This window comes from Panthera tigris, chromosome A3 (assembly GCF_018350195.1).
Source record: "Panthera tigris isolate Pti1 chromosome A3, P.tigris_Pti1_mat1.1, whole genome shotgun sequence".
Taxonomy (NCBI): Eukaryota; Metazoa; Chordata; class Mammalia; order Carnivora; family Felidae; genus Panthera; species Panthera tigris.
In genome coordinates, this window is record NC_056662.1 from 33,557,447 (window position 1) to 33,629,535 (window position 72,089).

Sequence of the window (72,089 nt, forward strand, 5' to 3'; positions counted from 1 at the left end):
AAGAAGTTAAATTTGCAAGACTGGACACACTAGCTCTGAAATAACATGTTAAATTTCCATCAAACATTCTGTGGTCTTAAACTGACAGTATGGTTCTGGATCATTGACGCATGGTCAAGCAAACAAAGTAACACACTGCTCACAGTGGGATTCGAGGCAATCTCTGGCCTGCATCAAATTTCCCAGTTGCCAATTGATTGTGTACCCTTCAGATGTCATAATATTAAGGTCAAATAACTCATATGTTTCCTGTTTCTATTTTTTAATTGAAATATGACCATAAAACATTGTTAATTTGTAAAGATGTGCACAAATTTAGTGCATGCGTGCATACACACACACACATACACACACAAAGAAAACAAAGTGCCAAGTTGAAATTGAATATCAGATAAAAAAACAAATAATCTTTTGAGATAAGTACGTAACAAATACTGCATGGGATAAACTTATACTACAAAAGCATTTGTTTCTAAAAGGAACACTTATTGTTTTGTTCCCAATTAAACTTCCTTACTCTGGAAACAGCAGCACTTCTTTTCTTCCCTCTTCTCTGTATTGCAGCATTTGAGGTTCAGTGTGGCTTTATGTTCCTACTGGACCTTTTCTCTAACCATGTTTGTTTGGTCAAGGAATGCACAAGTGACCCAATTAGCATTCTGCTCTCAGATAATCTTGAATTGGAGCTGGAACAAGAACATGAATTCTTCTTGGTAGCAGAGCCAAGAGATGTGAATCTAGTGAGCAACAGGTAGCCATATGACCCATCATCTGGAAGTCGCCTATCTGCAGTGAGAAAGCAATAAAGCCAACATTCTGAGAGAACCAAAATGAAAAAAAAAAAAAAAGCAAGATGAGTCCTTGTTGCTTTCAAATTCCTGGACCCAAGTTTTTCAAGGCTGAACTATACTCATGTTTTTCCTGTGGCTTGGTGTTTAACACTTCCTATGATTTAGTGAGATTTTAAAAACCCCTCCTTTTGCTTGACCTAATTCAAGTTGTGTTTTGTTTTTTCCAATAAAGTGTCATGAGTTATAAAATCTCAATGGGACATTTTTAGGATGATTAAACAAAAATTCATTTTCTCAGAAGGACTAAATAAATATTAATTACTCACCCTGTTTTAGGGTCCAACTATTGCATGATTGAGATATGGCACACCTACATCACCTAACTTATTTGGCTATAGAGTCATTATTCAGAGTGGATCATAGGGCTTGCCTACTAAATACATCTAATATTTGGCCACATGATCTGACATATTCCAAGCAACTCTAAAGTTCTATGACTTTGCAACATTTCAACAATTTATCAAACTCAGTTTGGTAGTTATTTATTATAAAATGTGATAAAAATTTGAAATTATGAAATATATCCTTGAGAAAATTATACTTCTTAATTGTATAATATCTCCTGTTTAATTTCTATTTTGAAAATCAAACACAACTTCACAATAGCTATTCATGATCATAAAATATATGTAAAATCAGTATTCTTAGAATTTTCCATTACATACTTCAATTTTAAATTTCTAAATAAAATTTCACTAAGTATTTGCTATATCTGATGCCAAACACAGAATGTCAGAGTTGGTTCTAAAAAAAAATCTCTATAATATCCCCAACAAATTTTCAATGATTAATTTAACACACATTTATCTAATATAATTCCAGATAGTGTGCTGATAATATTCTACCACAAACAAGACAGAGAGATTCTCTGCTCTCATGGACATGAAAATCTAGCTTCTAGCACTATTTCCTCATGATTTTTCCTTATTGGTGTTTGTTTTGTACTTAGGACAACGTGGCGTAAGTTTACCCATGTATTTACTTAATAGCATGTAAGAAAGTAAAGATTATCATGTCAACCCCAAGACTGTGGTACCTTCCATAAGCATGACTTGATGTCCAGACATCTTTACCATATTGCTTGCTTTCCCCTGAATGCACTCAGTGTGGCAAGATCTGGAAGCAATGCTACATGAGTAGAAAGAACACATTTGAGAGATACTGTCTATTGTTCTTGACACTGCATTTCTGTCATACTAAAGGGTTAATAAGTATTACAGTTAGTGATAATAGAACTCTGACCTCTCTGAGATGAATATTCAAAGCACCAAAGAGCAGTGCAGAAAGCAGTGTGCCATAACAGAAGGAGATCTCTGTCACAAGCCCAGAGATCTGGATGGCATCCCTTACTCCAGTATTCATCATGGCATGACCTCAATGTTCAGAGAAATATCTGATGGCATCTAGGGTCCTCTAGGAAATTAAAGGTTATGTCCACAAAATTCCACTCTCCTAATGCTTCACACCTTTCACATAAAGCTAGTTAAAAGTTTTTTTTTTAATGACATATTGTTTTCGTAACTGATATGTTATCATGTGATAGCCAGTAACAAGCATAATTATTCATTTTACTGAACTGCTTCAATAGCAGACAAGGTATGATTATGAGCATTTTCTAACAGGGTCCCATATTTCTCAGTTTCATTCTTAATTCTTAGTTTGGTGGAAGCAAAAATGTAAATGAGTCTATACTAGAAACAATGTTGTCTCTTATACTGGATTGGACCACTGAGAAAACATGATGTATGCTTTATTTCTGAATGAGAGTTAAAAAACTCAGAAGGGTCAGCAGCCCATAACATAAATTGAAATTGATATGGAGAATTTGATTCTTGCATGATGTGAGTCTTCTCTTGTTGTTGCAGCTCTATCATCTCTCATTCCCCTCTATTGGGCAAGATAAAAAATATCCCAGGACCTTGTGAACCTTCACCATCAGGAAGGTTTGGATAAGCAACAAGAATGTGAACATTTATGAAAATTACTAGAGACTACATCATCTTCATTAATTCTTCATATATCATTATTAATTAATTTTAAAAAATATGTGTTGCTACGTTTTTACTTACCTGAAGTCTTTGAAGTATTTTGTAAGTAGGGGTGCTAACAGAGAGGATATTTAGAGGCAGAGAGAAGCTCCTTAGAGTAGGCATTTCAAATGTAGAGCCAGTTTGGGCATGAACCTCCCATGCCCTTTTCACCATGCCCTTCCTGTGAAAGAGCCAACAAGGAGTGTCAGGCTTTCCAAAGACCTTTCTTTCTATGTTTATTTACTTACACTTGCATCAATAAAGGATGGACAAGAGGTGGCAAAAGAAGTGAAAGCCAATCAAATCATGCTGGATAAATTGTTAACAGACCTGGAATAAGATTAGCCAAGAAACATTTAGCTAAAATAAGGTTTTGGGGGGGGGGGGGAAATCTGTGGATTTCATTTAGATTGTGTTTACATGACAACAAAGCATCTGGTCAATTTAGTGGAAAGTAGGCAAATTGTTTATGCAGTTGTGCAGACAAAACCACCAGTTGATCCAATGATTGCATTTTCAAAGTTATGGATTCTAGTTTTCATATACACTGCCTTGCCATAATCACGGATATTTAATAATCACATAAATTAAAACTTTTCTTCTCTTTTGCAGATTAACAGTTTACTAATGCCTGAATCTTCTAATATTTTCTTGGTTTATAAGATCGTTGCCTTTGTGTGTGTGTGTGTGTGTGTGTACGTGTGTGTGTGTGGTTGGAGTGCTGGAAATAGTGAATGTTAACCTTACTCAGTTAGACTATTGAAGAATATCTTAAAAGAGTTTCTTCCTGACTGCTTTTTTAGTGCATTTAAAAAAATTACTCTTTAGGGCACCTGGGTGGCTCAGTTGGTTCAGCATCTGACTTCAGCTCAGGTCATGATCTAACAGTCCATGGGTTTGAGCCCTGAATCGGGCTCTGCGCCGACAGCTCAGCCTGGAGGCTGTTTCGGATTCTGTGTCTCCCTCTCTCTGTGCCTCCGTCGCTTGTGCTGTCTCTCTCAAAATAAATAAACATTAAAAAAATAATAAATAAAAAATAGAAAAATAAAAAAATCACTACTTAAAACAGGAATGTTCACATTATAACACATATTAAATTATTGTTATTTAGAAATTCTCAAAAATTTAAGTCATTGCGTATTAATATTTAAAGTAAGAAGCATTGCTATAATGTTAATTAATATTGAAACCAAAACCATATTCTTGAATATGTTAAACCTATCGTCTACTATTATTCAGAAATTTTCCAAAAATCTGAGAGGTTTGCTCATTAATATTAAAACCAGATAATCTGGTATCAACAACAATAAAGAAAAATCAGAACCAAAGTGTGTTCTTGACTTTGGCAATGCTACTTGTTCATATGGCAAAGAAATTTGTGCTCCTGGATCAAGAAGATGCCAAATTTGCTTAGAGAAAGACTCCTTATTAATGCCAGTTGGCTATTTAGGATACTGGATTTTGTCTACTCTACAGGACATACTTCACTATGTCTAACAAACTTTGCTCATTCCTTTCAGATTTCCAAGACATCAGTCATTACACTACAAGGCATATATTCTTATTACTGTTATTTTTATAATAGCTTACACATATATATATCATTCCTTACAGTTTAAAAGGGAGTCACTATTCATTATTACATCTTATTGACTAGTAATATTACTATTCCGCCTACAGTATGAAAATTAACATTCAAGATTATTTTCTCAAGATATGCTCGCTAGTGGCTGGGTTGAGCCATAAATTCAAGACTTTAAAGCAAAATTCTTAGGATCTTCCCATAAACCACAACTGAAAGATTAATAAGAAAAACAAAACACAAAGCTGCTTCAGATCAAAAGAGTATTTTCCTTTAAAATAATTTAAAAACAATATTACATTTATTATTACAATTGATGCCCCTGCCATATAGGTAAGAGCTACTTTAACAGTTTATTATTTAATTGGGAAAGCTGCATTGAAAAGTCCTTATATCACTTGCCCAGGGTAACAAGGTATCAAGTTTGGTCCTGAGTCTATTAGATAAAATTTCTTTGATGCTTCAGGTTGTTCTGAATGTCTAGATGTATTCAATCCAGTATGGAACCAATAGGCCACATGTGAATACTTAAATTTAAATTAATCAAAATTAAAGAAAGTTGAAGCATTTAATATTGGGTATATTTCAAGTGCCCAATAGCCAGCCATATGTAGCTAATGGCTATTATGTTAGACAACACATATATAAAACTTTTTCATCCTCATTGAACATTCATGGAGTAGCCCTGGACTGGATAATAAGAATCTTTAAATAACTTTGTTTTAATGGAACAAATATCCAAAAATTTATAATAACCACTGATATTACTATTGTTATACCATTATTGGTCAAGCTAACATAAAAATAGAGGGCTGTGCTGTAAAAATATGTTAATAGTTGATATTGGTTGGGTTGGCTTTTTCACATTTAAATTAAAAATAAAACAGCATTCTAGGCATAGTTCTATTTTATTTTGTTTTGTTTTAAAGACAGAGAGAGAGAGAGAGAGAGAGAGAGAGAGAGAGAATGGGAGAGGAGCAGAGGGAGAGGAAGAGAGAGAATCCTAAGCTGGCTCCACACTAAGCAGTGTGGAGCCTGATGCAAGGCTTGATTCCACAACCCTGAGATCATCACCTGAGCCAAAATGAAGAGTCAGATGCTCAACTGACTGAGGCACTCAGGTGTCCTGGCATAGTTCTCTTTTTAAACTGAGTCATGTGATATTTCACATTACCTCACCTGAAACTATTAAAATTCATAGATAAGGAAATAGTTTTTCAGACACCAGGCTCTGTTCTGTTCTGTTTTGTTTTGTTTTGGGAGGAGGACACAGTAAACAGCAAGGGGAAGAAGGCCAGCCCATGTCCATTTCTCCACATCAGATTCAATGCCAGGTGGCAATCCAAAATGTCTACAAAAAGCAAGTGTGATCCCAAAATATATTCATCTGTCATTCAAATGTAAAAGCATGCAGCAGAGTTTTAAGCACACACAAACTCAAGGTATAAAGCTATTTTTGAAAATACAATTTCCAAAAAAAATGCAAGAAACCAAGAACACATGAATCAAAGTCAAGAACCAGGGAATGTGGAAGCTCTGAATATTGTAGTAAGTATTAAACCCATTTCAATGAAAATTGATACATTAAAAGAAAGTTAAAGGTTGTTTTCCAGGCTCCTGAATACCCTCTCCACAGGGTTCATGCCAAAGGAGTTTCATTCACCCTGCAGCATGAGTCTGGCTGCCGTTCATTCAATGCCTTTTCTTCCTGGGCACTACCAGCTGTGAAACTGGTAACCTATTGATAAATATGTTATTTTTTTTCCAGCTGCACCTGTACTCAATTCAACAATTTTGGAAATTATTGTTACATAGGAAGATGTTTTCTATTTTGATGGTATAAGACTAATAATATATTAAGAAAATTGAGAGGCAAGGGAGAGAAAAAGAGGATAGTAGGTATAAGAGGATAATTTCTTCATTTTTTATAGCAACAAGTTGACTGATACTGTCTACAAATGAAACATGTGTGTGCCAGAACAAAAAATTAGTCCAACCTCTTAAGTTTTTCATAATTTAAAAAATATGATGAACAGGCACTTTTATGCTGCATTTATTTTTTGAAAGAAGCATTTACCTTAATTTTAAGAATTCCTTTCAATTTCACTTTCTCTTCTACTAAATTCAGGTACAACTAGATTGAATATTTTACTTAAATGTAAAATGTATTGTGTTGTCCCATTCTATAGAAGCTGTTTCTATCTATCCAACTGCTATTTATTATATGGGTACAGCAATATCTGAAATAGTACTCACTTAACATAAGTAACAATTACCTCTACATGGTAAAATATATGATTCTTCTACTCTGTTGAATTGTTTGAAATCCTTAAAGATTTTTCACCAAAAAAATGTTAATTTTCCAAAATAAATAATATAAAAACAAAATACATATCAGAATTTGTTACCTTATGTCTCCTGTTAATAATTATTATTAATAAGACTTGCAATGCCAATAATCCATGATCTGTTCTCACATAGTTCACCATGCTATGTCTTCATTTCACAGCTTTCATTCTGCTAGGTCACTCAGATCTTCAGGATCCTAATCCAGTGCTTTTGGGCAGGTTGGCCCTGACCATTTCGTGAGGTTAGTAATGAGGCTCTAGCATATAACCAGAAGCATATTACCATAAACAACTCGATCAATGAGAAGATCCCACTCTTAGAAACAGACTGAGGAGTTTGACTGTAATGGAAAACAAATCAGCTTTCAAGATGGATGATCTAACCAGAGAATAACAGCTGAGAAACCAAGTCAGAATCTCTGCCCCAGTGATGCTGAATCAAATGAACAAACAAAATCAAATTCACTGTTTGCTTGAATTCAGCCCTTGTTTTGACATTATTCAGGGAAACACAATTCTTGATTTGTAGAAGATCCTGGAAAATCTTCAGCTGAACCTATGCTCATTATCTAAAATGATATTCAGAAAAAAAAATCAGTAGAGAAACAAAGATAAACTGGATAAAAATAAACATTTCTTATTCCCCCCAGCCAACTATGGGCAACCACATTAGGGAAAAAAGAAGACAGCTATTGCTCAAGTTAGATTTGGATAAAGACAGGAAATTGCATCTTTTAAAATAGATAAGATTTCCCATCACATAAACATATAATAATAGCCTTCCATCATTTGGGTTAACATTTATATTACCTAAAATAAACTCTCATCATGATGTTGTTCTATTATTGGCATGTGACAGAGTGCGTGTTGAAGCAAATGTAAGTTCAGAAAGCATCCTCTATCTTTATGTTACAAGAAACCTTCAGATTTTCCTAAACAGACAAACTTTGTTTTGTTGCTATGCAACTGACATGTAATACAGTCCATCAGACAGTAAATAGATTATGAATTTTACAATGAAAAGTCTTTTCTCCCTGTTCGAGAACAAGCCACAACTTCCTTTCATGCTGTACTAATCCACCACAACCCTCTAAAGCTGTTTCACAAATGCTAATGTTTTGGCAAGATAAATAAATGAATGAATAACACAGCAATGACACAGAATGCACTTTGCAAACTGCACGCTAAGAAGCATCAATACCATTCAATTCATTCCTATAGGACCGTGAACCTGGGCTCCCCAAGCCTGGTGGAGCGAAGGAAGTTTATTTCACACCCACAATCTTCCAGGGAGCAGGATCTATGTAAGCTTAAACAAAAGAGATTCTGAGAAATTCTGCTGGCAGGCACCCATCAGCGTTACATGTCTCAGGCATGACTCTGTACAGGGGCATAAGAGGCATTTTAGCCATGAGGGAAACATTTGTGAGGACAAGATGTTACAGGCGTTGAGAACCTGTGACTCGTGGGCCAGACATGGGCCGCAACCATGTTTAACATGACCTGCTCAATGTTCAAAATGTTAAATATTCACCAACATTTAAAATGTTTATGTAACAACATCGATATCTAGCTCCTTTCTTGAAAAACCAGAAAATAATACTGTGCATATATTCAGCTGGAATCGGCTTTCAGCAGAAAAACTGCAAATAACCCAACCAAGTAGCTCTAGGAGAATGGAGAGACAAATTGTGGTAGTTTCTACACTGGATGTACTACAGGGCAATAAATAGAACTAACAGCTGATATACTCAACAACACGAATGGATTTCACATACATGGTGCAAAAGAAACCAAAACAAAAAGCATACACTGTAAGGTTTCACTTATGCAAAGTTTAAGAACAGCCCACACTAATTTGTGGTGTTGGAAGTTAGCATAAGTCTACTTCTAGCAGAGCAGGTACTTTTGGGGACGATGGAAACATTCAGTATCTTGATCTGGGTGGTAGTGGTGGTGGTAAGGGTGTATATGTAAAATACATTCACCTATGCACTTAGGTTTCAACCCTCTACACACCTCACTGGAAGCACTTTCTACCTCAATAAGGAATAAGATTCAACAAAAATAATCGATTGGCTAAGGAGAAGTTGCCCTTTATAGGGGGGGCGTGGTCCACAACCAACAACTGGCTCATTACATGATGTGCCTGGCAAATCTGATTTGATGCTTCCTTCTCTACTAGATGGGCGGTTCTCAAGGTGTGCTGCCCAGAAGAGCCATATCAGCCTCACCTGGAAGCATGTTAGAAATGCAGATTTCCAGCCCCTCCCCAGACCTGCTGCATCAGAATATATAGGCATGAGGCCTAGCACTCTGTTTTTTTTTTTTTTTTAACGTTTATTTATTTTTGAGACAGAGAGAGACAGAGCATGAACAGGAGAGGAGCAGAGAGAGAGGGAGACACAGAATCTGAAACAGGCTCCAGGCTCTGAGCTGCCAGCACAGAGCCTGATGCGGGGCTCAAACTCACGGACCATGAGATCATGACCTGAGCTGAAGTCGGACGCTTAACCGACCAAGCCACCCAGGCACCCCCCTAGCACTCTGTTTTAATCAGTCCTCTGGGTGACTGTGATACACTCTACAGTTTGAGAAATACTACTCTAGAGCACTATACACATTAAATTAGTGACATTCAAGGAAAGCAGGGTTGGTCTATATTCAACTATCCATTCCCTTTGACCCCTTCCCAACGTATTTCAGAAAACTCAGAACAGAAATGTCATGTGGCTTCTTCAGAGAACTTCTATCAAGTTCATGAAACAAATTCTCAGCAGGAGACATGCAACCAACATGCTCCATTTCTGTCTCAGCCATCAGATAGCTTTAGTGTTAGTATTATTACACCTGGACTGGAGACACTCTCAAAGGAAAGTAAAAATGACTTTGTATCTTTCTGGTAATGGAAATAATATATACCATAAAGGCTTCAGTGATATTATACCTCTGTAGGAAAATTGAAAGTCTACATTCAAGTAGGTAGCATGGCTGAGGAGGTCATAAAAGTGTCCAGAAATTCAAAAATTAAGACCACGAATCCCCAGTCTCACATAAGTTGCATAAAATTTTCTTAGAATGCCATGTGTGGATCTCCATTTGCTGGGAAAGTTATCAACTTTTTATTTTCACCTCTCGGCCACATACTATGATGTAGTCAAAGTAGACATTCTTTGCCGACAGCAGAGGCATTTCAAAATCAGTTGTGGGAATCAAAGAGGTGCTTCTTATATGCCTATTAAGTAACATTAATCGTACAGGCATTAAACAGTTACATGATATGACAATGATATTCCTTCTCTGCATTTGGAGAAAATATTGAGGGGTAACTATTCCTTTCTATCAGATTAAACGATTTTTTATCAGACTAAGTCAATAATTTTAGAAAGAAAGAGCTATGACATTCCATCTTTCCAACTATGACATTCCATAGTATTTGGGAATGGCCCAGCATTTAAAGGGAGAAAAGAGGGAGGGAGAGAGAGAGAGATTCGAGAATAATAAAACAAAGTGATAAAACGTAACATAAAAATCGTATTTTTAGTTAGTGATTCTATCCATTGTTTCATTTACTATTTCACAGGGGTTGAACAACCAGGGAGATGGCAAAAAATTAAATTTCAAAGTTATTTTGGCTACCAAGTTTACCACTAATCTGCCAATGCCAGGTTTCAGGAACAAATTTAAAAGTCACATGACCAGGGCTTCTAGAGCGCAAGGCCAGTACAGCTACACAGTACCTCCACACTCAGAAGGGGGCCTCACACTGGGGTTTAATGCTCTGTGGTTGTTGGATTCAAATTCTTAATAATTTTACCTTTGAGTTTGTGTCTTATAAGTAAAAGTCATTGGGACAATGAAACGTGTTAAGGGCTTGGAGCCTAGAATCACACAATGTCCCATCTCCTGCCATCTGCCCACCTCCCCTAAATGAGTCCTTGGCAGCTGGCTCACCCACCTGTCAGTGACAGTGCCACTGTCCACCTCTGGCTGAGTCCTGGGAACAGGCATCGGAGAGTCAGAACATATCACAGAGCAGTGTTCAGGCACCTGTGAGGGTCTACACTTGCTCTGTAAGTAACCTCGTACCCAAGGAAACAGGACATTAAATAGCAAATAAAGGATACCACGACAGGTTAAGAGAAAAACTGTGGAAGGAAAGAAAGGACATTTTCCTGCTTTTTGAGCAAGGGCATCACATTTTCATCTGGCATAATCCTCATAAATTATGCAACTGGCCCTGCTTATGACTCTAAGTGGAAAAGAAGCAAAAGAATAAAGAAGAGCTAGAAGGTATAAGAGAATTAGTGGGGGAACAGGGCAGTTACTAGGGTTCAGAGATTAAATGGTTGAATTTCATCTTGTTATGAATAGACCAGATACACTCTTTTCAAAAATGCTTTATTTTTTTCTGATTAAGAAGAGATATAGATATAGATATAGATATAGATATAGATATAGATATAGATGTCATAAAATATTCAGATACCTGCAGGCACTAAAGATGTGAACAGAAATCTACGTTCAAAGAAGTAGCATAAGTCAGGGTGTTAAAAAGTATCCAGAAAGTCACATATTCCCACCAGCTCGACCCAATTCTATCAAGGGCTACCTCCTCCGTGTTGGGAATCTAAATCTTCTGTTTCTCCTGGCATGGTCCAACCTTTTGAACCTGAGCTTACAACTTAAGAACCTGGCTTAAGGATATCTAAACACAATGCAAATTAATAAACAGTGAGATCATTATCTTTTTACCTCAGTGGTAGCTACCTCCAATTTTACCAAAGGATATCTTTTGTTTTTCAGCACTTTAGCCTGCCAGGGGATGACGTTGTCTAAGCACATTTTCAATGTTTTCTTTTTAACAGTTAATATATTTCCAGGATGCAAGTCCATTTCTTTCTAAAAGGTTCCTAGGACACCCATTGAAAAGTCAAAAGCAATGAGCTCAAAGGGGTTGCTATTTTGTTGGAGAAGAACGACACCCTTTGTATTGAAGTGGGGATTGCAGACTGTGGTCACCCTCTGCACAGTGTCTCTTTGTCAAGTAATACATGCCGGAAAAAAAAAATAATACAGATGGGAAAATATTGTGCACTGTCAGATCTTGGAAACGGCCAAAGGATTTTTCCTCACCAATGTCTTGTCGATGACTTTCACGTTCTGGCACCCTGAGAAAATAATGCATACATTTAATATGACATGAATGCAATAATAATCAGGCAGGTAATCGTTTTCCCAAGGAATGTAAAACTTGACAAATGTAAGGTTTATGATTCAAGGTAGGCTTGCCAAATCTTATGTGGCACGAGACCATTTTTATTACCTAAACAGTCCTTAACACAAAATGACTGGCACATATTTTTATTAACACAAAGAGTATATTCTTTCTGCCACATTTAATAGAGAGTCAGTGGCTGAAAGCTCTCTTTTAGGATATGTCTGCAGCAAATTAAAATGCAGAGTGAGGATTCACAGAATGGCATACTGCTCACTGAGGCTGTGTCCACACAGGCTCAGCACAGTAGGAGTAGACCATTGATCTCAGGAATTCTATCCATGAGGACAATCTGGGTGACATGGATCACAGAAAAGGAAACTCTCATTACCTTTGGAAGTTGATCATTGGACTCAATGTCATTCTTTGCATTTCAAGGTCCATTCTGAGTCAGATTCAAAACAGCCACTAGTAATAAGGTGATTTTTTTTTAATTTTTTTTACTTATTTCTTCAGCAAATATTATTTAAGTGCCAGGAGCTGCTCTAAACACTGGGGATGCTGAATTGAATACAACAAAGATCCCTGTCTCATTCATCTTGTATTCTACAGAGCTAAAGATAATACATGATGCAAATAATTTAAAAAGTAAATGAAACGATAGATGGTTTATAGAAGGTGATAGGTGCTGTGGGAGAAGAATGAAATAGTAACAGGGAAAGAAAACTGGAAGCTGAGCAGGTGGGTGGAGGATGGACTGCCATTTTACATAGGGTGGTCAGGATGTTGAGAAAAGGTGATCTAAGTTATGACTTGAAGGACGTGAGGCAGTTAGCCATGTAGACACCCGGGAACAGCATCTGGAAAGATGGAATGGTCACTGCAAAGGCCTTAAGGCTGAAACATGTCTGACATAGGGAACAGCAGGAGGTAAATGTGGCCTGGGCAGAATAAGCAAAGGTGACAGCAGGAGATGAGGTGAGAGGGGTGACAGAGGTCAAGCTACATAAAGGTCTTGTAGACCATTGTAAGGACTTTGGCATTTACACTGAGTAAATAAACCAAGAGCCATTGGAGGGTCCTTATCAGAACAGTGGCATGATCTGAATTAACGTGTAAAGAGATCATTCTGACTGCTGTGATCAGGGTGGGAGGGTGAGGTAGGCAAGGACAGACAGACAGACAGACCTGCAATATCAAGGGGACAGAGGGACTGATTAGAAAGAAACACAGAGAAACTCTTGTAATAGCAAGTGAGGTTAGGTTCTGACAACATTTTGCAGATAGAGGTCCTGTGGATGTGAGGGTGTGAGGGAAATGAGGAGTCAAAAATAACTCAAGGTTTTTGAAACAATGGTATTAACATAAACTGAGATCGGAGAGTCTGCAGGTTGAGTAGTTTCAATAGGAAAAGTTTGTAGTTTCATTTGGGACGGGTAGAGTTTGAGATGCCACTTAGACATCCCAGTGAAGGTGTTGACTAGCCAGTTAGATTTTTTGTTCACGTGTTATGAGATAAGGAAGAGTATAGTGTAGGCTTCACCCTTCAGGTACTCACACTCGCCAACATATCCCTGGTGAGACTGTCAAAGGTAGAGGCTTAGCGACTGTTGCTGGCTGTGTACACTGAGCACTTCCTCTGTTCAGAGGATTCTGCACTAGAGATGTAAACATGGAACCAACTTCAAATTTAATTACAGCCCAAATGAGTCCATCTTCTTCCCCCTCAAGTTTACTTCTCTCCACCAAGGAGCCTGGCCTAAAGCCCATAAGAAGAAAAGAAAGTTGAAAAGGAGAATGGCCAGTCTTACCACTCAGAGCCATTGCCAATCGGAATTCTTCCTTTAGGATCTCAAGGATGTCTTGAACACCTTTCTCTCCCTAAGCAAGTAAAAAGATACAGATCTTTCAGGTAAGTCAGTCTGACTTAATTCATGCATTTATGTCACTGTAGTTCTGTTTTATATATTTATTTCTTCATCCTCCAATTACCTGGGACGCCAAGCCCCAAATGATTGGCCTCCCCACAAACACAGCCTTGGCTCCCAGGGCTAGAGCTTTCAGGACATCGGTGCCTTTCCGAACACCCCCATCCAGGAAGACTTCCACCTTCCCTTCCACAGCCTCCACGATTTCTGGCAAGGCATCAATCTGTAGGGAGAAGTGGTCAATAATGTGACGGTATGCATGTTAAATTGTTACCCAACTCAATCTCCACAGCCATTGACCATCTGACAGGATTTAGCGTTAAGGAAGCTAAGCAGGTTTGGAATCAACACTAAAATTTTTCCCTCCTGAAAGAGTAGGGTGCAAATGTTAGTAAGTAAAAACCAACTAAATTTTCAGTTGAGTGGCTTATTTTTATTTCAAAATTGAACTTTTTTCAAATTTTTTTCAAATTTAAAGACCATGATTTAATAAAATATAAGCATAATTTTAATACATGTAATGACCTTTTATAGCTATGCTTTATAAAATGTATAAAAACAAATGAAATACTAGCTCATGTAAATTATTCTGTATATTATTTACCTGTTGAAAAGCAATTGTTAAAATTAATACTTAATTGTCCATGGAAGCAGTGGTACATAAAAATGCAAGCAGGGCTACTAATGAAAAACCTAGTCTCTGATTTCCTCATCCAATATATTTTGCATCTACCCATCTATTAGGGAACTCTCCATGAAAATATTTTTCTTGCTTTATTTTTTGTTTGTTTGTTTATTAATTTATTTTATTATTTTTTAATGCTAATTTACTTTTGAGAGAGAAAGAGAGATAGAATGCAAGTGGGGGAGGGGCACAGAGAGAGGGAGACAGAATCCCAAGCAGGCTCCAGGCTCCGAGCTGTCAGCACAGAGCCCAACACGGGGCTCGAACTCATGAACCGTGAGATCATGACCTGAGCCGAAGTCGGACACTTAACCAACTGAGCCACCCAGTGCCCTTCTTTGCTTTAAAAGGACCAAGACCACATGCACCTTGAAGGTCCTCATCTGGATTGGCAATTGATGACGGACTTATATCAGCACCAAAGAACACAAGAGACTCATAGAGGTTGATCTGGTAGATGGCAATATTGTTCCTGATCCTTCACATCACTCTGAAACCACTCCATTTCCAAGGTAACTTTGCAGTGTTTCCTTCTAAAGGAAACAGAGTGCACTTGCCTGCTCCTTGACATTGGCCTTGGCCTTGCAACTTACTTTGGCCAATAACATGTGAGCAGAGGTGGCAGAGTGCCATTCCTGGACATAGACCTTAAACGACCTCATACATTTCAACTTTCTCTGGCACATGTGCCACTTGCCATGAGAGGAGAACCTCCTGGGCAATGCTTTCCCTTTCCTGGGGCCCCAGAATAGATATTCAGGAATTCAGGAAGCAAAGCTAGCCCAGCTAAGCCCAGCTGGACATGAAATTTGGAGCACAGCCACCTAACCAGTACCAAGTCCAGATCAACAGCCTGCCCCCGCCCCCTTCCAGTTGACACAAAGTTTCATGGGAATAAATGACTGCAGATTTAAGTCGCTGAGTCTGGAATCTGTTGTCTCATAGTATTATGTGGTAATAGCTAATGCAGTTGGCTAATAGCCAATACAGTTAGTAGCTAATAGCTGATACAGTTGTCTATTTTTATGTAAATCTTTGCACTTGAGAATGCAAACAATTCACAAGGTGACCTGTAGGCCAAAATCTGTAGAAATAACCCACATTCATTCCAAAATATTTAAGTATAAAATTAAGTCCAATCCACATCTAAAATGTATGCTGAAGAAGCTACCATATGTTCGAGTGCAGTTTTCCTAGACATAATTGTACTGAAATCACTCAAAGGCTTTCCCACTTTTCCCCTGAAATTTTAGAGGCTAAACTTAAATAGAGTTTTATGTAAAGGGCTGAAGACCAAACCCGGCTACACATTTGGAGGAAGTGAAGGCAACTTTTGGCATGCGGCCCCTAAGTGTTTGGCAGGTAATGTGATTTTCCCCTTTTCCTTTTGGCTTTTCTGCCTTGCCAAACATGCTTTGGATCCATTTACATGTGCCCCTTTACCTATACATAGTCCTCCTTTTACAGTCAGGCAAGTTACATCAACATATAAATGCCACAATTTCCAAGAGATGATGCAAGCTATAATTAAGCGTATTTCCCCATTTGAAACCAAAACCAAAGAAAAATATTAGCTAGCTTGGGTTCAATACACATTTTCAAAGTCACGCAAATCAAGTCTGTTTACGTTATTTCCAATGCCCAACCTGGCCTAAAAGGAAACTAATAAGGATACTTAAAATGTGAATTCTGGGCTGTATAACGGAACCCAGATTGGTGTTTTGTGTGTCTGTGGACAAGGATGTTCTATCCACTGCTGAGTTTTTCTGTCTTCCCCCTTTTTTCTTTCAGTAGCTACAGTTCTGCTGGGTATATATTTCAGAGAATAATTCTGATCAGAGGAGATTAAATAAATAAATACAGTAGACAAATCCACTATTTTATGACTGTTATGTTTCCTTTTTTCAGCTTATTACACATCTCAGAGACCATTCATTTTGGCTTTTCTTTCCTTAGTGGTTCTTTAGACAACTAATTGTGGGCTCACCTCTGGTGGGGTTAATCTAAGGGAAAATGTGGTAAAATCCCAATATACTTGCTAACTCATCCATCCATTCACTGGCTTACTAAACACTTTATTGAGGACATGCTTTATTCAAACCAGTATGCAGATGGTCTAAGGGAGCCAAAAAGAATCCCACAGGGTTGTGACTCGCAATGAAACTTTTTCCCATTCTTGCCGACGTCACACTTTTCCAGGATGTTCCCTGTCCCACAAAACTTCTACTCACAGGGAGCTCTCACCTTTCTATCTTCCCACAGCATCCATCAATATACTTCTGATGGCTGACGTTTGGGGCATGGAACCCTTTAAAGGTCTCAAACCAAAGCAATTGAACACAGACAAAGCATATAAAATCAGAGCTGATTTAGTTAAAAGCAAAAGAGCCAGAGTTCACATTACTGTCTGGAAATATTCCTCTGACCCTATACCCCACTCCACTCATCATACATCATACCAGGACGCCCTGGGTGGGGTTTCTACTAAGCGTGTTTAGGAAATCACTGGTTCCTATAGGCTTAACTATTTACTATCGCAAGAATGCCTGCAATTATTTTCCTCCCTAACTTCATTTCCTTGCAATGTGACATTTCTACTCCTCCCATCATGAGGAGGGGGGCGGTGGGCATGGGGATAGGAGAGTCTATTTTCCCATCCCTTGCGTCTGAACTACCCTTGTGACCTACTTTTATCGATGGAATGTAGAGAGAATAGAATGGAGAGAAGCTACAATGTGCCTATTCTAAGCTTCAGTCTGAAGAGGCCTTACATGTCTGCAATTACCCTCTAGGAAACCTGCCATCTTGTGAGAACCAACCTACCTAATGTGAGACAATGCAGAGCTGTCCCTACTGAGGCCACCCCACCCCAGCCTGTCCTAGTCAACCCAGCAGCTGACCACGTGCATATGAGTGAGCCCAGCCGAGACCAGAAAGACCTCCTAGCCAATCTCAGCCCAAATTTCCAACTCACAAAATTGTGACATGAAGGAACAGCTATTGAATTTTGGCCAGTAACTTTCCAAGTGGTTTGTTACACGGCAAAGGCTAACTGATACATCAGCGTATCTCAAAGGTAGAATTACATGGATCCCTTTAAAAAAATATATATATATATCTCGGATCTCATAGAATGTGCTCAAGGACTCAATTTTGGAAACACTTGACTTAACAACCCAAATATTATTTTATGAAAATTTTTTGTAGACAAACATTTTCACAAAAAAAGATTGTCATATATATATATATATATATATATATATATATATATATATGTATGCGGAGCCCAACTCAGGGATTGATCTCCCAGCTGTGAGATCAAGACCTGAGCTGAAATCAAGTGTTGGACTCTTAACCAACTGAGCCACATAGGCGACCCAAGAATATTTTTAAGCTTAAGGTAGTTTAGGTCCAGTTAGCATCAAAACAAAAATGAAAAATTGAAAAAAATGCTTCTAGAATTCAAAGACTCCAGAGAATCTGTTCTTGGACCCCAGTTTGAGATATTCCAGTACAATGGGTTTTGAAAATTGATTTGATGCTGTCATTTTGATCTCTAATTACTTCAAAAGGAAGAGCAATCTTTTTTTTTCTTTCTTTTCTTTTTTCTTTTTTTCTTTTTTTTTTTTTTGAGTGAGCTCTACAGCCAATGTATGGCTTGAATTAATGACCGCAAGATCAAGAGTCACATTGTCTATCAACTGAGCCAGCCAGGTGCCCCTCTTCAAGAGTGATATTGGCCACATTATTACCTTGAGTGTAAGGACATTGGCCTAAACTTAATTTGTAACTATTTGCTCTTCATCTCAAAACCTACACACTGAGGGAAAAACATCTTCAGTGTAAGCTGAATCTAATCTCACATTTCTCTCACCACCATGGGCCTTAAATTTGCTCTAAAGTATGAGGCAAAAGTCAAGCAGGCATCTCCTCTCTTGCACACAGCATGTGAAGGGGAGTGTCATTGTTTTTTTTAAAAGTCTCAGAGACCACAGCTCAAAAAGCCCTTTTAGATAAGTTTCCATATCCCCTCAGCCAGAGGGAAATAAACCACACCATTTAGATATTTTCCCCTTAAAATCTAGTTAGATTTGATTTCAGTAGATTTAGATTTTATTTTTAGAAAACAAACTTAATTTGGCCTGCACACTAAGTCTATGTCTTCATACACAAGAGAGGCATAAATCTGCAAAAGAGCCTTGAGCTGTGACCAGGTTCTCCTCCCTGCCCAGAGGGGGTCTTCATTCTCCACCTCCCTTTCCCTGCAGGCAACATTTAAGAAGACTGGTCTCTATAAGTAAAGCTGAATTAGAAAGGACTGAAAACTTCCAGTTTTGTGATTTGATTCTTGACTCTGTGATCCTACAGTGTGCAAAGATGAGTTCATTCCTACCATTGATGCTTTAGGAAAAATGGAGTACAAACATGGACGACATCCAGTATTCCCCTGTCATCATTTAGTCTGTCCCAAGACCCACACAACTAGTCTATGGACTTATCTAAATCTCCCTGATAGTTCAGTGAAGAGTAATCCATTACTACTTAACTAAATTATTTCTCCTACTGTACTTCCAGTTGTTTGAGTAAATTCACTGGTCATCCTAATTAAAGCCATCCATATAATAACCATGACTGAGTGATTCTGATAACAGGGGTCAAATGCTTTTGGCCCTCCTGGGACTAACTGCTCTCCTTCACAGTTTTAACTCAGTCCCACAGCTTTCAAGCCAATTTGGTTTACTTTATTTATTTATTTATTTATTTATTTGAGAAAGAGGGCACAAGTGAGTAAGGGGCAGAGAAAGAGGGAGAGAGAATCCCATGAGGGACAGAGAGAGATGGAGAGAGAGAAGTGGGGCTCACCCAAAGCGGGGCTCGTGTTCACCCAAACAGGGTTCGTGTTCATCTGAAGTGGGGTTCAAACTCAGGAATCCGTGAGATCATGACCTGAGCCGAAGTCAGATGCTTAACAACTGAACCACCCCAGGGTCCCTGGTTTACTTTATGTCTACATTCTGGATTCTGATTTGCCTGGCACAGTTTGTACAGTGTATTAAAAAAATCATAGATGCATACTGGAATCTCGTGGGTAGCTTTAAAAAATACAGGTGCCTATGCCCCCTGTCCCCAGATATTCTGATAAATTGATGTATTATGCAGCTTGTGCATCAGGAGTCTTTGAAGTTCCCCAGGTGATTCTAATATGCAGCCAAGGTCATGCACAGCTCAAGCAAAGTAGCCCATTTGCAGCTGACCTCTCACCTGGGCTGTAGAATTTCTATTCCTTTCCCCACCCACCCAACCTCTCTCTGTAGCTGTTCAACTCCCACAGTCACAGGAAATTTCAGTCTTTCCTTCCTCCTGACCTCTTATACCAATGATGTCAAACTCCACCCAAGTCTTTTATAATTACAATGAGTCTGTTAGCTCCTCTTAACTCTCAGGACATAACCATTTCTCTTATACTCTAATTTACGTTATACCTCTCAGTGTACCTATGAATACAAGGATAATCCCTGCCCACAAATGACTTATTTTTTAATGATGACTTTTAAAAGTTTACAAATAACTGTACTGGACTAATTAATGATCAAATTTAGGTAGTTATATGCCACTACATTTAAAATCAAAGATCTCATATATTCACATATATTTTACCTTGAGTATTCACACACACACAATACACAGGGTAGAGGTAAATACAGAGATACCCCAACTGTGATAGAAATGAAACCTCCAAAGGGAAATCTCAGCATTTGCTGAAACTCACGGTGGCTGGCACCCCATCAAGTTGTCGAGCCCCATGATTCGACACCAAGATCCCATCCAAACCATGTTTAACTGCCTCCCTGGCATCATCACCTAGAAAGAGAAAGACAGCCATTGTATATGAAAAGGCAATTTAACAGAAGACATGGGTTTAGAAATTGAAAGGTCCCAGTCAAAGGGAGGCTGACCTCATACCTTGCTCAGAATCTTTAGCATAGGAATACACCAAGGGTTAGGTCTAGAATAGTAGTGATAGTTTCCTTGACCAAAGTGTTAGCATTGACAACAATTTAATGATGGCATAAAATTTTCAGTAGATATCAAATTGATATGCAGTTAAAATTTATTTAGTCTCACAAGGAAGTACTCCTACTAAGCATTTTTATTATTATTAATGAGATAATACCATTTAGTGTTTAGCAGAATTACCCCTTTGCAATTTGCATAGCATAAAAGAATACATCAGTGGAAAGCACCTTAAGTGTAACAGAAAAGGGACAAATCTATTCCAAAAACATTGTTTAATACAAAGTTATGTCTTCAATAATTATCTTAAGTTGTATTGTTCTATAATTAAATGTATTTCACCCATTGAAGTATATGAAAATGTACAAAAATTAAAATTATATGCTGTCTCTAATCATGCTTCAAAATATATCAACTTCTGAAAATACAGTTTTAAAATAGATTAACATTCTCTCAAATCAATTCCCAGCACACTTTTTATATTTTATATTTCAAACTATTGTTTTCAGCATGCTCCCAATAAAAACACATTTGCTAACAGAATCAGGCAAATGACACTAATACTCAAATTTAACACTCAGAAATAGTTGGCCTAAGATTGTAGTGAAAAGCATATTTAGGAAATGTAACCAAATGGATACCAAACATTGTATACATTCATAAATCCAGCAATGGAGATCAAGGGCAGACCTGACCAAGAATAATGAAAAAAGATTCATAAGAGAATCTGTAATTCTGACCTTTTTTAAACTGTATGCTAAACCATCATTTTCGAACCTGTGTTTTATTGAGTGCTAGTTTTTAAGTATATCCATTTAAATAAATGATGCTAGTATTATTTCTCTTCTAAAACTATATGTACATGAAAATGTTAAACTCATGGTTCATGGACTGAATGTTTGAATCCCTCTAAAGTCTGTATGTTGAAACCTTAACCTCCAATGTGATAGTATCTAGAGATGGTGCTTTTGGAAAGTGATTAAAGTTAGATGAGTTCATGAGAGTGGGGCTTTCATGAGGGTATTGGTGCCCTTATAAGAAAAGATCAGAGAACTTACTTGCCCACCCAATCTCCACTCATAACAATGAACACGTCATATGAGCACACAGTGGAACTTTACTGTTAACTAGGGGCTACTGGACTGTGAGCTCCTTAAGTGTCAGAGCCGAGAACAGCATCATGTCATATTGTCAATGTTTTCCACCCATAGGTTGTCCCAGCCATTCATTCATTTCTTTAGAAAGGATGGAGCAACCATGTGAAGTGGCCCATTGTTGCACAAGCGATGAGGGAGGACAGGATGGCTGGCTTCTGTAAGAGCTTCACAAGCAGAACTCTCATGAATCTCCTGGCTTTCTTCTCCGCTTCTCATCTTCCATCTCGGTCACACTTGCAGACTAGACCCTGGGTGCCTCTCAGACAATTATTACAGAATCTCCTGTCTCCTCCAGGGCTTCCTCTGGGCCTATCATGAGGGGGAGTTTTCTTTGCATTTCCTCCTATAAACACGTTCCCTTACATTTTGTGTCTCTCATAAATCTCTTGAAGTTTCTCTGTTGTGTGTGTCCCTTATCTTTCATTCCTCTGCTGTCATAAGACTTATGCAGTTTTGTATGTCTCTACTTTATTTTCAGTGGCTTAATGGGTTTGATGAGAGGGTACATATCTACTCAGTCCATTATTTGGAACCAGAAACCCAATATATTATCATTTAAACTCTGTTTGGGTAAATGGTTCTTTAAAAATATGGCCTTAATACAATGTAAAGTGTATGTGGGATTGGGGAGGTTTGCTTTGGTTATCTAATTGTGTGCATGATACCAAACATCAAAAGTAAAAAAAAAAAAAATCAAAATACATGTAGTTACAACCTATGTTCTCAGAAACTGAATATTATCAGTAAACCGATCCTATACAATATGAAAAAAAAAAATGATTAACTGCTTAGGGTTAGTAGTTAGACCACCTGAATTTGAATTTGGATCTGCTACTTGCCTGCTACATAAGTGGCAAGCTTCTTAACCTCTCTGTGCATCAGGGTTCCTAAGTCATAAAATAGGGATAGTAATTCACATAAGATTGGCTTGTGAATTAAAGTAGTTGAATGAGTGTTTAGAAAGTGCCTGACACATGTTGAGGACTCAAATATTAACTGTTACTATTAATTTCATCTGATGGTGCAGGAAGTATAAACTCAGATGAGTAAGTGGAGGAAAATTCGTTTGCTGGATGCCTTTGGCAAGTCTGTTTGAGTTTTGTTTATAACAATAAATTTTCATCCTGGTCAGGATTATGATTATAAAGAGCCTTTCATTTGAAGTAAGCACTGCTTAAGTAACAGTTTGTTATCTCCTATCATTTCAAGTGGTTTTCCAGGTTCTTCTAGGCAGTGCTGGGAATGTAGGGGGAAATGATAGAATGGTTTACTCAGAAGATAAGATCCTGAGTATCTGGAGAAGCAAAGTAAGAATAATTTATGACCAGATATGAACCCCTTTCATTAACTGCTTATGAAGCCTTGTCCAAAGTTTCACATTTTATTTTAACCAGAGAGAAAAACAATGTTGCCTTAATAGGAGGGTGAAAATGTTCTGGCTTTGCAAAAAGTTCATGAATTTTTGGTATTTTCATTAATCCTTAACGTTTACTGCTATGGCATTCCACATATGTTAATTTGCCAGTTAATACATTAATTGATTGACAAATGCAATAGTCAATGGGGAATAGCACTGTTTGCTATCTTCTTGATATATTATTTTTATATTTAATTAAGTACTCAAGATTTACCCTCAAGCTCATGGAGTTTTTGACTCAGGACTCTGCTATCTCATAGGAATTTAGTAACTAAATCCTAGTTGCATGGCAGCAGTTTTGAGCACAATCTAGAAACTCTGAATAGCTTTGAGAGTGTTGCAAAAAAAAACGTGTATAGGAAAAGAGCTAGTTACAGTTTTGAGAAACAAAAAAGCCACTATGGAAATATCACAGAAAAGTTTAATTTTTTTTTTTTATTTTAAAACAACTCTGAAAAGCATTATGCCTTTGCTCATAAAGCCATTTGTTTATTAGCATGAGTTTTGGTGAAGACCAAATCCTGTCTCAAATACATGTTTAGAGTTTGTATTGAAGTTTTCCAAGGGCAGAGTTTAACCACAGCAAGAGATTACATCTTGCACTTCAATTTGCGTTCATTAAGATGCAATTCTTAAAATGGTGGTAAGGGGGGAATTTTCACTGAGATCTTTCCACCATATGTGAATTCATGCTCCCGCAAACATCATCTATACCTTTTTCATCAAAAGAAAACGAAAGAGGATGGGTGATGCTCAGTCTATCCATGTGACTTCTGGAAGAAGATCCGTGAAACAGAATTGGATTTCCCAGAACTGCCCCCCTCACCCGCCCCCATCAAGATTGAGCTTTTGCACTACTTGATGCAGTTGTTGTCATGGAGACAATTCTTGTTTGTTAAATAAATGAAACAAATAGTCACAGAGAAACTAGACAATGTAAACTGTACATTTGTAAATAAGCTATTTCCTTTCAAATGCCAAATGCTCCATCTCTCTCTTGCTTTTTGAGGTCTCTCTAATTATATAGACTCATAGTTTTCACTGAGGATTTTAGTCAATAAACATTTGGGCTATCTACTATGTGTAAAACATTATGAAATATGTGGAAACAAATGATATGATTCACATGGATGAGAATAAAAGAGAAGTGACAGTGAGGGTGGTGGTCCTAGGTAAGATGACCACAGAAGGAAGTTCTAGAAGCCAGAGTATTTTTCAACATAACACATGATAGTAAAGTCTAATTAAATAGACATACATCATATCCTAGAGGACAGAGTTGGAGAAAATGATATATATTGGGAATCCTAAATTGAAAAGCTTGTTTAAAATGTAAATAACCTCATTCTTATATATGTTCTCTATTAGACAAATATGGGACTATACTAAGACTTCATTCTTCTTTGTGTTTTAAGCCCTTTGCCCTGGGCCACACTTGTGATGAGAATGAATTAAATACTTGGAACTACATTAATTTTCTAATTCAATTCCACCTTCTCAGTTTCCTGAGGTCAGCCACAATCATCTCTTGCCCAGGCAACAAGTTTCTTAAGTGTCTCCCTCACCACAATTTTGCCACCTCCATCCATCAGGTCCATGATACAATGTTGGATTTTTCTAAGATACTAATCTGATGAGGTTGCTTCCCTGATTAAGAATCTCAGTGGTTCTCAAATATGTTTTATAAATTGTTACTCAGAACTGCTTTATTTTGCTATTATTTCAGTCTGAGTCTTTTGATATTGTGGCAAAACTCAAACATTATCTGTCATTCTAAAATGAAACTCCCTAACCTGCTTTTATAAGTGTCCATGCCCTATTTGAAACCCCACCCTAATACCGCATAGATTTCTATCTCAGCACTTGTAACATCTTATTGCCCCCAAATTCTTGTTTTTATGTCTGTCTCCTACAAGAATGGGCTCTCCTCTTGGCCAAAGACCTCAAATTACTATCATTTTTAATTTCAGCACACAATAATCATGATGCATATTTACAAAATGAATGCCTTCGTGAGTAAGTAACTGAATAGATGCATGAATGAATGGGGCAGAACCTTTGGGTTAATATTCTATAGTATCTACAGTTGAATGTAGGTATAGGAAGTAGTGCTAACAACTATCATGGATGACAACATGTATGCCAGTTAAGTAAGTGAAACTGTTGTTTAAAGATGTCTATAACACTAGGAACTATTCTTTGAAGTGGAATCCACAGAAATTTTGAACTAGTACAATGATCAACAGGAAAGAATGTAACAATATTTTTGAAAAGCACAAATGAAGATAGGTCTGGGTTCAAATGTATTTCCACTATTTTAAAGCTTTGCTGGACCCATTCTTTTACTTTTATTAACTTTATTTCTGCACACTTAAGATTATATAGATAAAGCCAAGGGCAAGTCTACAGCTTTATAAATAGGGGCCATGTGACTCACATATTCAAGTAAATATGATGAAAATGTTTTGATTAGAAGTTGTTGAAAAAAAAAAAAAAGAAGTTGTTGTTGACCCTGAGATAAGTTAATAGAATATCTCATCTCAGAGCCACTTACTTAAACATTCACATTTAAATAATAAGGTCTTGGCAGTTTTCTATATAATTAACTAAAAAAAATGTTTTCAAAGGCAGGAAAACATTTCTGTGGGAGAATACATTTATACTTATACTCCAAATTATCCAAGTCATTGGTACTTCCCTGTGGGATTTGAATACATGTGGATACTGGAGAAGCAGTCAGTTTTCTTAATAATCATGGCTTGATATTTGAGGATTTTAATGTTGTAGTCAACCATTCTTCATGTGGGATTCACCACACTCAAAAATCAGTCCTAGTCATTGGTTCTTGCAAGGAACAGGAGAAAAATAGAAAAGGCTCTTAAAACAGGTCTGGCTGTCATAATATCATCTTTGGGTTTCTTCTTGGTCTAGAAGCAGCTTGTTGTAGATTTTAGCCAAAACAATGAACTCAAGACATTTTGCCTAGACCTTGTCAAGCTCCATGATTTAGTGATGGCTCCAAGATAAGGCAATGGAAACCCAACACTTTAAAAAAGGTTAACTTCTTACTTAATGAGAGACAAGGTCTTCAGTGTATTACCTAAGAATGAGGAAATATTTACTCACAAACAACAATATGGAGAATTGAGAGATGGAATGTCTCCTTAGATTTCCACATTAATTTTTCCTGGTTATTTTCTCTTAAAAATATCATGATCATATGTACAAAGAATCATGAGAACAGTATGAGAAAAACACAAACCTCTCAAAATGCCTTTTGCAACGATTGGCAGTGATGTCAGCCCCCTCAGCCATTTAATATCCTCCCAGCTGATGGATGGGTCTATTGCTTTAGTTACGTATGTAGCAAGTCCACTGTTGTCTCCAAAATTTTCCTTTGGAGAAAATGCTAAATCATTGGTTTCAAAATTTTTCATTCTGAAATAAAGATACATAAAATAAGAATTTCCCAGAGTTAGAGATAATTTTACAAAGACTCATTCAATGAAAAATGAAATGTCAGCCTTTCAAATCAATTAGATGTTCTTCAACCATCTATAGGTTGCTTGCATGCATATTTCCCATGTTTTGAGGTAAGATTCCAGACTAAGTGTGACAAACATTATAGACTCTTTCTCCTGCCCTCCTATTATGTTGTTGGTGGTGATGGTGGACACAGGGAGTGGTGGGAAGTGTTTCCCAGCATGTGGGTTCTCAGCTCTTGCCTTTTCCTCCTCCATTTAGTTGTTTCCTCTGAGGCTGTCTGCCTACCGACTCAAACTTACCAATCTTTCAGACAATCCTGGCAGGGCATGAGCTTTCCAATTACCAAGATCTTCATTTCTTTGCCTGTGGTACGACCACTAATTTATGTGCCAATTTGATTGGGCTAAAGGATACCTAGATAGCTGGTAAAATGTTATTTCTGGGTGTGTCTGTGTGGATGTTTCTGGGTGAAATTAGTACTTAAATCAGTAGACTGAGCAAAGATGATAACTCTCATCTCATCGATGTGGGTGGGCATCATCCAATCTGTTCAGGTCCTGAATACAACAAAAAAGTGGAAGAAGGACAAATGTGTTCTCTGTGCTTGAGCTGGAACATCCATCATCTCCTACCCTTGGACGTTGAAACATCTGCTTGTCAAGCCTTCAGATTTGGACCAGAACTTACACTATCATCCCCTGATTCTTGGGCCTTTAGATTCACATTGGGACTTACACCTTTGGCTCCCCTGGTTCTCAGGTCTTCTGGTTTGGACTGGAAGTATACCAGTCTATGAGCCTCCAGCTCATAGACAGCAGATTGTGGGACTTTTCAGACTCCATAATAATGTGAGTGGATCCCTCATAATGTGTGTGTGTGTGTGTGTGTGTGTGTCCGTCCTACTGATTCTGCTTCTCTGGAGAATCTAATACATGTGACTTTCTTCTGCTCCTGAAGCCCTAGTAACCACACACACAGGAGATCTGAAGTGTCAGGAATGTTGGCATATAAATACCCCAGCTCCTTCACCCCTAAGCAGGCTAAACCTGAGATAGGTTCTACATATCCCAGAATTTCCAATCAGGATTGAGCTTCAGTTGCCTGCAGTTGGAGTTGTCTTGGTAACAGGCCCTTTGTTCATTGCCTCCTTTCCCTGACACCACTTCCCCACTCAGTATTCACTTCATCTTCCAAAGAAACTATTTGCATTTAAATCACTGGCTCACAGTCTCCCCCTAGGGGAACCCAAATTGACACACAACCTCACTGAGTTGCTGCTTCTCCCTGTGTCTAATTTTATTGAACCAATTTAGACCAGGATTTCTCTGACATACTTGTAAGACTCTGCTACTGGCTCATTCTATACCTGAAGTCTTTTCTCTTGGCTTAATATCCTGATATCCTCACTACAGTTTGGCAGTTCCCTAAACCAGGGACAAAGTTTTTTCTGCCTGTACCTTTGATCACTAACTGGGTAGATGACCATCTGGATATACAATGGCATCACCCCCTGTGACTTAGCTGCCTACAGACCCAAATCCAATTGTAAACTTCATCTCTCCGAAAGGGTATCTTTGAATGATGACAGTGACCTGGATTCACCTTGCTTTTCTGCACATTATAAATTACCTTGCTAGTCAATCTCCAATTTGGATAAAATACAGCTGTATATTATTCTCTGGCTTAGTCATAACACTTTCTTTCTTTCTACTAGTTCTGCCATTGAACATATAAAGGATTTTGAAGCAACGACTCTAACAATTTTTATATAAACCTAAAAGTACATAGGCACACTATTTTTAATTTTTTCAAAAGAATCATAAGACTTCTTTTAATACAAACTAGGCTTAATGTTTTTAGTATACTTTCAGCTAAAATAGCCCCTTGTGTGGCTCGAGTGGCATACATTCTCATAAGGACATGAACATTCATATCCCACCTAACTCTATTCAAGCCATTGGCAACATTTTCTCAATAAGGATTGAACAGCTTGTCCTATAGACCATTGACTCAGTTGACCATTAAGGATCATAGAAAATTCCAACTTCATGAGAGTCTTACTGGTACCCATCTATTTGTTGAGATTTGGTTTGGATTTTAGCTGAAATACCTAGCTAGGCATTTCTTTTTATCAAACCATTTAGGGTTGTACATTTTATCACAGCCTTTGGTATTCTGTGCTCATCTTCATTTGAATTAAGCTAAGCTTTTGGTCTATAAACATACCCTTATTATGAAGATCTATTCCAGAATATTACCTAGAAATGGTATTAAGTGATATTAAATTCCGAACTTTTAAATAATATTGTTAATAAGAAAAAGGTTAGGTCTGTCTGTTCCACAGCAAGACCAGGGGGGAAAAGAAGAAAAACATCTGTATGTATATATACTCTGCATAGCACCCCACCCCCATCCCAAACAAGCTACAGTGTTTCAGCAGAGGCGGGGTGGAAGGGTGAAATGGATAGGAAAAAACAGAAACATGGATAAAATTATATAAATAACTGTTGTTATTCTTGGATGGTGAAATGCAGATCAACACTTGAATGAATGTTGCCTTACAGAAAATTCAGTGCACAATGAAGCCTTGTTGTTACTCTAAAACGTTGTTCAAAGCCAGAAGCCAAGAAAAAGTTTTCAGATATCTTGACAGAGACCCACGATGGAGTGTTTTACCAGTGCTTCTGAAGGAAACCTCCGTGAATACTATTTTTATTTGAATTATGACATATACACAAGAAACACTTAAAGTGGCTGCTGATAACCAAAGTGTTCCATTTCTCAAGGAAGGAGAGGAGCAATGTCAAAGTAATAACACAATTATTTGGGACTTAATTCTCCAAATCCCACCCTGTTTAATGACCCAAAAGCAAAGGAAAGAACTGGCTTTGTAAGAAACTCATTGTGCCTTGAATGCCTGAGAATATTATTTACTGTAAGTATTGATGGTGTGACATGAAAGACAAAGCTTTGTGTCTCCATGGTGGGAAACAAAATATAAAACAATAACGAGTAGAGCCCATGATATCTACACAATATGAAAGGGAGAGAGATTCATAATACATATAGAAATTTGTACATGGGCCACTAACTTTTAATGCTGGTTAGGAAAACATTTATATCAAGAACATAACCCTGCTAATTTCTTCCTCATTGTTCTGGGCACTTAGAAGAAATGTTCAGGGCATGGATTTTAAGTTTGAGCTCAAATTCTTGTTCAATGTCTTAGTAGTCATGTTTCATTGGGTAAATCTCATGTAATCTAGTACATTTTCATTGATGGATTCAACATTACTTACTGAGCACCTGCTATATGTTTTAGATGTTTAGGAGATACCAGTAAGTAAGACAATCAAAAATACCTGGCCACGTAGGGTTGACATTCTAGCAAGGGGAGACAGAAAACAAACAACAAACATAATCGATAAGTAATTTACGGAGTATGTTAGAACATAAGTGCTATGTAAAATTTAAAAAAAAAAAGTAAAGCAGAATAAGAGGGATGTGAGCTGGTAGAGGTTTAACTGAAAGTTTAGATATCATAATCAGACTTGGCCTTGCTGAGAAGGTACCTGGTAGAGGAAATCAGCAGAGCATTGTTATTGTATTTGTTTCCTGTTGCCGCTATAGCAAATGACTGCAAACCTTTAAAATGACACAGATGAGGATTTTAAAATAACACAGACTTATTATACTACATTTATGGAGGTCAGAAGTCCAAAATGTATCTCACTGGACTAAACTCAAGGTGTTGATAAGGCTGTTTTCCTTCCAGAGGCCCTAGAGAAAAATCTTTTCCTTTCCTTTTCCAGCTTGTAGACACCTACATGCCCTGACTTCTGATGATACCCTTCCAATTTCTGCTTCTATCATCATATCTCCTCTGACTTTTGACACTCCTGCTTCCCTAAGGACACTTTTAATTACATTAAGCCTACTGGAATAATCTAGGATAATCTTCCCATCTCAAGGTCCTTAACTTAATCACAAGCGCAAAATCCATTTTGCCATGTAACTTAACATATTCACAGGTTCCAGGGATTAGGACATGAATGTCTTTGGGAGGTTATTATTTTGTTTAACACAGTTACATTTTGAATATTTTCCTAACCAAAGAATTTAGAGGCTGTTGGCCCTGTATCAAGTTCTCCTTTGCAAATCTTTCTCTCCCCTCAACCCCACCCAGGATTCCCAAACATACTGTATCTCCATTCTGATTTCTACTGTTTGTTTTTATTTGGGTTTTCCACTAGAAAGACATGTAGATCCATCCTTGATGTCAAAATATAAAAGAAGTGAGGAAGTTAGTTGTGCATGGATTTGAGGAAAGACATATAAGGTGGAGAGAGGAGTCATTTCTGAGGCTGTAAGGCACCAACCAGCAAGCCTGGCATGTTGAAAGAACAGTAGGCAAGCCCATACAGCTGGGAAGAGTGAATGGAGGTGAGGGTGCCAGGTGATAAGGGAAAAGAGATAACGGGGTCCTGCTCCTGGGAAGCCCTGCAGGCCACTTTTATCATGACAGACCTGGGAAGATAATGGCAATCTGATCTTCTTCCCTGTGATATGTTCTGGCTGGTGTGATTAATAAGTCCTTTTAGGGCTATCGGGCTATAATCAAATCACCAAAAGAATAGGTGTCATGATTTACCTTGATCTTAGTCAATGGCTGCAAATTTCTTTTTTTTTCTTTCAACTGCCTTGGTGCTGCACTAAAGAGCCAAATCTTTACTCAGGGTAAATGAACCATCTCCAGGGGGTAGAGAGAGGAGAAGGCCCCTGCCTCAAAGCCTGAGCAATCAATCTAGTGAACTGGCCCCATTCTTTGTTTCTTCCAAGAGCAGATGAGACTTCCCCTTATTCTTCCTCAGTTTCAGGAAGCTCCATGCCATTCATAATACACACATACATGTGTTTTGCATATAGACCAAGCAGAAACTACCAAACTCCTGAACTCTGGCTGGTCTCACATGCCAAGAGTCGGGATCCTCCCCCACCCTGTTTACCCTTCCCCCTCTCCTCCCCAGCAGAGGAAGTAGCTAGGGCTGGAAGGAGCCACTGCTTTACAGACTCATTCTTCTCTGGATTTCCTGCCTCCCCCGCCTGCCAAACCTCACTTCTGAAAAGCCCGGCTTCACCTTCTATGAGTCAGGTCAGTTGCGGAAAAAAACCTGATTTCATATCAGGCTGTAACAGATGAGCTTTTTGGTTGTATGTGGCCTCAGGCGGAAGCCTGGGCCTCCCATTAGTGCACTCTGCCTTCGACTGCTGAATGTGAGCTGCTGAGGAGCGGACCAGAGAGCGCTGGCCTGCCCCGAAGCCCAGGAGAACAAACAAGGCCAGTGTGCACTCCAGGGGTCCGGGGCACCAGGCTGTGGGGTGTTTCCTGTGTTCCCTGTAACCTGGATGTGTTGCTCATTATTTGATCATCTTCAGATGGGAGATGTGACAAGCCGGGGAGTCGTGGCCACTCCTGAGCACATGGACAGCTGAAAAGGGCCTTTGTCTCTTGGTCCTTCTAGTCATCTGGGCAGGAGCCCAGGAGCAAAGGACAAGGGGGAGAAAGCAAATCAACCCTCCTGCTCCTGACAGAGTGGCCCTGGCACCAAAGAAGCAAGCGATATCAGCCAGAATTAACAAGTGTATACAGTAGGGTGTATAACACCCTAATGTATTATTTATTATTGTTGTCAGTAGTAGTCGTTGTGAGGGGAGGAGAAAAAGGAATACCAAATTCTCTTTCAAATGGCCAAAGGGAAAATAACGTAGAATGTTTCCTGTCAGAAGCCTGAATAGCGGGAAACTAATTATTTTAGAAAGTCTAATAAATAAGGTAATCAAAATAGAGAAGTAAGGTGAATACAGATTTCATATTAGGGAAATTTGAAGCCGTCTACTTCTGATGGATTTGGCAAGAAGTGGGAATATGTCAGGACTTTTGTTTTTGTTTCTGTTCTCTTAGAAAGACAGAGTGTTTGGGTAACCCAGTGTCTGGGATACACGGAACAGGTTTATTGACAGCTCTGTCAAGGAGAGTACTTTCTCTTTCTGTCATTGGGTTATTGAAGGTACCACATACACAAACAATATCCTAAATCTGCCTAGAAGTATCACAGAGATAGCACCACACAGTTAATTTACATATCGTTCAATGATGGCAAAATTTTATGCATGGTAGTTTATACTCAAATAGATATAGACACAGAAGAGCTATATAATAGTTCTGTGACACTCAGATAAGACTATACATGGACTTACGTGGTGGTTGAGATACATGTTACTCTATACCATATATGGAATTCCTACCTTTTAACAATCTTCTTGTCCTTATATGGAATGCTGATTTGATTTAGAATCTTTTGGATTTGGATCTTTTAGAAGTGTTCACTTCATATACAGAGTAAGCAATGGCCCATTGTAAAATGAGGTCTAGGATCCTAGGAAGGATCCTTTATCTTTTCACATACTCTGATGGATGGATGCCTTGAAATCCCATCATCAAAATGTCCTCCATTAAAATGAATATTTTGATTCCTTTTCAGATAGCTTTATCCCTAAAAGCTATCAGTCACATATTGATATGAAAAACCTAAGAGCAGATTTTGGCGGGAACTAGGGTAAGGAAAAAACAAAGGGGAAAAAAGGCCTCCAGGTTAAAGAGACGAGGGTTCTTTCTCAATAAACTCCAGGAGTTCCTAGCTTTGACACAATATAAGTCTAGTCCTAAAATATTACAGGGAAAAGGACAATTCCTTGCTAACAGACAGGCTAAATGACCTGATAAAACCACCACAGTTTAATTTTAGATTACTAGATAAATTGGTTTTGCCTAGATGAGTGAGTGAGTGAATGAATGAATGAATCTTGACCCATTGATAAACCACAATGAAAGAGGAACATTGCTGAATAGAGTAGGAGATAGGGAATCAAACATGTGGTTTCTTTTGTCTCCATTCTTTTAGCTATTCAGTCTTAATAGACACTGGAAAAAGCTTTCTTTTTATCTTAATAGACGTGGGAAAAAAACCTTTGGAGCTGGTACATGACAAAAATGAAGAGAATTAGAAGATCAGTTCAGGAGCCGAGGTGATGAGAGACCCATGGTTACCTGAGTTGAGGTGGCAGCTTGAACCTATTACGCACATCGTCAAAGCGGTTCCCGAGGTAAGGAGTGTCCACTGTCAGAAATATGGCCTTGTAGCCCCTTTGTTCTGCCCGCTGCACTAGCTGCTTGGTGACCTCACGGTCCTTGTAGATGTACAGTTGCAGCCAGCGGAGTGCCTCGGGACTGGCCTCTGCCACTTCTTCAATTGAGGAAGTGGACCAGGAACTCAGCATCATCCCGGTTCCCAGTGACCTGCAGGCTGAGGAAGAAAGAAGATAAAGGCAAGCCCAGCATTCTTCCTCACTCCAAAGCCTTCAGGCTGTGGCTCAAGGGGGTGGAAACATCTATAAGAGCAATTTGGCAATAAGAAGTCAATTCTTTAAATAATTAGAAATATGCTTTCCTTTCTACACTCCGAATTGATCTTGAAGAGAAAAATGAGTCAAATAGCCAAAGATGTACTATGGGTAGGGATGAAAAAATTTGGAACAACCTGAATCTCCAACCTTAGGGGATTGGATACACTGCAGTACATATATAAAATGAAAGGTACACACCCATTAAAGGCAATATGTTTGTGGTGTTTAATTTTGTGTGTCAACTTGGCTAAGTGATGGTTTCCAGGATTTGCTCAAATACATCTGGTTGTTGCTGTGAAGGTATGTTTTAAGGAGACTAACGTTCAAATAGGTAGATTTTAAGTAAGGTAGATTACTCTCCATAAGGTGAATAGGGATCATCCAATCAATTGAAGGCTTTCCCTGAGGATTCTGTTAGCAGACTGCCTTCAGACCCAAACTGCAACATGAACTCTTCTCTAGGTCTCCAACCTGACAGCTTACCCTTTAGGTTTTAGACTTGCCAGGGTCCACAAATAAATCCCCCTACCTTTGCCTCTCTTTCTATGTACATATTCTGTTTCTATTACAGTTATTAAAGAATAATATTATTTGTGGATACAGAAAGAATTTCAAGATATATTTTTGAACGTCTACAAAATGACACATATAATTCCACATTTGTACCAGTGTGATTATTGGTTTATAAACCTAAACAAACTAATTGTTAATGAGAGGTTGGAGAGTTTAATTTTTTTCTTTGTTTTTAACTTTTTAACTTTTATCTTCAAACATTTTGTTAAGGGTGCATTCTCCCGTTTATGTTGTACTTTTTAATATTATAAAATATGTATGCTAGACATCCCAAGTACATAGCAGCTCCCTCACAACCTTTTGAGCAAGATATCAAGAAATGAGCACAGTGAAAGTGAAAAATAAGTAATAAATTAGATAGATTCACCAAACCAATAGTCTTAGAGAACTGGGAAGAACATGGGGGATAAGCTTTTCAACGAAAAAAGGGTAAAAGGCAGTAGAATTGGGGTCATCTTTAGTGGAGGAGAAACTGATACAATGTTTGTACGCCAAATACCAAACATGGCAAGAGACAATATGTCTCTAACCATATGTAAACTAATCATATGGCCCTGGGTCATTCAACTTATCTGTGTGCCTGACATATATCAAATGGCAGTAAAAGTAGTTGTCCAAGTGACACTCCTTGGGTGATGTTGAGATCAAGTGATGTGCTGTTTAAGATACGACTTTGAGAAGCTAAAATGCTTCCGTGCATTTTCAAATCTCCCTTCAGTGTTTGTGAAAACATAGTGTGCAAACATTCCCCCAGAATTTCTAGTTCAGTAGGTCTGAGATGGGGCCTGAGAATTTGCCTTTCCAACCAGTTCCCAAAGGTGCTGATGCTGCCAGTCCCCTGTACCACACTTTGAAATTTAAGTAGTAGCATTATCATTTGGTAGTAAAATTCTAAATTCACACGGTAATAAAATGGATTTTGTTCTGGACAAATGTTACTTTTCCTATGGTAGGTGCTGCATTCCTGTGGTTCAGGTGACAGTTCAGATAAAGAAGACCTAAACTGGAGATTATCTTGTCTGTGGGCAGCTAATTTGTTCCCTCCAAGTGTGCCTTGAGAATTGCTCTCAAGAGGCTCATGAGTTGCAAAATATTGTCACAACCCACATCTTATTAAGTAATAACACATATGCACATCTAGACCATTGTCTGATTTTCATTAAGATTTATAAATATGGAAAATAGCTCCAGGTCATCTACTGCTGTTTGGAAGGAACACCAGGGAACGCTGACTGGGTCAGAATCCCCTAACCATCAATTTATCATAGAGAAAATATGCCCTGAAGAGGATGTGCTCTAAGGTCGCACAGAAATGGAGAGCTGAGTGGGATGAGGACCCAGCATGTCTGACTACTTCTGCAGGGAAATGATCTTTCTAGATAGAATTCTTAGATGCCCAAAAGACTCTCTGGTATCAAGCATAGATAAATGCGTTCTCCCAATCCTTCAGAGCCATCATCCCCAAAGGGAGTAGGTTTGCCATATCCCTGAAGGATGCTACCATGCCAACAGCTCTGGGAAGGCATGGAAATGGAAACCAGGGTGTCGGGCCTGCCACATACTGCAGTACAGAGTGTGGCTATACAAAGGGGTTCAGCTAAGAGGACCATCAAATGATAGGACACCTTTTTGTAGTGTATACAAAGGCATCATGTCGGTGAACGGCTCCTCTGTCAATAAAGATCAAGAATCCTCAAAAAGATCTTGAATTCATAAGAAATATCTACAGACACTCCACAAAGACCATTAAAATTGTTAAGCTATCAAACTTGCAAGAGGTGTTGACCTTCATAAACCTTTTGTCTAGTCCCCTTGGATGGGTATGTCCAGAGAAAAGCAAGGTTAGTTCATGTAATCTATTTCCTGAGTCTACTGCTTTGATACTAATGGTTCCTGAAGCTATTGGTGCTCAATGTTTATTTTTCAATGATTAAATCATATGGGGCTGAAATTTTGAGAATCAGGGACCTTTAAACTTCTAAGTTACCAATGTTTCAAGCTGTAGGCATTTAATAAATATTTGGTGATTTAACGAATTTACTTCAGGAGAAAATGCTGGATGCAGAGAGAATTTCAGAGACTGTGCTGACATACTACGAGTTGAGGCTATATATTACTCCCAGGAGAGAACAGGAGCAAAACTTAGAAGGCTTCATGCTCCTGGGAACATATATTACTGCCCACTGTGATCCCCATTCACCTGTGATCATATGCTGTGATAAAAAAAAAGACAATTATGGATGAATTACATCTATGGTTTTCAACACAGTTTTATGTTGAATGAGATAGAGCACCCTGGGATTTTGCAAGGACCATTCAGAGAGACAATCACAACTTTTCCTGTTAAAATATTGAAACACTTCCATTCTAACTGGCAAATAACCATGGCTCTGAAGGAAATGACCCTCCTTCTTGAGTCCCTTCATTGTGGCATCATTCTCTTCTCTCCTCAAGGAATCCCTGGACCCCCACCCCTACAACCCACAAATTCAAATGTTAATGCCTGGCAGGGCTGCTGGGCATCCAGAATGCTGTTAGAGCACTAGAAACCAGCATCTGAGCATCTCTTCTAATTGGTTAAAGTCTTTCGTTGTACTGGTTGCTAAATGTTTCAAATGTCATTTTTGCCTGATAAAGAAAATACCCTTCTAGCCCACATTGCTCTTTGAGGACAAAAACTACAAGCTTTTTAATTTTATAAATCACTTGGCATAGTCAGACTTTGTTATAAAATTCTAATTAGAGTTATCCTAGTCCAGTGCATAAATGTTTTTGAAGCCCGTTTTCACTCCATATTAATTTTCTGCAATGAAACTCTGACCTGCTCTCAAAAGCAGCAACTGTTAGATTTCATTTTACAAGGGACAGTGGTTCACTTGCGTGGAGCTGTGTGTCCAGCTTGTGGTGTAGCAACAGAAGACTCCAGCGTATGTTGCATTTTCATAACTCCTAGCAAAATGGAGATCACATCTGAGGTGGTAAAGACAAGGCCTGGCCCTTGCCCAAGATGAAAGTCCCTAATGTTGATCCAAGTCTAAAAATCTTGGCTTTCATTATAGCCAGCATATCCTAGAGATACAATATCCAGGAGGATACACAATCAAGTAAATACTGATCCCATATGACATCCCACGACTCTGTTTCCTTACTTTCACTCACTCCCTCTTTTATCATCCCTAAGATATATTTTCAAGAATAAAAACCTAAAGCTTTAATGCTCTAGATGTATTCGTATTTTAATTTTTTCCTCTTCTTTATTTAGAGACAGCAGTAGTACATTATGCCATTGCTATAAAAAATGCATATGAGGGGCACCTGGGTGGCTCAGTCTGTCAAGCGGCCAACTTCGGCTCAGGTCATGATCTCGTGGTCTGTGAGTTCGAGCCCCGCGTCGGGCTCTGTGCTGACAGCTCAGAGCCTGGTGTCTGTTTCAGATTCTGTGTCTCCCTCTTTCTGACCCTCCCCCATTCATGCTCTGTCTCTCTCTGTCTCAAAAATAAATAAACGTTAAAAAATTTTTTTAAAAAATGCATATGAGATACACACACACATATCACTAAAAGAGACATTAGTAAGGTTGTAGACATTAAAGCATCAAAGATAGGGACACTTGAGTAGCTCAGTCGGTTAAGTGTCCAACTATGGATCAGGTCATGATCCCCCAGTTTGTGGGTTCGAGCCCCATGTCAGGCTCTGTGCTGACAGCATGGAACCTGGAGCCCACTTCAAGTTTTGGGTCTCCTCTGTCTCTCTGTCTCTTTGTCTCTCTGTCTCTGTCTCTCTCTCTCTCTCTGCCTCTTCCCCACTCATGCTCTGTCTCTCTCTTTCTCTCTCTCTCAAAATAAACATTTAAAAAATTATAAAGCATTGAAGATAAAGCCCTGGAAATGACCTAGGTAATAATATGTATTTCTTGAAAAAACAACAAGCTATAATGGGTTGAGAGTCAGAAAGCCTGGGCTACTGTCCCAGGCTGGCCATCCATGAGGCACCCTTCATCTGCAAAATATCTGTAACCACAGCTGCTATCTTGTCTGCTTCATAACACTGCTAGACAGTCAACACTGAGGCAAGGTTTGTGAACATTTTCTGTGTAAACTCTGAAGCCATGCGATTTTAAAGGGTTAAGTGAGAGAATGCCTAACACTACATGGGAAAAGAAGTCCTAGATAGCCTTATAAACTCAGAATTTTGACAAGGACCTGGATTTCTTATCATTACTCATCATCTTCTCTATACCCAGCTTTTCCCAGCATTGGTTTTGATGATCAAGACACCCATTCCTCTTTGCAAAGAGAGTGTCAAATGCTCACTCCCTTAAACAAGAAAGCTCTCAAAGGAGAGAGGAATCTTTTCCAGGCCAAGGAACTCCATGATAGGGCTGATATAAGAAAAGAATATCAAAGCAGATACTTCCTACATTCCCAGGGTGTACATTCCTTTGAAAAGCCAGGGACAAGACAACAGAAAATAATATGAGAGGTGCAACAAAAACATGCCTTTCCCCACTCCCCACCTCTATCCCTTATCTGTCTACAGATTTCTGAGGAGAGTCTGCAGAGTAGATCTGAGAGGCTGTCAGCATTTCCTTAGTAAGACAACAACAGCAATACCTGGAAGAAATTCTCACTATATTTTTTTCTTTGCTTTATTTGCAATAAAACCATAAGTATAATAATATGGAAATAAATGCATTTAATATCATTGTTTACTGTCACCCACAATCCCATCCCTCCCACACTGGCTATGGGACAGTGAAAAACATTTGTGCGTTCTGGTTAACAGAATAAAAGTTATCCTAGAACCCACCCACAACAAATTTCTTATTAGAGTGAAATCACATGCCCTAGTCTGGGGAAATGCTACAAGGGTCTTCAATAATCTGGTATAAGATTTGACCTTAGTCAAATGTAGTTCTGCCTCCCCAAACTGCCATTCAGTAGATCTAACTCAATTTCCTACACTATGGAACCTATAATCAACCACTGAGGTTTATTTACATCAACTCATCTTAGATATCAATGCAACCACTTCTGGAGTTGATACAAACCCTAAGCTCCAATGTACAGTGATTTAATTGGGCTGGAACAAGTAAGTAGCTTTGCAAAGTGGCATGAACTGGCAGAATCCCCTGTATGGCTAAGAAATGCAATTGAGCTTGTACATCTTGGCAGTGTTTTGCTTTCCATCAAGCAAGCCTTAATAAAAATGTTCATTTCTTATCTAGGAAATCTGGATGTAGAGGAGAGAAGACAGGAAGCCTACTGTGGACTTAAATTTTAGGGGACACTAAGCCTACCTGTCCAAATTCTTTAATCAAAAACCACTTTGTACACATTCCTCTCCTTGGTTTCGAGTCACCCTGATATCAACAGGCTTTCAGAAGATCTTATAGGGTCTTCAGGTGGGAATGATATTCATGCTACATCCAACACTGTTTCATCTTTGAGGATTTAAACTACATCATTGGCTGGGAGCCACCAAAGACTTTCATTCTAGGCTCTGTCCGGTGCTTCTCAAGTTCAGATATACATAGAAATCATGTGATGATGTTGATAAAATTCAGATTCTGGCTTAGTAGTTCTGGTGTGAGATGTGAAATCTAACATTTCTAACAAGCTCCTGAGTGATGCTAATGCTTTTGTTTTGTGGACTATACTTTTAGAACAATGAGGTGGATGTTTTCTTTCTCAAGGACTCATTCAAGTTAGTTGGATATAACTGATGGCATAAGTAAAGCTAGGACTTACAGCAAACTGACCAGTGGTGGTAGGGTGGGTAGTGTCTGGCTCCCAGCTTTCCAGTTGCCAGAAACATCTTGCCAATGAATCTGTCTGTCTTCTACATTGTTGTCCCTTTGAGGAGGGCACAGGTAAATCTGCCACATTTTCTTATTTCTTATACATTCATCCCTTACTAGTTTTTTTTTTAATTTTTTTTTTAACGTTTATTTATTTTTGAGACAGAGAGAGACAGAGCATGAACGGGGGAGGGTCAGAGAGAGGGAGACACAGAATCTGAAACAGGCTCCAGGCTCTGAGCTGTCAGCACAGAGCCCGACGCGGGGCTCGAACTCACGGACCGTGAGATCATGACCTGAGCCGAAGTCAGCCGCTTAACCGACTGAGCCACCCAGGCGCCCCATCCCTTACTAGTTTTAAAGTCAAGGAATAAATTGCATTATACTAACAGCCTCTTGGCACATTTAACCATTACTATATATATATATATATATATATATATATATATATATACACACACACACACACACACACACACACACACCATATATACACCATATATATCAAATACCATATACCATATATACCATATATATGTATATATATATATATATATATATATACACACCATATATGTATGTATGTATATACACCATGGTGGTATACCATATATATATATATATATATATATATATATATATATATATGGTAATGGTTAAATGTGCCAAGAGACTCATATATATACATAATATATACATATATATATACATAATGTGCCAAGAGACTCATATATACACATATATAAACACATATACACGTATATATATATATATACACGTATATATATATACATACGTATATGTATATATAGATATATATATAGATATATATACATATACGTATGTGTGTGTGTATATATATATATATATATATACATACACATATACCGAGAGAGAGAGAGAGAGCATGTGAGGGAGAGCACTCAAGCAGAGGAGAGGTGCAGGGGGAGGGAGGGAGGGAGAGAGAGAGAGAGAGAGAGAGAGAGAGAGAGAGAGAGAATCTTAAGCAGGCTCCATGCTCAGCATGAAGTCCAACTAGGGGCTCCATCCCATGACCCTGGGATCATGACCTGAGCCAGAATCAAGAGTGGATACTCAACCAGCTGAGCCACCAGGTGCCCCATCATCAGACATATCTTAGAACCTTGCTTATCTAGGACTTGCCCAGCTTCCTAGATTTGGGGTTAGAAACAAATATTAACAACAAAATAAAAATAAAATTGCAGAAGATAAGAGAGAGGGAAGTTACTGAAAGATGAGATAGTTCACCAATTATAAAATAGCTTCCAAATGTTTAATGTCTTGTACAACAATCTTACATATATAGATAAGATGCTGCATCACCAAGTAAAACTAAAGCTTATCATGCTAGGCTTGACAGGGAGGGGAATTATAATACATTTGAGGATGATGTTCATCCACAGCTACCACCACCACCACCACAGAGGAAATTGTAAACTAGTAGTTACCAGTGGCAGTAAACGTCTATTATTTGAAACATTAATTCATGTGGGTCAATCATATTTCCAGATTAGAGCAGAATGGTTAAGCAATGTGCTACTTTGGGTCCAAATTATTTCTTTGAAAATAGCTCTCTTTTATGGGAAAGGTGAGTTATGTTTCCAAAATTGTGTTTTTAAAGGAAAAAAGGATAACATGATTAAAGTGACTAAAGTTATTTTTAGGTGCATTTGATTAAAAAGCTCCTGCAAAACTTAGTCACCAAGACAGCTGTGCTGAAAATGTTGAGAAAATGCATTCTGTCCTCTGCACAGGAAGTCATTGTGCAATGGGGAAAATATGCAATGACAAAGTACCAAGCAGTTGTGTGGTTCAAAACTCAGGGTCTGACACACTAAGGTGTTTGCATAAATGTGCACCCTAACATCCACTGGGTGTGCCCACCTTTCTTCACACAGGAACTGCCATTTACAGAGTTGTTAAAGATGGAGTAAAAATTATTTATTGTCTGCACGTCTAAAATTACAATTTGAGATTACTTAGAAAAATAATGTTTTGAAACTTCCACTATAATTATCTGTGAAATACTTAGAAGTGGTCAAACAAATCTTAATTTATGATTTAGGGAACTTAAGCAATTTCAACACTGCCAAGAAAGGCCAGAAAACCAGATTTCACCTTTCCAGGGCTTTCAAGATGGTCCATTGTCTAAATCCGGAGCAGTTTAACCTTGAGTGATCACACTGTCACTAACTTTGAGAGCTCTTTTTGTCTGCATTGAAAGATTTCCAAGAAATAACTAGTCCCAATGACATCTGTGCCCTCCCTTTCTTGCTTCCACTGTGTCTCTGGGGTAGAACTCTGCATTAGACTAAAACATTAACTTTACTGTAATGATCCCCAGGTTATTATTCTGTCATTTTATTAAGTTGTCAGGTCCTGGCATATAACTGACAGATCACATGGAGACCACACCATAGTGAGATGCCTTTTATGATGGTTTCAAGGCAGATCAAGCCTGCACTTGACCTCAATTAACCTCCCTCAGTATAACAACCTCCGTGTTGAAACACACACGTGAGCCTCTGACTTCTGGATTATCATGCTTTAATGTCATCAGGCACACTTATAATTTGAGAAGAAGCAATCTCATGTTCTCAAGAAAGCTGCCCAATAGCTTAAATTCTGGTGCGAGATACTAAAAATCATACCACTTGATGTTGGTCTTTAATGTAGTGGGAGGCTAATTTTTTACTAGCTGTTTTTGATTGAAGTTTGTCCTACTGCAAAGTGGTTTCAACCCCGAATCTACCACTTCTTGGAAAATTTTTAGATATAAAATTTTGATATATCTATGCACATATATACATTTTATATATTTTTGTATACCTATGTATATATATAAAAAAGGTCCATAATCTTTTAATATGTGTGAATGTATATATATGTATATGTGTATATATGTGTGTGTGTCTATGCTTATGTGTTGTGTGTGAGTTGTGTGTGCGGAATAGGCATGTCCACTGAATTTTGATTGTGGGAAAAGAATGTCCAAAACATAAAATTGAGCTGAAATAGGTTGAAAATAAAGGTGAGAATTGGTTGATTTTTACTACAATGAAGCAAAGAGGTATTCTCTTCCAAATGTTTAATGATATAATTTGGACAAAGTTTTAGTGAACTGTCCTTTCTTCTTATTCCTCCTTAGTTTTGTTAATGGATTAAGACAAATAACTGGATCAGACTCTAGAGGGCAGATTGCTGTTCAAGCCCCATCTTGATCATGGGCCAGCCCTAGACTTTGGTCAAGGGCGTCCTTCTCCTCCACTGTCAAATGAGGGGAATGATAAATGATAATTACATCACAGGTCTATTGTGAGGATTAATGATGGGGCTGTGAAGTCCAGTATCTGGTGCATAAAAGGCACTCACTCACTTCAGGGGAAAAAAAAAAAAAAGCTCCATAAAGATATCTCACGCTTTCCTGTATTTAGGTAAAATTAAGAATAATGGGATACTTTCCTCATAGGTATGCTGAAATGTATATCTGCTCGGTCACCTAGTACAACACATAAATATATAAATCAATAAAGCTTTCAAAAATATATCATTTGGGTCTGGAGCAAAGGAAATGACAATTTTTCTTGCTGAATGGTCTTTCACTCAATGTCAAAATCGATCACTTAATCTCGGAAAATCCAGAAAATCCAACAGCTAAAGCTCTCACCTATGCCCTAATTCAGTTCTTTGGGGTCTGTATGGCTCTTTGTGCTACTCTGCCATCTCTTCCACCTGCGTCTTAATAGGTGGTCAAGTCATAGCCAAGTCCCAAAACTTCACTTTGGAATGTTCTAGCCTTTTAGGCTCAAAAAGAAAGTGTTTAGATTTAATGGTTTTATGGCCTATCAAATCCTGTGTGGTAGCCTCTAATTGCATCCAGGGGCAGGAATTTCTTTTAAAATCTTTTTTTCTTTTTTCTTTTTTTTTTTTTTTTGACACTTTACTAAGAATTTGTAATATACTGAGCATTCCTAGAACGCCTTAGGTGGTTTCAATTTCTCTCTATTTGAGGTCCTGGCACTCCCTCATGTGGCGCGTGGACATATAACAGTCAGAAGCAAAGGGATGAATTAGTAACTCAATCTCCTCCTTCCTCTTATTTCTCATGTTTAAATGAAGCAAAGGAGCTAATGTAGTTCCATGGAGGCTGAAATAAAATTTCATTACAGCCACTGTGCATAAAACCAGAGAGATTTCTATGATAATGTCCTAAAAGCCTCTGTGGCATAGTAAGCATTTTGTTAATTTGCTCTGTGAGAAGTCAGAGATGTTTTACTTCTCTTGCAAGATGGAAATTTCACCTAATGAGACTACCTGTTTTATATTACACTAGCATTTATATTTATCATTGATATTTCCTTCACTACTTTAAGTATTTGTAGAAATGATTCTGTAATCATCCCTGAAGCTCATAAGAGGAATAAAACGTAAATCAAAAACCAATCTAATAGGGTTTCAGATGGATGCGCTGTTTATGAGTAGAGGTGCTTATATGGCTCCTTAAATATTATAACAATTGTCAATTATTAATATGTTAACTAAATCATCTACTGCAATAAATCCCTTATTCATAACACAATGCATGACAAACTGCTCTCCACTCAGTGTTTCTTGGTTAGTTTCCTTCCATCTTAAAAGATTTTTAGGAGTTTTAATTTTTGCTTAAAATTCAAGCCCCTTTATTTATGCTCCTGAGTATTGCTCAAGGCTCATATTTCCTAATAAGTTTCATATTCGGTGGCTTAGTCCATCCTCTCAAAATCAAAGGGATAAAACTATAAAAACATAGAATGCAGTTAATATTTGCATAATTAACATATTTGCAAAACATAATTGCAGTTAATATTCTGAGACTATAACATAGAGTTTGCCTTAGGCTTCTTGCTGTAGTTAATGATACTTGGAAATATCAGTCACTGATCAGGATCTTATACACAGCATTGAGAAAGTGATTAATATCCCTGAACAAGGTATTTAACCTCTGCAAGCCTCAGTGTCCACAACCACAGGAATTGGAAAAAGATCCTTAGAGTTTTGGGACTCCTGGATGGCTCAGTCAGTTAAGCGTCTGACTCTTGATTTCAGCTCTGGTCATGATCTTGTGGTCGGTGAGTTTGAGTCCCAAATCGGTCTCTGTGCTGACGGTATGGAGCCTACTTGGGTTCTGCCCTGTCTCTCTGCCCCTCCCCTGCTCACACTCTTTTTCTTTCTCTCAAAATAAATAAATAAACATTTAAAAAAGAAGATCTTTAGAGTTTTACACTCATGTTTTAGGATGGGTAAGACATAGATAAGTTAATAAATGCAAATTGCCTGACATACATGAATTGCCAAATAAATGTTGGCTATCATCATTTTTCACAACAGTTAATTTCTGTGGCATTTATTAAACATCTATTTATGTTTTCAGCAAGAGCCGGAAATATATAGGTCTACTTGCTTTCCTCTATCCCAAGAATGCAGCTATGAGAAATGAAAAGCAATCACATATAAATGCTCACTCCACCGTCCACACTCTCCAGAGCTGGCACAGGAGGAAGAAGGTAGAGGATAAGGGTGGGATTTCAGAAGGACAGTTCTCTACCTTGAATGGTTTCTCTAGTTCATGAAATCTTAAAGAAGGACAGAACCATTCATTTCTAATCTGAAAAAAAATGGTAAAATCATCTTCCTGTTAGGAATTTTCTGGTTTGGGTTTTTGAGTTTTCTCATTGTAGAGATTTTGTCTGCATTCTTGCCTTCACAGCAGAACTCTTTTTTTTAACTGTCTTTTTGAACCCCAACATGCAACACAAGTAGCTCTGTGGTTGGTGACACACCTCACTTCCCCAAGACTCTTGGGAATAATCCCAACCTCTTTGGGACATGATAAGCAAACCACTGATCTTGCTTGAGCAGCTGACTTTATCAGTGACGAAACGTAATCCTCCTAGAGAGTGAAAATGGCCTGCTACAGAAGTGAAACTAGTTAGTGGTGAATTCCACATAAATCAGATGTCCCAGACTGACAGCCCAGGGGACAGTTGTAGCCCGCAAAAGTATTTGCTTTGGCCCACACATTACTGCCCCAAACAGTGTTTTAGAGAATTTTTGATTTATTTGCCAACATTTAAAAACCAGGAGATTACACATAAAAATCAAGGGTTTTGGCTTCTCTTAAAGTTTTTGGAGATTTGGCAGCCCAACATCCTCAATCCCTTGGGACAGTAGTTAGCTAGCACTAAAATGTGGCTGCCCCCCTCTATGGAACCTGCAATCTCAGGTTTGCTGAAGTCTCCACCATCGAGCCTGCATTGTTGTTTTCCTAACTTCATCCCTCTCTGGGTATTTATGTTACCAATCTGACCCTTAAAGTCATTTTTGAGGTCCCTGCATAAAGCTTAAATTAAAAATATCTTTAGCAAAGTAAAAAGAGCAACTTTCATTCCCACTAAAGTGTAAATGGAATATACTTTTATTTAAGTTTTTTTTTTTTAATTTTTATTTATTTTGAGAGAGAGAGAGCAAGCTTGGGAGGCACAGAGAGAGAGGGAGACAGAATCCCAACCAGGCTCCACGCTGTCAGCACAGAGTCCGACGTGGGGCTCAAACTCAAAAATCCTGAGATCATGGCCTGAGCCCAAATGAGGAGTTGGACACTTAACTGACTGAGCCACCCAGGCACCCCGGGAGTATACTTTTCTGAAAGTAAGTTTTTTAATATTTGGAAGACATTTTTGGGACTCTGAGGGGCAAATAAAAAGTGCACCCCATTTTGGGAAGCTTTTCCTAGCATTATTCTCAGGTAATTTTCAAAGGACCCCTAGAAGTAAGAGCTCTTATTCAACTAAGGTTGTCAGATACAGCAAATAAACATATAGGATGACCCAGTTACAAATGACTTGCTGTTTATCTGAAATTCAAATGCAACTGGTTCCCTGCATTTTATTTGGTAACTTTATATTCACTGCCATTTTGAAAACAAAGAAAGAGTAGCTCCATTGGTCACTCTACAACCACAAAGCTGTATAAGAAAATAGAGCTCCATTCTCAGGCCCAGTTATACTGGGGATGTGCTCCACAGTGGTGAAAAGAAAGCCCAAAAGACCCTTTAAGCAAGGTGCTGTGAAGTCTAGAGAGCCAATTGAGAAGGCAAGATTGTGGTACTGTGGCAGCTTTGAGAACTTTCTGGATGTCCATTCTAATTATTCAAGCCTGATCATTCCCTGGGGATTTGAATGGTCCTCACCTTGATTTGCATTCTTCCAGGAGCCAACAATGAGGCAAAGATATGAGTGCAAGTCTTTTATTTGGGAATAATCACAAGGTGAGTTGAAGAATAGGAAAGTGAAAGAAGGAAGGGAAGGCAGTCAAGGAAGGGTGTGTTAATGGGAGGGTAACCCCCAACCCACCCATCTATCAGCTCCTGTTGCCAGAGAAAATACAGGAAAAAAGTTGCAAGTTCTTATAGAAATGATAAGTAACAAGGGGATATAACCTGAACACCAACAGCATCTGCTCCAGGTACATATACTTTCTTTCCTTCCAAGTAACCTATCCATCTCACAACCCAAACATACCAACCAAGGAGTACTCTTGGTTATGGGGGGATCACCATCGTCTTTCAGGGTTAATTTAAGGATACATTTTTATTTTTAATTTTTTACACTTTTTTAAAGTTTATTTGCATATTTCTGAGAAAGAGAGAGCACAAGCAGGGGAGGAGCAGAGAGAGAGAGAGGAAGACACAGAATCTGAAACAGGCTCCAGGCTCTGAGCTGTCAGCGCAGAACCCTACACTGGGCTCAAACTTACCAACCGTGAGATCATGACCTGAGCCATAGGTGGACACTTAACAGACTGAGCTACCTAGGCACCCCCAGGGTTAATTTAAATATTAAATAAATCATCAATCGATAGATGGTAATTGGACCATAGAAAAAAACCTTAGGAATGTCAAAATCCTTACAGGAGATTTCTACTACAAATCTAGATCTAAACTGTGATATCACTGCCCTCACAGCAACCTGATCCAGGGTCTTAGATTCTCAAGGGCATTGTGTGTAACATGTCATTGCCAGTTCCTCTGTGTCCTCAGTGTCACAACATCCTCTTCGTTCTTACTGTTCCACCCTGTCCCAATGTTTATCATGTATCTCACTCCCCTGGGGGGGGGGGCTGCTTTGCATGTGCATAACATGATAAATCAGTTATCTTTAGGGAATTGTAACTGACAGATAAATGGGCTTCTTCTCATGACATTTTATGGGATTTTCTGGAAATTAAAAGCAGAACAGGGAGGTAAGGAGCCACGACTCTTCAGCCAAGCTGTCTAGGTCTGAATCCTGTTTCTACCATTTATGAGTTGTGTGATTCTGGGCAAGTTATTCATCTGCTGCATGCCTCAGTTTCCCAGGTGTAAAATGGGCTTAATATAGTACTATTCTTTGGGCTGCTCTGAGGATGGATTCTTTAATATTTGTTCATCTGTTTTGTTTCTAAAATTCCACATATGAGTGAAATCATATATTTATCTTTCTGACTATTGTTTGTAACTGCTTTTTAAAAAACATGCCACAACATTTTTCCATACCACCACACTCTTTCTCTCATATCACTAAAAAAATTGATTTCATTTTTAATGCACCCTATTTTGTTTTACAACCAATCTCCAAATATGGGGACATTTGGGTTTTTCTTTTTTCTAACTTTTCTCCTATTAAAAATAACAAAGGCAGGAGAATCCATGCAGAGATGTTATTCTTCAAAGTCATAATTATTTCCTTGCAATGCCTAGAAGAGGACTTACAGCATCACATGGAATTCATACTTTAAAATTTTGATAAACAATTGTCAAACAATTTTCTAGAAATATGATTCCACCTTACACTCTTCTTATCAATATTTGAAAACAACCGCATCACACTGTATAACCTGAAAATGGTAATTTGATATTCAGAAAATAAAACATATAGTTATAATTTCTATGCATTTGATAATTGGGGAAATTGAATACTTTTCATATGTTTATTGGCCATTTTTATGTGTCCATTTATGAATCTCCTATTTGTCCTTTTCCACTTATATCTCTTCATCTATTTGGGGTTAGATGTTATTTCATTATTCAAGTATAGGGGCTTTTCACACAGAAATGTCATTAACGCTTTGCAGCCTCATAATTTCAATTTGTTTTGTTTGCCACTTGTTTTATCAATTTTTGTAGAACTTTGACAGCATAGAAGTTTCTGGGTTCTTGTGTTGATTTGTTGGCTTTTGTTTTAATGGTTGTTGCCTATGGCCTTTGAAAGCCATAAGAAAGGAAAGGCCTTTCTTATTCCAACTGTAAATAGACAGATACTGGTTTTCTTCTCCTCCTCCCTTCTCCTTCTCCCTGCCCATATTTCAGGTTTCTCATAGACAAATGGCTGGGTCCTAAGGCCACTTCTCTGTGTGTGGTCCTAGAATTAAAAAAAAAAAAAAAGTTCTAGACTCTAACCTAAGTCTGTCCAGCAAAATCTCACTCTGTCATGCTGATGTCCCTAGCAGAATTCTATGGTAGACATTTCAAGAAGGGAAGTAAATCCATAAGATCGGTAATACTTAGAACTGAAATGCTTTAAAATAGTATTTAGTTCCCGCTCCTTGGGCCTGAATTTCCTGACCTGCTTAGTATCAAAAGAAGTCAGATAGGAGTTTTATAGGAGGTTTTGAAGTTGGTGGGGGGGGGGGGGGTAGATTTATCACTGTACATACCTTTTCAAATGTTCATGGTTGCTAGGGGACTGAAAGTTAATAAATTAGCCCTAAGAAGGAATTTCTTTACATCATATTTGAATTTCTCATCTCTCTCCTAAGGCAGTTAGAAATGCTCTATTGGGAATCTAACCCATTCGTAAAACAGAATCATGGTCCAAAGCCATGGCAGAAAATGCAACCAACCAGGTCACTGCATTTGCTGTTTCCCTGTGAGATTCACATGGTTTGGGGAAGCAGGAAGGGCTTTGAAATAAGGTATCCATGAGGTTGAATCCCATCTCTGCCACTATGTTGCTGTATGACCATGGGTGAGCCAAGTCAATTTCTCAGACCTCCATTTTCTGAAATACGGGTATTAATACACATAATATAACTAAAAGCTATTGAACCACCACTCTGTGCAAGGCACTATTTTAAGTGCTTTGTTTGTGCAAATTCATTTAATCCTGACAGTAACTTGAGGAGGTGGGTACTATTTTTATCCCTTTTTGCAGCTGATAAAACTGAGGCTCAAGTATCTTGCCCAGAGTCATACAGCTAGAAAATAGAGGAGCAGAAGGTGCAAAAACAGGTATATTAATGGCAGAGTCAATGAGCTTAGTTTTTGTGAGTATAAACATATCTAGGGAAGTGCTTGCTTGATGCATACACAGAAAAGAGTCACTAAATGTTAGTGCTCTTCTGTCCTTTTGAATGAGGACTTTCTTCCTACCTCGCACAGTTGCAAGCTCCCCGTCCACGTGAGCCATGCACTGCATGGCAGTAGCCCCAACGCATATTGGCATGCTGACCCTCTGTCCCAAAACAGAAGTCGACAGGTCTATTTCAGCAACATTCCGGAGCATCCGCGGATACAGCTTCCATCTAGAATTTTTAAAAAAGAGTTTCAGAATTTTAAAATCATAACCAAAGCTTTGACATTACATTTTAGTTTAAAAAGAGAAAATATTCTTGTATTTTTCCCACCCAGCAAATAACAAAATTGAAGGAAAAGGGGCAATTTCAATGCTTGTTAAGATAGCATGTTAGCAATAAGATAATAATGAATTTCACAAGCTATCCTTCTTAGTGAGGTGTAGTTAACATATGTAGGATTCACCCACGTGAGTGTCCAGTTTGGGAAGGTTTGTCAAACGCATGCAGTCGTATAAGTGCCAAGACAATCAAGAACAGTTCACCATCTTTAAAAATTTCCCCATTTCCCTTAACAGTGAAACTCTGTCTCCCACCAACCCCCTCACAACCACCGATATTTTTTCTGTCCATATAGTTTTACTTCGCAAGAACATATAAATGGAATCATAAAGTATGTAGCCTCTTGAGTCTGCCTTCTTTCACTTAGCACAGTGCATTTGAGATTCATCCATGTTGCCATGTGCATCTATAATTTGTTCCTTTTGGTTGATGAACAGTATTCTTCTGTACAGAAGTACCACAGTCTGTTTGCCCATTCCCCAGCTAAGAAATATTGGGAACATTTCCAGTTTGAAGCAATTTTATTTTTTTTCTTTTATTTTTTTTTTCAATATATGAAATTTATTGCCAAATTGGTTTCCATACAACACCCAGTGCTCATCCCAAAAGGTGCCCTCCTCAATACCCATCACCCACCCTCCCCTCCCTCCCACCCCCCATCAACCCTCAGTTTGTTCTCAGTTTTTAACAGTCTCATGCTTTAGCTCTCTCCCACTCTAACCTCTTTTTTTTTTTCCTTCCCCTCCCCCATGGGTTTCTGTTAAGTTTCTCAGGATCCACATAAGAGTCAAACCATATGGTATCTGTCTTTCTCTGTATGGCTTATTTCACTTAGCATCACACTCTCCAGTTCCATCCATGTTGCTACAAAAGGCCATATTTCATTCTTTCTCATTGCCACATAGTATTCCATTGTGTATATAAACCACAATTTCTTTATCCATTCATCAGTTGATGGACATTTAGGCTCTTTCCATAATTTGGCTATTGTTGAGAGTGCTGCTATAAACATTGGGGTACAAGTGCCCCTATGCATCAGTACTCTTGTATCCCTTGGGTAAATTCCTAGCAGTGCTATTGCTGGGTCATAGGGTAGGTCTATTTTTAATTTTCTGAGGAACCTCCACACTGCTTTCCAGAGCGGCTGCACCAATTTGCATTCCCACCAACAGTGCAAGAGGGTTCCTGTTTCTCCACATCCTCTCCAGCATCTATAGTCTCCTGATTTGTTCATTTTGGCCACTCTGACTGGCGTGAGGTGATATCTGAGTGTGGTTTTGATTTGTATTTCCCTGATAAGGAGCAACATTGAACATCTTTTCATGTGCCTGTTGGCCATCCGGATGTCTTCTTTAGAGAAGTGTCTATTCATGTTTTCTGCCCATTTCTTCACTGGATTATTTGTTTTTTGGGTGTGGAGTTTGGTGAGCTCTTTATAGATTTTGGATACTAGCCCTTTGTCCGATATGTCATTTGCAAATATCAGTTTGAAGCAATTTTAAATAAAGCTGCTGTAAACATTTATGTAAATGTTTTTGTGTGAACATAGCTTTCATTTCACTTCCTCCAGGTCATTTTGAAGATGGTATACAAAAACATGGATTAGATTATAATTTAAGAAGAGGGGTACCCGAGTGGCTCAGTTGGTTGAGGATCTGACTTTTGATTTTGGCTCAGGTCATGATCCCAAGGTTGTGGGATTGAGCCCTGAGTCAGGCTCCTCACTGAGAGTGGAACCTGCTTAGGATTCACACACACACACACATTCTCTCTCTCTCTCTCTCTCTCTCTCTCTCTCTCTCTCTCTCTCTCCCTCTCTCTCTCCCTCCCCTGCTGCCTCTCTCCCCAACTTGTGCACTTGCTCTCTCTCAAAAAAAATTAAAAATTAAAAAAAAGATATATTATGTACAGTTTGTCCTTTTTGTTTTTTGTTTTTCTTTTCAAATTACAGACAGTAACTTCAGGTAATTACTTTTAAAATTTTAATGTGGTGCAGTGCCTGGGTGCCTCAGTCTGTTAAGCATCTGATGCCGGCTCAGGTCATGATCTCATGGTTGGTGAGTTTGAGACCCAGGTCAGGCTCTGTGCTGACAGCTCAGAGCCTGGAGCCTGCTTTGGATTCTGTGTCTCCTTCTCTATGTGCCCCTCCCCCACTCACACTGTCTCTCTTTCTCTCTCTCTCTCCAAATTAAATAAACATTAAAAAAACTTAAAAAATAAAATTATAATGTGGTTTCCTCAAAATTCTTAAATGGAAGTCAGTATCCACTGAAGTATGGTGATGAGGGAAGATAATTCTTTTTAGTTTAATTGTGCATTTTCTTCTAAAAGGGCATTTGGCAGAAACTGGACTTTTGGCTTGAAGAATTTTTGACTCCTGAACACGATCTTAAATGACTTTTCCTGCAATTCTTTTGTGTTGTAATGAAAACTATCAATAAACCAAGAACCACAAACTTTACTAGTAAAATTTACAGGAGAACAAGTTCTCTTTCCTCTCAGCGAAATTTATATGTCCTATTTGTTCAGGATTATTTTTCTCATTAGTAACTCATTAGAACTGAAGAAAATACAGCCGTCTTTCTAATGAGCACTAAGAAACAAAAATGTGTGTAACACATACATACATACCTAACCAGCCCTCACCTTTTATTACCTATATTTTACTTTGCTTCCAGAGAGAACAAGATTTTTAGTTAATATACTGAAGTGTGATTTAGAAATGTAGTAACCAAAATAAATTGAACCTCCAAGGTCTTAACTGGAGCCTACTTCCTGTAGTGGAAGAAGAAATTCTGCCTTCATGTTGCTTTGGGTCTGTAATCTAACCCTTCCCCACATAATAAAGTAAAAACATCCAGCCCTTGAAAAGCATAATAAAGAAGTTTTACTGTGTGATTTCTCTGCAATTCCTTTGAACATCATAATTGTCATTATTTTCTGTCACACCACATGCTTTGCTGCTGGAAGTCTTTTCTTTTGGACTGACCCTCACAGCATGCTTCTTTGATCTCCATTTTGAAGGGGGAAAGGCAGAAGCCTTGAAGAGAGTTTTTATTACCAATCATCTCTAAGTGTATTATGAGAATGAGAGAAAACGATTTTAATAGCAGCTGTTGGCCTTGGAAGGCATTAATATTTACTTAGAGCTGAGGAAACAATGAAAGCTTTTATGAAGAGCACACACAGAGCTGCTGGGCATCGTGTGTGTGTGTGTGTGTGTGTGTGTGTGTGTGTGTGTGAGAAAGGACATTGTTAAATGTTAATTCCTATGTAGAAGGCAAGGCTCAACCCTTCTATCTCCAGACAGTAGCTTTATTTATGCTTGTCCACGTGGTGGCGCAGTCCCTTTAATAACTGTGTTCTTGGCTTTCCCACACACATTGTTTTCTGTTCTGACGGTGACATTACGGAGACTCACCAACCAATGCACAAAATGCAAGTTTCAGGCAAAATTATATAAGATCAATGGAGTGGGAAGTGTATGTTCTCTAAAAAGTTTTCCATTTTTTGATATTTTCCAAAGAACAATTACAACTAACCTTGTCAAGTAGTTCCAATAGCTTTCCGAGTCCCACCTGACTCCACCCCCAATAGAAGTGATTTTTTTTTTCACAGTCTTACATCAAATAGTAGCTGAATATAACCTTGGACTGTGCTCTTGTGAGACCTCCACTTTGGAAAAAGGATATGAAGATGGACAAAACAATTGAACCAATCAAATAATAAACCTCTTTCGAAGGATGGAAAATAAGATGACCGAGTAAAGGAAGTAGGGGGTAAAGGTGGGGATCTTTTCACAGAACTTTTGACCCACACTTCACATCCAACAAAAGCCTCACATTTAATTTACAAAAAAATCTGGTGATATACACACTCCCCAAGATGGGATACTGTATTTGAAGGAAGACACTTACCACCCAGCTGTAAAGCCAAGTGCTGTTACTGAATCCCATCAACTGAACACAGTGAATTAATGTTTCATAAGTCCTGTAAGATGATTATACTGCAGTCCAATTTCTTCACATTAATTGTTTACTCTAAACTATTTAAAGCAAATAAAATGTATGTAAATACGTATACAAAACAGCACAATTTTTGTAATCTTATTTTTAAAACATTTTTTAAGTTTTTTATAGAGAGACAGAGAGAGAGGGAGAGCAGGGGAGGGGCAAAGAGAGAGGATCCCTAGCAGGCTCTTCACAGTCGGCACAGAGCCCAACTTGGGGCTCAAACTCTCGAACATTGAGATCATGACCCAACCCGAAATTGAGAGTCCGACGCTTATCCGACTGAGCCACCCTGGCGCCCCTGTAATCTTATTTTTTACCCTTAATTCTTAATATTGTGACATCTTTAAAACATTTAATTGGATCACTATCAACCTGTGAGGCACTGCAATAAAGGAATAATGACATCACTTTATCACCTGTTATCTAAAAGAAAATCACCCCATTTTCAGTGTCAGTAAGTGACACAACAGAAAAGAAAGGAGCTTCATTTTCTAACTTCATCAGGACTTCTAGACACCCAAATTATAGAATTAAGTTTCCACTAGTGATGATTTCACCAGAAGCCACAAAGTGCAGACCATGGTTGAGAAGGATACACTGAGTTAATGTGTAAGAGAAACAACATACTGTGTGTGTGTGTGTGTGTGTGTGTGTGTGTGTGTGTGTGTGTGTTTAAGTTAACTCCAATCAGGTCATGATGATTCCAATCATGCAAAATGTTGCAAGCTAACACCTACTGTTCTCGAAATGTTTACAATAGGTAACTTTGTTCTTCAGTATGGTTCCATCTATTTGACTTCATGTGTCTTTTTGTATTTTATTTTATTTTATCAGTTTTTAGCCATGATAACATTAGAGTCGCAAGTCTTACCCCAGAAACGTTTACAAGCAACTGCTAGGTCACATAAGTGAGCCATATCCCCAAAACTCCAAAATGTGATTGTCAGAGCTGAGCACAGAGAGATAACAGCTGTCACTGTGAATGACCTTTTGTTGTGCTTGTGGGAGGGAAAGTGTACACATTTCATAAATGTCTTTAAAATGCCCTGACACTGTGTCACAACAGGTTATCTGAGGTTTGGTTGTTTTGCAGTCTTCATTTGAATCAGAATGAGAGAGTTCAGATTGATTTCCTTCATCCCGTCAACCCAAAGCCACCACAACTCTGGCAGAAAATCTATTCTTAGTTCCATGTGATCAGCTCAATGATACAAGGTGAGGAATGAAGGGTCACCCAGAAAGTTACACAAGAAAAGAGGAATTGAGGTGTTAGATAAGCAATGGCCGCTAACGTTTGTTGCAATATAAAAACTCTTCAAATGGTTGATCATAAAATAGCATCAGCCAACCTCCAGAGAAAGTTGATTAGTCCATGTTTTTTTCCTTTTCAAGCTGAACAAAAAGGAAAGATCAAGGTTCATGGAAAGGATTGCATTGCAAACACTTTCTCATTATCTGTGCTCTGTCCTGAAGTTACTGAGTACATGCACAGGGTGGGAATACTTACTGGAGTACCATGAAACCCACACAAGCATGAGGCACTCTTCCAGTCCACAACTTGGAAGTCAACAATGCCTTCTATGTCTGACAAAGTTTCCAGAATTTCTAGGGTTGCAGAGGTGCCTGTATGTGCTGCACCCCTTTGCTCTCTCTTTAAGGCCTCTACTTGGCCAGTTGTTCGGGGTACATTTTGCATCAATTCAACCCACCAGCATTATGGAAGTCAAAGGTCAATGTGCATCCATTGGAATGTAAGCACCTATGAACAGGAGCTTTGTCTGGCTCATTGCTCTATCCTCAGCATGTAGTATAGAACCTAGCCTATAGAGATTCCTAATAAGCATGAGTCCATTAATTAAGTAGCATGAGCGGAAGGGTGTTAAAGGGGGTTTGAGGAAATAGATGGTCACCTGAGCATTATGACATAAGAAATGCAAGGAGACACCAACTCCATACACCTGTCAAGGGCCTGAAATTTCCTTGGTTAAAATAACCTTTTTGGGTTAAAGTGTTGTTTTCAGGAAATTACAAGGAGGTAAGCCGTATTACCCGGTGAACGGAGCTGCTATTGGGCCCAGGAAGGGACATCTTCCAGGAACAGAAAAGTTTGGAGAGACCCAGAATGTTAAATGACTGAAAAAGATCATACAGAATTTTAAGCCCCTCCACTCTTAGCCAAATTTTCCCTTTCTGTGGCTCTTCCAGCATTGGTGGAGCTCATGTGGGTTCCAGGGAAGGACTGAGACAAAGTCAAGGCTTAGAGAAGTTTGGGGGAGGCCCCATCCTTCACCTCATTCTCAGACTCCCGAGAGTACATCGGTGCTGTTTGCCAGGGACCACCTTGGTTAGAATCATCTCATTTTTCCTAATTTACACATAGAAAAGTGATTTTTGAGAGATTTTCCTCTAGACAGAAGAAGCCAAGCAGGAAAGCAGATTCTTTCTTCTGGATATTTTCCACCCTTTTTCTTTAATTTATCACCATCAATGAACACCCACAATATTCACTAGCTTTACTAAAGGCTATAATGTAAGATGGGTGAGCCTGAGAGAGTATAGTGTATGGGGGGTTCTCCTCCTCTACTCCAGCAAATAAACCGTTTTGTAACTGCTGAGAGAAAAACACTCCTTTAAAGTTATTTTGTTTATTGTTTTTATTACAAACAGAAAACATAAACCGTGACACCTACCATCTTGTGCTTTGAAATATGAAAGGCAAGGGAAAACTAATTTGGAAACAGAGGTAGGTGAAGCACTTTGGATGATGGATGAAACAGCAACGTTGAAAGATTAATGTTATATAGACAAATTGAAATCTAAAGTGAAAGTTGAGACAACAATAATCAAAATGAATGATAAGGGAAAGCCAGCAGGATGGGAACATTTGAGGCAAAACCTGATCTGGTTTAACCAGATAAGATGGCTATCTTGAACCTAGTGCTAACCACTTCCTACACCATGCTCATAGACCCTCACTGTCCAACTCAGAGAAAAAGAAAATAGAGTCTTTAGAATGCATCACTATTTCTATACGTAGTCAAATTAATTATCCACATAATTCCATGTGAGGACAATTAGGGTTGGCTTTTTCAGTCAATGGTTTGAGATTCCCAGGCTTGGGATATTTTTAAACAGTTTGATAGCCCAAAATTTCTCACAGGCACAAGAATTGTTCCCTCTCTACTAAGCATCTATCTAGACAGATAATTTCACATCATCAACATTAAAACCTGAGGTCTTATTTTGGTAGAATGTCTTCGTGTAATTACAAAAAACATGATTTAAAAATAAATAAATTTTCTTACCTGGAAAATGCTGCAACATTATCAGCCAATGTTTCTTGATCATTTGCCCCAGACCTGTAATAGTCATATACAGACTTCTGAAGTACTGATTTAGCATGTTGTTCATAATCACTGATACAAACTAACCGGGTAAACATTTTCACAGTTTATTCCAAACCCAAGATTTGGGATTTTTTTTCCTGCATAGCATTCTATATCTTGATAATTTCACTATCTGTTAATTATTAATAGACTTTTTCCAAAGTTCAGATTTATTTCTCTGTTGCTTACATTAAGTGAGCAAATATGTGCTTAGATTTTGCAATTTCATGTAACAGCTGTCTGCCAAAGAACAACCACATCTAAGCCATGAGGAGGGCGTGGGGAGGAGCAGAAGGGGATTAACTGTTATATCAAAACTGAAGGATCTAGAGAAGTACTTGCATGACCCCTCTTGGCTCAGTTCTAACTAAGGCTGCTTCTTTCACACAATATGTATGTTTGCACTTTGCTTGGAACCTAGAATGGGCTGCTGGCTCAGTTTTCTTCCACATTTGGACCATGAACATATCATGTGACAAAGAGCTTATAGAATGGAGGATCTGTAAAAATAGGGTCTCTATGTAATACGATTTCAGCTGATTACAAAAATTTGACTTTAGCAAGGAACAGTAAGCCCACATTTAACAGCTGATTCTTTAATGTTTATTTATTTCTTTTGAGAGAGAAAGAGTATGCACGTGTGAGTGGGGGAGGGGCAGAGAGAGAGAGAGACAGAGAGAGAGAGAGAGAGAGGGAGGGAGAGAGAGAATCCCAAACAGGCTCCACACTGTCAGCACAGAGCCCAACAGGGGGCTCCATCCCATGAACGTTGAGATCACCCTTGAGATTACAACCGAGCTGAAATCAAAAGCTGGATGCTCAATAAACTGAGCCATCAGGCACTCCTACAGCTAATTTTAAAGAGTCTTGTCTCACTCTGGGGAATATGTAGAGAGGTGCCATTCTAAAGACCTTGTGGTCTCCATCTAAAATTTCACTCAATCATGGAATACTTGGGGGAAGATTTGAATTAGAAAAAATGGCTTTGACATCAGTCAGACCTGGGTTTCAGTCCAGGAGTCTCCACTTTAAGCTGCTCACCAGCCATTCAGCAGCTGCATTCCAACTGCCTGTCTCTGCACAAGAATGTTCTCTTCGACTTGGACCCTACTTTTCTATCCACTTGTCATACCACAGTGCTATGGAGTCAATGCTCCAAGGGACAGCCCTCCACCAAGTCTTCAATCAAAGACTCAAGGGAGCTGGTACATAAATACCCATAAATATCCCTCCTTGGTGTGTATTCTCTGTTGCAGCCTTCAGTTGCCCACAGTATGAGTTGGTTGCTAAACCACCCTGTGGGCTCACTTTCCTACCCCTTAATTTAATTAAAAGCTTTAAGCTGTCAGGATTGGGCATTGAATTGAACATAGGTTCATTCCCAAAGTACTTTTTGCATCAGTGTGGCAATAGGTAAAATGACATTAAAATTGTTATTGGAACGGGATGCCTGGGTGGCTCAGTTGGTTAAGCATCTGTCTTTGGCCTAGGTCATGATCTTGCTGTTCCCAAATTGGAACCTTGTGTTGGGCTCTGTGCTGACAGCTCAGAGCCTGGAGCCTGTTTCAGATTCTGTGTTTCCCTCTCTCTCTCTATCCCTCCCCTCTTATGCTCTGTCTCTCTCTCTCAAAAATAAACATTAAAAAAATTTTTAATTGCTATTGGAATGTAAACATCTGTTAATATGATAAGAGTCCTACAAAACATAACTCAATTTTATAGTTACTGAAGTTACTGAGAAAGTTGACTAAGGAATCTTAATTCTGCTAAGAATTAATTCAAAATTTGCAGATTAAAACACATTTTCATTACAATTTTAATAATTGTTAAAACTGTAAGCACCTTGCTTTTTTTTTTTTTTTTTTTTTTTGCATCTCTCATCCCTGAAATGCAGCCAGATCAACACTAAACCATCTTGCACACCTAGGAAACTGATTTGAGGATTAACACAACAATCTGCACAACCTGAACCATAGAACTCGGCAGGTATGCAGTGGGGAGAGGTGAACTGGGGGAAAGAGAAGCCACAGAGGGCAGGGAGCTGTTTTTGCTTGCAGAAAGAGAACAGAGACAGGGTGGGGGGTGGGGGAGAGTATGGGAAAAGCAACCCCCAACCCAAAGCAGCTGGAGAGAAAGTGGAAAAGTGGAAACAGCTACAAGGACTGAACAAAAAAAGGGAGAAAAGAGAAAGTGGAGGGTTTAAATTCCATTAAGACTCTATAAACAGGGGGAGTGCAGAGCCTGAAAGTCCATAGCTCATACCTGGTGGTGCTCTGGTGGGAAGGGTGAATCCACAGGAGGAGAGAATGAGGTCCAAGTGGTCCTTGGGCCATATGGGGAGAGGCAGTTCCCCTGCTGGGAGGACATTTGGTAGAGGCTGTGTGGCCACCCCACAATCATAGGTTCCAGCACACCCCAGGGAACAACCATATTCGCTGGTGTTGGAACAAGGATGTCAAGGGTGATAGGTGGCACCAGATGTGTGCTGTGATTTTCCATAAACCCTGAAACACTGCTTGGTAGCTGGGTAATGCCATTTTCACCCCTCCGGAGCATGCGCATACTTGCCTACAAGTGCCCCAGCAATCCACCCCAGTAAGCTAAGCAGCACCATCTAGTGGAGAATGGAACCATTGCACTAAACCCCACCCAACTGGGCCTACAATGCTCTTGACAAAGTCTCTCCACCTGCTTAGTTTATGGACTATAAAGTGCTTCATAGCTTGACATCTATGGGAAAACAGATGTAATTTCAATCGTACTTCATTCTGTTCACTGGTCCTTTTATTCAATTTTTTTTCTTTTTCTTTTCTTATTCTTGAATACAGAAAGTGAAAAATCTATTATCTTCCATTTTTATTAAAAAGATTTTTCCTTAATTTTGTTCTACTACATTTTTTACTTTATTGTAAATTTTTAAAATTATATTTTACTTTCATCATTTCATTTTATTCTATTTTTTCAAATTTTCAAACATTTTCCTTTTTTCCCTTTTTTCTTTTATCTTTTATTTCCTTTCTTATCTTTCCCTTTTTTCTCTAATCTATCAAGCTTCTTTCAACAACCAGACCGAAACACACCTAGGATCTGGTACCCTTTATTTGATTTCTTTGTGTTGTTTTTAATTTTTTTACCTTATTAATTCCTTTTATTCCTCCAAAATGATGAAATGAAAGAATTCACCTCAAAAGAAAGAACAGGAGGAAATGACAGCCAGGGATGTAATCAACACAGATATAAGCAGATGTCTGAACTGGAATTTAGAATCACTATAAAAAGAATACTAGCTGGGATTGAAAATATATTAAAATCCCTTTCTGCACAGATGAAAGAAGTAAAAGCTAGTCAGGATGAAATAAAAATTGCTATAACTGAGCTGCAATCTCGAATGCATGCCACAGTGGCAAGGATGGATAAGGCACAGCAGCAAAACAGCAATATAGAGGACAAACTTATGGAGAATAATGAAGCAGAAAAGAAGAGGGAGACTAAGGCAAAGAGATGAAATAAAAATTAGAGCACTCAGTGACTCATTAAAAAGGAACAACATCAGAATCATAGGGGTCCCAGAAGATGAAGAGAGAGAAAAAATGGTAGAAAATTTATGTGACCAAATCATAGTAGAAAACTTTCCTAATCTGGGGAAACACACAGACATCAAAATCCAGGCAGCACAAATGATTCCCATTAGATTCAACTAAAACTGACCATTAATAAGGCATATCATAGTCAAAATCACAAAATACTCAGGCAAGGAAAGAATCATGAATGCAGCAAGGGGAAAGAAGTCCTTAACCTACAAGGGAAGATAAATCAGGTTTGAAGTAGACTTATCCACAGAAACTTGGCAGGTCAGAAAGGAATGGCAGGATATATTCAATGTGCTGAATCAGAAAAATATGCTGCCCAGAATTCTTTATCCAGCAAAGCTGTTATTTAAAATGGAAGGAGAGATAAAGTTTCCCAGACAAACAAAAATTAAAGGAGTTTGTGACCACTAAACCAGTCCTGCAAGAAATTTTAAGAGGGACTCTCTGAGGGGAGAAAAGATGAAAAAAAAAACAAAAACAAAAACCAAAAAAACCCCCCAAACCCCCCAAAACCCCCAAAATCCAAAAGCATCAAAGACTAGAAAGGACGAAAAAACACTACCAGAAACTCCAATTCTACAGGTGACATAATGGCAATATATTCATAACTTTCAGTACCCACTCTAAATATCAATGGGCTGAACACTCCAATAAAAAGACATAGGGTAACAGAATGGATAAGAAAACAAGATGCCTCTATATGCTGTTTACAAGAGACCCATTTTAGACCTGAAGTCACCTTCAGATTGAAAATAATGGGATGGAGAACCATCTATCATGTTAATAGTCACAAAAGAAAGCCAGAGTAGCCATATTTATATCAGACAATCTAGATTTTAAAATAAAGACTGTAACAAGAGATGAAGAAGGGCATTATATCATAATTAAGGGGTCTATCCACCAAGAAGACCTAGCAATTGTAAACATTTATGCTCTAAACATGAAAGCACCCAAATATATAAATTAATTAACCACAAACATAAAGAAACTCATTGATAATAATACCATAATAGTAGGGGATTTCAACACCCCACTTACAACAATGGACAGATCATCTAAACAGAAAATCAACAAGGAAACAACGGTGTTGAATGACACACTGGACTGGAGGTACTTAACAGATATATTCATAACATTTCATCCTAAATCAGCAGAATACACATTCTTCTCCAGTGCACATGGAACGTTCTCCAGAATAGATCACATACTGGGACACAAATCAGCCCTCAACAAGTACAAAAAGATCGTGATCATACTGTGCATATTTTGAGACCACAACGCTATGAAACTCGAAATCAACCACAAGAAAAAATTTGGAAAGATAACAAATACTTGGAGACTAAAGAACATCCTACTAAAGAATGAATAGGCTAACCAAGAAATTAAAGAGGAAATTAAAAAGTACATGAAAGCCAATGAAAATGATAACACCACAGCCCAAAATCTGTGGGATGCAGCAAAGGCGGTCATAAGAGGAAAGTATATAGCAATCCAGGCCTTCCTAAAAAAGGAAGAAAGGTCTCAGATACACAACCTAACCTTATACCTCAAAGAGCGGGAAAAAGAACAGCAAATAAAACCCCATACAAGCAGAAGATAGGAAATAATAAAGATTAGAGCAGAAATCCATGCTATCAAAACCAAAAAAACCAGTAGAACACATCAATGAATCCAGGAGCTGGTCCTTTGAAAGAATTAACAAAATTGATAAACCCCTAGCCAAGTTGATCAAAAAGAAAAAGGTAAGGACCCAAATAAATAAAATCAAGAATGAAAGAGGAGAGATCACAACCAACACAGCAGAAATACAAACAATAATACGAGAATATTATGAGCAATTATATACCGATAAAATGGGCAATCTGGAAGAAATGGACAAATTCCTAGAAACATATAAACTACCAAAACTGAAACAGGAAGAAATAGAAAATTTGAACAGACCCATAACCAGTAAGGAAATAGAATTAGTAATCAAAAATCTACCAAAAAACAAGAGTCGAGGGCTGGATGGCTTTCCAGGGGAATTCTACCAAACATTTAAGGAAGAGTTAACACCTATTTTCTTGAAGTTGTTCCAAAAAATAGAAATGGAAGGAAAACTACCAAACTCTTTCTATGAAGCCAGCATTACCTTGGTTCCAAAACCAGACAAAGACTCCACTAAAAAGGAGAACTATAGACCAATTTCCCTGATGAACATGGTTGCAAAAATCCTCAACAAGGTACTAGCCAAGTGGATCCAACAATACATTAAAAGAATTATTCACCACAACCAAGTGGGATTTATACCTGGGATGCAGGGCTAATTCAATGTCCGCAAAACAATTAATGTGATACATCACATCAATAAAAGAAAGGACAAGAACCACGTGATCCTCTCAAAAGATGCAAAGAAAGCATTTGACAAAATATAGCATCCTTTATTGATAAAAACCCTCAAGAAAGTAGGAATAGAAGGATCATACCTCAAGATCGTAAAAGCCACATATGAAAGACCCACTGCTAATATCATCCTCAATGGGAAAAAAACTTTCCCCCTAAGGTCAGAAACATGACAGAGATGTCAACTCTCACCACTGTTATTCAACATAGTATTGGAAGTCTTAGCCTCAGCAATCAGACAACACAAAGGAATAAAAGGCATCCAAATCAGCCAGGAGGAAGTCAAATTTTCAGTCTTTGCAGATGACATGATGCTCAGAAAACCCAAAAGATTCCACAAATAACTGCTAGAACTGATCCATGAATTCAGCAAAGTTGCAGGATACAAAATCAATGCACAGACATTGGTTGCATTCCTATACAGCAATAACGAAGCAACAGAAAGAAAAATCAGGGAATCGATCCCATTTATAACTGCACCAAAAACCTTAAAATACCTAGGAATAAATATAACCAAAGAGGTGAAAAATATATACAATGAAATCTATAGAAAACTTATGAAAGAAATAGAAGAAGACACAAAAAAATGGAAAAATATTCCATGCTCCTGGATTTGAAGAACATTGCTAAATGTCAATACTACCCAAAGCAATCTACATATGCAATGCAATCCCTATAAAAATAACACCAGCATTCTTCACAGAGTAGAACAAACAAATCTAAAATGTGTTTGGAACCAGAAAAGACCCTGAATAGCCAAAGCAATCTTGAAAAAGAAAACCAAAGCTGGAGGCATCACACTCCCAGACTTCAAGACATCTCACAAAGCTGTAATCATCAAGACAGTATGGTACTGGCACAAAAACAGACACTCAGATCAATGGAACAGAATAGAGAAATTAGAAATGGACCCACAAATGTACAGCCAACTAATCTTTGACAAAGCAGGAAAGAATATCCAATGGAATAAAGACAGTCTCTTCAGCAAATGGTGCTGGGAAAACTGGACAGAAACATGCAGAAAAATGAATCTGGACCAATTTCTTACACCATACACAAAAATAAACTCAAAATGGATGAAAGACCTAAATGTAAGACAGGAAGCCATCAAAATCCTGGAGGAGAAAGCAGGCAAATACCCCTTTGACCTTAGCTGCAGCAACTTCTTACTCAACATGTCTCCAGAGGCAAGGGAAACAAAAGCAAAAATAAACTATTTGGACCTCATCAAAATAAAAACTTCTGCACAGCGAAGGAAACAATCAGCAAATCTAAAAGGCAACTGATGGAATGGGAGAAGATATTTGCAAACGACATATCAGATAAAGGGTTAGTATCCAAAATCTATAAAGAACTTATCAAACTCAACAACCAAAAAACAAATAATCTAGTGAATAAATGGGCAAAAGACATGAATAGACACTTCTCCAAAGAAGACATCCAGATGGACAACCAACACATGAAAAAATGCTCAACATCACTCATCATTAGGGAAATAAAAATCAAAACAACAATGAAATACCACCTCACAGCTTCCAGGATGGCTAAAATGAACAACTCAGGCAACAATAGATGTTGGTGAGGATGTGGAGAAAGAGGATCTCTTTTGCATTGCTTGTGGGAATGCAAATTGGTGCAGCCTTCTGGAAAACAGTATGGAGGTTCCTCAAAAAATTAAAAATAGACCTACACTATGACCCAACAATTACATCACCAGGTATTTATCAAAGGGATACAAGTGTGCTGTTTTGATAGGGCACATGCACCCCGATGTTTATAGCAGCACTATCAACAATAACCAAAGGATGGAAAGAGCCCAAATGTCCATTGATGGATGAATGGATAATATGTTATATATATATATATATATATATATATATATATATATATAGATAGATATATACACACATACATATACACACACAATGGAGTATACTCAGCAATCAAAAAGATTGCATCTTGCCATTTACAACTATGCGGATCGAACTAGAGGGTACTATGCTAAGCGAAATTAGTCAGAGAAAGACAAATATCATATGACTTCACTCACATGAGGAATTTAAGATACAAAACAGATGAACATAAGGGAAAGGAAGCAAAAATAATATAAAAACAGGGAGGGGAACAAAACATAAAAGACTCTTAAACATAGAGAACACCTTATGAAGATAAAAAGTTTCTGCACAGCAAAGGAAACAACCAACAAAACTAAAAGGCAACCAACGGAATGGGAAAAGATATTTGCAAATGACATATTGGACAAAGGGCTAGTATCCAAAATCTATAAAGAGCTCACCAAACTCCACACCCAAAAAACAAATAATCCAGTGAAGAAATGGGCAGAAAACATGAATAGACACTTCTTTAAAGAAGACATCCAGATGGCCAACAGGCACATGAAAAGATGCTCAATGTCGCTCCTCATCAGGGAAATACAAATCAAAACCACACTCAGATATCACCTCACGCCAGTCAGAGTGGCCAAAATGAACAAATCAGGAGACTATAGATGCTGGAGAGGATGTGGAGAAACAGGAACCCTCTTGCACTGTTGGTGGGAATGCAAATTGGTGCAGCCACTCTGGAAAACAGTGTGGAGGTTCCTCAAAAAATTAAAAATAGACCTACCCTATGACTTAGCAATAGCACTGCTAGGAATTTACCCAAGGGATACAAGAGTACTGATGCATAGGGGCACTTGTACCCCAATGTTTATAGCAGCACTCTCAACAATAGCCAAATTATGGAAAGAGCCTAAATGTCCATCAACTGATGAATGGATAAAGAAATTGTGGTTTATGTACACAATGGAGTACTACGTGGCAATGAGAAAGAATGAAATATGGCCTTTTGTAGCAACATGGATGGAACTGGAGAGTGTGATGCTAAGTGAAATAAGCCATACAGAGAAAGACAGATACCATATGTTTTCACTCTTATGTGGATCCTGAGAAACTTAACAGAAACCCATGGGGGAGGGGAAGGAAAAAAAAAAAAAGAGGTTAGAGTGGGAGAGAGCCAAAGCATAAGAGACTGTTAAAAACTGAGAACAAACTGAGGGTTGATGGGGGGTGGGAGGGAGGGGAGGGTGGTGATGGGTATTGAGGAGGGCACCTTTTGGGATGAGCACTGGGTGTTGTATGGAAACCAATTTGACAATAAACTTCATATATTGAAAAAAAACATAGAAAACAAACAGAGGGTTGCTGGAGGGGTTGTGGGAGGGAGGATGGTCTAAATGGGTAAGGGGTATTAAGGAATATACTCCTAAAATCATTGTTGCACCGTATGCTAACTAACTTGGATGTAAATTAAACAATAAATAAATTAAAGAGTAAAACTGTAAGCACCTTGCAACTAATGTAATTTTGGCGCATAGGCAACTTAATATTCTAGAGTGAACCTTAAGCAGACCAAGTTCTGGTGAAACTAAGGAAGAGAAGGCCTGGTCCTTCTCAAAGTGTAGCCCTGAACCAGCAGGACCAACAGTGTTAGCCTCCCCCTGGGAACTTGTTAGAAATGCAAATTCTCAGAGTGCCTGCATGGCTCAGTCAGTCAGCTCAGTCAGCTTCTGACTCTCGGTTTTGGCTCAGGTCATGATCTCATGGTTGGTGGGATGGAGTCCCACATTTGGCTCTGTGCTGACAGTATGGAGCCTACTTGGCGTTCTCTCTCTCCCTCTCTCTCTCTCTGCCCCTCCCCTGCTTGCACTCTCTCTCTCCCTGTCTCTCAATAAATAAATACACAAACATAAAAAAAGAAATGCAAATTCTCAGGCCCCATTCCAGTCCTGCTGAATCAGAAATTCTATAGCTATTGTTCCTTAACAAGCCTTCCAAGTGATTCTTAGGAATAATATTGTTTGATAACCACCACTTTGGCAAGATGGAGAGTAAAGGAAGATTTTTTTTTTTAGGGTTGAAAAAAATCTACTCTCATCTTGTACAATGGCAGGCCAACAGCTCATTTTGGAGAACCATCTTCATGAATAAATTAAAATATAGTCCTCATGTTGCTTAATTAATCTCTTGGGGGAAAGAAGCAGTTGGAGCTTAGAAAGCTTTTCTTAATTTGTGATAATTGCATTGTTTAAATACCTCACATTCTTTTGGAGACACGCACTCCTCTCTAGGCCTCTGTGCAGTGAGATGCTGAGAGTGGAAGGTGACCAAACAAGTTCAGGCCTTGTTCAAGCTTCTACAGGCTGCACTTGCCCACATGACACCTCCCTCCTCAGCCCCCAGTCTGGGATCAGAACTGTAAATTGCAGCTTGATGGCACCTGCTGGATTTGAGCACTCTCCTTCACAGTGGCCAAAGAATAGAGATTTTTTTTCTTATACTATACTAGACTCAATGAAATCTTAATTCACTTCCAGCCCTTCCTAATGCTCCAATAAAATGTTCAGCAGAATAATGCCTCACCATCTCCACAACACTTAGATACTTTCCGACCCATGGGGAACTGTTCTGTCTTCATCTCAAGGACAGTTCGAGCCTGAACTGGTAGAGAACTCCATATCCTTACCTTGGTCTTCCCTCTCATTTGCCTTAAGGTGTCATTTACACTATTGCTTGGAAAATATCTTATTTCCTGTTTTTATCCCTTTTAGAGGCTTTTCATCTTCAATGAGGTGTAGGGTTGGTGGAATCTCAGTCTCTCCCCTTTCTCTAGGCACTAGGAGGGGCTGTGTTTACAGTGTCCTAGGCACCAATGCCAGCAAGACGCCAACCTATCAAGGCAGCTGGAGAGAGTGCTTCTCACAAGGGTAAAAGTTATTTCATGGTGGTGGTACTTTGCATTCTCCTGCTTACTAATGAGTTTGATAATATTTTATGAGCTCATTTATTGACCTTTTATTTTCCCACTTTGTGAAATGCTTGCTTGTGTCTTTGGCAATTTTTTATATTAGATTTGTTATTGTGACCGAGTGACAGAATTTCTTTATAAAATTTGGAGACAGATCCTTTGTAAGTATACATATAGAAGTACATTGTTACTAAGCTCTTGACTTTTTTCACACAGGAAAAATGTTAATGTCAGCCTCAAAGCTGTGTGATAGCATGTGGTTAGATATTCTCCATTCCTTTTCTTTTTCTTCTTTACTCTCTCTCCACACCTTTCCTCTCTTCTCTTTCTCTGTGTCACCTTTTACTTAGTTTCCTTTGTCATTGTCTCCTTTCTCCTCCTCCTCCCCTCCCCCCTTCCTCTCCCTCCCATTCTCCCTCTCCTCTTTCTCTTCCTCCTCTTCTTCCTCCTTCTCCTCCTTCTCTTATTATCCGTCTTTATTTTTCCCGCCTTGTTTAATTAGAGCCAAGTCCTAGACAGGCAAGTTGCCTTGAGCTAGGTGGATTTTTTTTTTCTGGTTCACCCACTAAATGTGTTGCCCTTTGAGGTCCTGGCTTTAAGCTGGGATGAAAGGGTATGCAATCATTACAAACTTCTGGAAAGATTCCCTCTTTCATGCTGTGCAGTAGGGCTGACTTTGTAAGCAGTCACCTACGGGTGTTCTGAAAATGGAGATGAGGGGTGTGAAGAGTTTACTTGCATTTCTCCCCTGCCCCATCCACATTTAAAGCGGTATGGTTTGTCCTCTGTTTCCCAGTGTCCATGAGGCCCTTAAAATAGAGATCCAATACTGGGATCAACACATACCCTTGGGGGACAAGTCTCTATGCTTTCTTCTCTGGGCTCTTGCTCTCACCCAATTTTTAGTCAGTTTATTCCTTACTATTTTATGAACATTTTAATGCATTTAGAAATATGTGTTATATTTAAAATGGCTATAAATTATCTTCAGCAGGATAATTGTATTGACATGTTTTAGATCACTCAGTACGAATGTGGGTGACAACTCACTTGACTACTAACTGATAGTCATGAATTATTAATTTCAGTTTTGTTTTTCCTAATTTCCCAGGTCTAGGATGTGTAAACAGATCATTTTCCTCTGGGTCTCTCCTTGCAGGAAGGGATGTCGCCCATACTCATGCCCATCACCACTATCTTCACTGAGGGGGTGGGCTGTTTAGTTCCTTTCTTCATACAGGAATCTCCATGGCTTTGTCTCCTCACCCCACACACGCAGACTCTCAGTGGACAGGGTTTCACAGATGTCCTTTGGACAACCCTCAGGTTCAGTGTCATTTACCAGTCTGTTGGGCTTTTGCTTAGCTTTAAGTTTTTTATTTTGTGTTTTTTTGGATATGTTTATTCATTTACTTATTTGGCGTCTTGAGAATATATGTTACCTTTTTGCCATTTCAGCAACACATTGTAAAATATGCTTTCAATATTTTTTTCACATCTGTAGGTGTTTTGTGAAAGACTTTTTTTAGTAAACCTAATGCACAGTATTTTCAAAAAGCTGGAGTCTGTGTTTTTTTCTTTAATTATGAATCTTTTATTGCACAAAAATTTAAATTTTATAATGTAATCAAATTTTTCATTAGTTGTGGGCTCTTTTGTCTTATTTAGAAAGCTCTCTAAGGGTCATAAAAGCATTTTCCTGTATTTTCTTCCATCTGGAACTGATCTTTGTGCATTGAAGCTGTCATTACTACTCTTTGGCAAATAGGTCTCTTTGTCTCCTAAGCCCATCTTGGGATTGCATGTCCTGAATTGCTTGTGGTACAGTTGGGCCATAAGATCTGTTCTGGCCAGGGAATCACAGGTGGAAGTATAGTTTGTCAACTGAGAATTTAATTGCCAACTGAGACCATCTGGGGCTACCTTTTCCTCTGCCACAATAACTACTAATATTCCAAATAGTGGCTGTTTCATCAGACTGAGTTTCCAAATATGAATATCATAGAACATAACCTCTAGCCAGACCAAAATGGCTATGTAGTGTGAGCAAGAATGAACTTCTGTTGTTTTAAGACCCTGAAATTTTGAATTTTTATTGTTGCAGTAGAATCCAACACACTCTGACAAACTTAAAACATAGTATTAGAAAAGGAGTAACAAAAAAAGGAAAAATGTTAAGTATTTGGTTAGGGGATATGTGATAGGATAACTGTTGAGGGGGAAAAAAAGGTAAAAATGCATGTCATGCAGTGGCAAAACCATTATTATTCATGTCATTTGCAATAACTTGGAGATAGACTATGTACTTAATGAACATGTATCATTAAGGGAAGGAATTGGGAAGAAAAATATACGTCATGAGTTGGCTGCTATTGACTTCGTTGGGTGAATTATTACAAGAAAAATAAATCAGCTCACAAAGTCTTGGCTGGGTTCTCCAATGGAGAAACGCAAAAGATTCTTCAAAGAAAGAGCTCACAGATGTTGGGATTTGAAAAGCTTGAAGAGGCTAGTGGTTCCCAAACCCTGTCAATAAAATATAAAATTTAAAAGATGTATGAGTGATAAAGGCCATTTCAAATTTGGTTTTGTGCAAGGATCAAATCTAGGACGCAGTTCTCACA

General features: G+C 38.4%; 1 protein-coding gene across 1 annotated transcript; it reads right to left on the reverse strand.

Annotated features, from left to right (window-relative positions):
- Positions 1 to 11,289: 11,289 nt before the first annotated feature.
- HAO1 (hydroxyacid oxidase 1) lies at positions 11,290 to 58,740 on the reverse strand. Its single transcript, XM_007086822.3, has 8 exons — positions 58,604 to 58,740; positions 51,023 to 51,174; positions 33,826 to 34,081; positions 26,494 to 26,669; positions 20,413 to 20,504; positions 14,022 to 14,180; positions 13,841 to 13,910; positions 11,290 to 11,982 (listed from the first exon to the last, which is right to left on the reverse strand). The coding sequence occupies exons 1-8, from the start codon at positions 58,738 to 58,740 to the stop codon at positions 11,912 to 11,914; spliced, it is 1,113 nt and encodes a 370-aa protein (XP_007086884.1). The 3' UTR covers positions 11,290 to 11,911.
- Between the last annotated feature and the right edge of the window lie 13,349 nt (positions 58,741 to 72,089).

What these genes read in the sequence shown, in the direction of transcription:
- HAO1 (XM_007086822.3), bottom strand. Translation starts at nt 58,740, where the DNA reads ATGTTTACCCGGTTAGTTTGTATCAGTGATTATGAACAACATGCTAAA. An exon ending in AAGCTGCCACCTCAACTCAG is followed by an intron (nt 26,670 to 33,825) that starts GTAACCATGGGT and finishes TCTTTATTTCAG; the next exon opens with AATGAAAAATTTTGAAACCA. An exon ending in TTGATGGGGTGCCAGCCACC is followed by an intron (nt 14,181 to 20,412) that starts GTGAGTTTCAGC and finishes TTCTCCCTACAG; the next exon opens with ATTGATGCCTTGCCAGAAAT.